Raw genomic sequence first — 62,339 nt, 5'->3', positions numbered from 1 at the left:
ACCACCTCTCTGAGCAACCTGTGCCAGTGTTTCATCACCCTCACTGTAAAAAATTTCTTCTTCTATCTAGTCTGAATCTACATTCTTTCAGTTTAAAAACCATTACCCTTTGTCCTATCACAACAGGCCCTGCTAAAAAGTTTGTCCCCGTCTTCCTTAGAGGCCCCTTTCAATATTGGAAGGCTGCAAGAAGGTCTCCCCGGAGCCTCCTCTTCTCCAGGCTGAACAACCCCAACTGTCTCAGCCTGTCCTCACAGGAGAGGTGTTCCAGCCTTCTGGTCATTTTCGTGGCCCTCCTCTGGACCTGCTCCAACAGGTCGATGTCTTTCCTGTGCTGAGGACTCCAGAGCTGGATGCAGGACTCCCAGTGCAGTCTCACCAGAGCGGAGTAGAGGGGCAGAATTACCTCCCTCGACCTGCTGGCCACGCTGCTTTGGATGCAGCCCAGGATACGGTTGGCCTTCTGGGCTGTGAGCGCACGTTGACAGCTCACGTCTAGTTTTTCATCCACCAGTACCCTCAAGTCCTTCTCAGCAGGGCTGCTCTTGATCTCTTCATCCCCCAGCCTGTATTGATACTGGGGGTTGCCCCAACCCAGGTGCAGGACCCTGCACTTGGCCTTGTTGAATGAGGTGTACATGGGCCCATTCCTTGATCTTGTCCAGGTCCTTCTGGGTGGCATCCTGTCCCTCAGGCGTGTCAACCACTCATCTTGGTGTCATCTGCAAACTTGCAGAGGGTGCGCTTGATCCCACTGTCTGTCATTGATGAAGATATTAAAGTGTTCTGGTTCCAATACGGACCCCCGAGAGACACCACTCATCACTGATATCCATCTGGACATTGAGCCATTGACCACTACCCTCTGGATGTGACCATCCAACCAATTCCTCATCCACCCAACAGTCCACCCATCAAATCCATGTCTCTCCAATTTAGAGAGAAGGATGTTGGGGGGGACTGTGTCAAAGGCCTTACAGAAGTCCAGACAAAAGACATCCATAGCTCTTCCCTTGTGCACTGATGTGGTCACTCCATCCTAGAAGGCCACTAGGTTGGTCAGGAAGGACTTGCCCTTGGTGAAGCCATGCAGGCTGTCTCAAATCGCCTCCCTATCCTCCATGTGCCTTAGCGTAGCTTCCAGGAGGGTCTGTTCCATGATCTTCCCAGGCACAGAGGTGAGGCTGACAGGTCGGTAGTTCCCAGGGCCCTCCTGGCTGCCCTTTGTAAAAATGGGCGCAATGTTTCCCTTTTTCCAGTCTCCAGGGACTTTACCTGACTGCCAGGACTTTTCAGATGTCATGGAGAGTGGCTTGGCAACTGCATCAACCAATTTGCCCTGGAATTACGAGTAGTTATAAGACAGGAAAGATTGTTAAACCTTGTCTAGAGCAGATGCAATTGCATCATCGTAAATGTATTCATAACATACTCATATACAGAAAGACAAATGAGCTATACTAGTACTTTGTACCTAAATACTGTACGTTGATAGCTGCGTAGCAGGCCATTGTTTTGGTCTTTAGCTTGCATGCCACAACCGACGAGTGCATGTCTTGGGTACTATACTGTATAGTATTGTACTATGCTATATTGTATATATAACAGGTTGGCTGTAATGTGGCTGGGTGTGTTTCCATCAGCTTCAGCCTAGATGGAACAACAGCTGTGAACACGCAGAGACATGGACCACAGCGCAAGCTAGACAAGCCCCCTGAGGACTGAAGGTGCTGCTGAACCCGTATTGTTCTTTTTCCTTATTGCTCTTGTTATCCGGGGGTGAACACATCCCCTGCCTGAAGAGTCTCGCTATATAATGTGAAAGCTCTTTAGCCCTTTTGCAAAGGGGAAAAGGATAAAGCTCCGTCGTTCCCCGTCTCACCGCTCCTTTCCCCAGGAGATCCTCTCTTGGTTACCATGGATATGCAGACTGGTGGTGCAGTCTTCCTGTCCTTTATTAGTACACCTACTAACATCTGCACCAGTGCAAGCTTTCAAATATAGACCTGGCTTGTGCTGTATCTCACTAGATCTGGTGCCGTTTTACACATTTCCGTGACACATTGTTTTTGGCTGGTTGTTCTACCTTCTCGAGCAGATGTAACATTTCATAACTTGTCACTGAATTTTTATCCTTCCATTCATGATGGTGACAACCAGAAATTCGATTGTCGTTTCTTCATGAGCCACTTAACGTGAAGTACCTAAAGCAGCTTGGGAATCTCAAGAAATCCGTTTCTCAGCACCACTCCCCAGAACGCTGGGTGGTGTATGAAGTATCAGATTGCACGAAGACCAGGAGCAGGCGGGTCAGTGCAATACAGTTCAGTAGCGAAGGAATTTGTGTTGCAAAAGAATTTATACATCTCGTTCCTCAGGTGCACTTGAGTCTAACTGCGTTTGATTCGGCACGCACTGGGTAGTTAGGGGATCTTTCTTTTGGCCTCCGTGGGTGTTGGATCAGAGCTGCTGAGACCAAGGACACTGAACAGCTGGGAAAGGTTCATTAGTTTCATAACTGAGGTGGGAAGCTCTGGAAAAGTAGGACCAGGTCTGTAGTGTCAGCATTTATCTAAACGTTAAGAGCTCTAGATGCTGCAGACCTCACACTGGTTCCACTTACTTCACCATCTGATGCAAACCTGAGAGCAGGCAGGCTATTTGGAAAGTCAGCTGAGCCACCAAAACCACAAGAGAAACAGAAAAAGACAAGTGTATGTGCAAGTTTAAGCATTGAACTAGTTCTCAAGCTTTTCTTCACTTAGACTATTTGGATAAATTGTTGGTCTTTTGTGGCATTCAGGTATGAAATGTAACTAATATTTTTTCATTAAAGGAAGGTTTTCTTCTGTCTTTAAAGTACCTTTAAGAGAGAGCAACAATAATAATGAGAGGATTAGAAAATGTGTTTGTTGAGAGTGTTGCTGTGGCTATGATTTGTCCAGAGCCATGCAAGATCTTCTCAAGTATGAATAGCACCAAGCTTTTTACTGCTCTTATTATTTAATTGTATTCTTGTAGCACTGAAAGGACTCAGCCGGCACAAGGAGCTATTGTGCTTGGAACCGTGCAAACACTCAAGAGTCGGAATTGTCTCTAAAAAATTCAGTTTAAAGGAACAAGCTGGGTAAAAGATGCACATTCAGCGCAGTAATACCTTGCTGTTGGGCATTTAGGTGGGGTCATAGCAAGACCTTTTGGCATCTTTCCCTTCCTCCTCCCTCTGTGCTGCCTCTGTCCCCCTCCTCACACCCTTCCCAGCCAGCTGCTGCCGCAATTTCACAGGCCCCCATCCTGGCTGCCCGAGCCCGGGGCGACCAGCGGTCGCTTGCCTTTCCCTCTCCCCCGGAGTGCTGCCCAGGCTGCCTACCACGCAGGGCACGGGCATGGTGCCCGCGTTCACATCGGGCGTTTCACCGGGCGTCCCTGTACCTTGTCACTGAAAAGAGCAAGATGGTACCCAAAGCCCCCGGAAAACGATTCGGAGGATCTAAGTCAAGTTTTTTTCCACGCAGCATTTGTTTCTTTTGGAAGTGCACGTGCCGTTCTCTGCCATTAGCCGTGGCGCAACATGATGTCTTCTCTTCGTCCTAAGCCATGCAGAGCCAACTGCTGAGGCTGCAAGTCCTTCTTCCAGACAATACCTGCAATACAGACCGCTTTCCCTCATGGAGACAACATGGATCAGTTCCTCTTGGTAGTTGTCTTTCGCTCTGGCTTTGTGCTTTGTTCCCTCGTACACCTTTGCTCCTGTGTAATGGCTCTCAAAGGCACAAGAAGGAGAACGTTCCTGTTGGTGGAGCGAGGCCTTACCCAGACCTGCAGGTCTGTCTGTCATACTATTTTTGATGCCAAGTTCACAGCAAGAATGAATTGATGCTGTGAGATTGAAAAGCAAGTGTATCATTTAGCTGTTTGGACCAGCAGATGGCAAATGTAGAGGAAAAAAAACCTCAATCTAAGAGCCAATCCAGGGAACAGACATTAAATAAAGCCATCTGGCAAACGTATGAGGGGAAGGAAAAAGATGAGACCAAGTTCTGCTTTAAATATCTGCTCACAATGGAGAGGAAGCTGCTGGGAACTCATGCCATGGGAGAGCAGACTTTGATCCTGTAAGAAGTTCGGTGGAGTGTCAAAACCTTTGGCAGTGCTGAGGACTTACGAGACAGACCCTAACTTGCCAAGCAGAGAGAACCTAAGTAGCAGCAATGTTTCTGCCTGTGTGAGATCCTGGTGTTGCTCCACACAGGAGAGTGAATACAGGACTGCTTGGTCCCCTACGATGGGATTGAGAAGACCACATCTAGGAACCTGGTTTGTAGAAAAGGGCTAAAAAGAAGAGCAGGGAGTAAGCAAAGAGGATAATCTAATATACCCCAAGTTCTGAAAGGCATCGATAGATCTGCTTTTATGCCAATGCCATGGCAGTTAGTTTGTTACTTTGTCCTACTACTTTTATTCCCAGAGAAGAGAGATGTATGTGGTTTTGCACTTGGGCTTTTAAGTAAAGTTTCAAAAGAGAAGAACAATTCATTGAGAAGGGAAATGGCATCTTACATAAGTGCACAGCCCTTCTCTTGGAAACTCGTTTTCGCGGAATGTGACTTCAGAGCCCAGAAGTCTAGCAGATGTTATTACTATTTCTGTTTTACAGGTCAGTGCTGCTTTTTTTTTAATGCTCTGAGAAATGCATACAGCTGCTAGCCTGTCTTTTACATTATGAGAACAAGTTGTTTCTGTATTGTATTCTTAACTTATACATGTGCTTAATTTTTTTTTTTTTTCCTCTGGTAAAATGGGGGGACTGTGACACATCTTGAAAATTCAGGTTCTCTAGTAACTGACAGTTTTGTTGGCAGACTGTGTCTTCTTCTTATTCCCATAAAGAGCAACAGTGGATCATTGTACAATGAATTTTGGTTTTGGTGTCCAGGCCTGTGGCATTAAACAGAACAAGTAATCCCACTACTCAGACTTAACTGCAGTAAAAGGAAAAAAATTCATCATTGCAACGTCATTTTTTAATGCCTCTGTTGATAATGAGGCTCACGTCAATGATGATGTAGTAGCTGTATTTTGTGCGTTAACTGTCAGTTTCAGCCACTTACATGAAAATGGTTGCCAACTCTCACTGAACAGATTTTTCAAGCATCTACTTCCTTTCCATCTCATCTGTGTTGTTTCTGATTAGTTATTGTATCTGCAAAAGTTGTCTTTAGTTTCCCTCGGCATCTAATAGCCAGACTAACAAAAAGGCAGTATTTCTGTCCCTCTGCTGAGATGAATAATTCATTGCCCTACGCTTTTTGTATAAAGTGAATTTGAACTGTTTATTTTGTAAAGATTCTTTACAAGAGAGTCGTGGACACGCAGAAATTCGTTCGCTGCCGTCAGGCATGTCACTATCTTTTTGCTGAGAGGGTAGTAACAGTTTATTTCTGTTAAATTTTGGTTAGAGGATTTGCTGTATCTCGTGTTAGAGGGGTGGTATCCTTTAACTGGGGAAGCTGGAGTCTGGCAGGTTTTCAGTGCTGCTCTGCTGCTATTCTCCCCAGCTCAGGCGAACAACGGGCTGGAGGGATGCTGGCGGTGTTGCTTGGTTACAATTCATCAACGTGAATCAGTGCTTCGCCAGGCTCCTTCCGCGCCTGAGCGACCGGAGACGTCTCAGTACCGTATTACTGGTGTATGCGGAGATGTGACCGGGTTACGTACTATCTCAATCACTGTAAAACTCCACCAGCTTCATTTTACGCGAGCTTAAGGCCTGGCCGAATGCACTGAGCATCTCTCCTTTGCAGGGAGATTTGGGCAGCAGCATTTGACTTTCAGTGGTTTGAAGTCAGGCAGTTTTGAACTGTCTGTTTTACACGGCCTTCCAGATACGTAGCTGAGTAAAGCCCATTTTTAGCCATGTGTTTTGTTGCAAGGTATGTTTGACAGGTTTGGTACTTTAGCATCCTTCTGCGTGCTACAGGAAGATTAAATCCTTCATTAGGGATCTTCCCCTGTAACAGGCACGTGCCTTGCTGAAACCTGCCCGCAGGCAACGCGAAGCGTGTAAAAGGAACTGCCACCTTCCTCATGCTCAGTGCATTCGGCCAGGCCTTAAGCTCACGTAAAATGAAGCTGGTGGAGTTATGCCGGTTCAGACAATAGGAAGATGTGACAGGTTGTTTTTGACACTGTGGAATGGCTTTTCTGTACCACACCCGGATCCATTTTACCACTCCCCCATTCTCGCTGCTCAAGACATGACCGGAGGAAATGTTAGGAGGGAGGGAAGGCGCCCGGTTTGGGCTCTGCCTTGAACCAGCATTTCCAGCAGCATTGTTCCTATCTACATCCTTTTGCTCACTCTTATATAAAACTGCTTTATTGTTTTGTGGTTCTTACTGTTTTATTGCCTGTTATCGCTCTGCCCCATGTACCACTCACACACCCTCTTCTGCACAGGAGGAATTTAAAACTTCCCATGAGTCTTTGCAGCATTTTGGTTATGCTTGAAAACACTTACAAAAATCAATGGCCGCGCAATAATTGGCAACTTTGCCAACAGTGTCAGTGACAAATCACTGACTGAGCTACTTGCTCATCTGTGGCCAGGAGATCACTGGATTCTGGCACCTACCTGAAGCACTGTTGTCTTCACTAAGTATCTGTCTCCCTTGGCTTTCTACCCACATGACAGTCCTGGTAAATGACCTTCAGTCTGTCTACAGAAAAATCCAGAAATATTTTTCTCATCTTCCTCATCTGAAAATCTTTCACATCTGAAATTCTTGTCCTTGAATGGCTTTCCCTCTCTCTTTCAGACTCAGCAATTCTCCATTTCTCCTAAAATCTTCCATAGTTGTGTCTTTAAACTTCTCTTTGCCTCTGTTAAGGGCCTCATTATTAAAAGTGTGTATTTCCCGCACCTTTCATTTTGCCAAGCTTTCTCTGTTTTCTCTGATTTCTGTTACTTAGTGTCAGCTTGTTGCGTTGATGAACATTAAGGCCATTTGGAAGAATTTGTAGGAAAAGGTACTGAAGTGACATCCACTCCGCTTGGTTTGCAAAAAAAGCATCGACAGTAAAAAATTAATCTTTCAATCACTATCTAAAATACAAATATTTCTATGAGTAGGTTCTCTGCATCATTCTGCCTTCTGATGGTGGCATCTTTGGAATGGCCTGTCATGAAGAAAATTATTTCAGAATACCTGCACTACTTAAAATACAGTTGCACCGCACAGAGCTATGATTTGTGACTTAGATTATGCTTTGTAGCATATGTGTCTGGGATAACCTTAATTTCTTGATTTTCATATGTTTAACGTTCTGTCATTGCATTTGTTAATGTTGAGGCTGTGCGTGTGGTGGATGATTTCTTCCGCTTTGTCTAGTGACCAAATTTGAAATGTAAAGATCTTATTTCAAGGTTAAAACCTTTCTAGTTTCATTGGCATGCAGAACATAATATTCACCCCCCATTTCTTCATGTGTGCTTCCCGTTTTCACGACAGGTGCCTTTTTGTCACAAAAATAGCTCAGCTGCTGTCCCTTTGTCCCGGGTCGTGCTACGCGGTGGCCTTTGCAAAGCCAGGAGTAACTTTTCGGCAAGCCCCCGCCTTTCCAGGAAGGACCCAGCTAAGCTTCCTGAGCAACATCGTCCTCCGCTAAGAATTCAGGTCAGGATCTCCCTGCTCGTTTCCTAGCAACGGGGGGATACTGGTGCTTTCTCCTCTGACGGACGCCTTCAGCGTTAGATACCGGGATCGCTTGGTGAAGGGACCGGGGCACCGCTCATAACTCACGTTTCGGGAAGGCAGAGCGTAGCCCGGCGCTGGGTAACTGATGGGACGTAGGGTGCACTCCCCAGGGCGAACCGAACTGAGCTTTTCAGAACCCTCCCTGCAAACTTGAAAGTGCCTCTGCTGGCTTTGCTGCCGCTTAAATGTCTGGCGAGGTGACAGATCCCTTCTGAAACACCAGTAGCCTTTTGTGTTACCTTGAACCTGGCAAAGAGGAACGTACGCAGGTAAGCAGCTGCAGAAGGTTTGTGTCTGGGTTGCTTTAAAGGTGGTTTTCCTGCAGGTGTAATGCGTTTCTTGGTTACGCAGATGCACAACATTCAGTTGTGCGAGTGTTGACCTGCCTTTGTACTTATTAAAGTTTCATCGGATGGTAAGTAAAAAAGTTAAGTGGAAATATGAACTGTCTTCCTGGTTGCTTCTGGTGTCTGTCTATAAAGTGCTGAAAACAACCTTTAAACTTCTCTAGTTAATTTACTGTGGAGTTGGCTAATGAAAAATCTTTAAGTGATCAAGAGTTATCGGTTGCCACACTCTAACTGCAACTGGCTCCTCGTAGCACATTTACAAAATGGAAAGCAGCAAGTCCCTCTAACTATTGTTTTGCGTGCGGTCATTGCCTCTGGTGGGTAACACAGTGGGATTTGTCGCTGCTTTTTGTTTTCCTTTGATAGATTACAAGTAAAAACCCTTTGGCTAATGTAAAAATTTAAGCGATGTGCTCTTCTAAAAACAACTATTGAACAAAAGATTTTGTCTTCCTGGTGCTGTAGCCTCTGGTCGCTACACACGGATAGCAGAGATGGTGGGAGGTACGCCGGGGTATACCCATATCTAGTGCTGGTACAGGGCTGGCGTGATAGTTTTCTAAAGGACCGCTCCTCACAGAAAGTACAGGTTTCGTATCACGAAAAACGTGGACATGAATGTCTGCAAGTGCATACAAGCTATTTAAATCGCCTTTTTCGGTAGCGTGTAAAGAGTGCGTTCCGGCTCTTCAGCGCTCTGATTTGGCACAGCTCCAGTTACCTTCAGCAGAGGCCTGCCAAGGGACAGCAGCCGAAGTTCGGGCTGCGCATCCCCAGGACAGGTACACTGCAAGCACGCTCCGAGGTTTTTTTGCACAGGAGGCTGTAGTGGTGCATTCTGTAAAAGACCAGAATTCTTTAAAGCCATGTATTTTAATTATCTCTAATATGAAGCTGTTAAATTTGAGTCTGACTCTGAGGCATTCAGGAGCGGATTTCTTCAGAGAGACTGAATAAGTGCAGTTTCAGTTGATATTTTCCACACTTAGTATTCAGAAAAACAGTTCCCAGAGTCTCATGTTGCATACCTGATACAGCAGGCACTTTTCAAAGTGTGCATGTCTAATTTGGTATCCCGAGCTTTTTGTCTCTATCCTACATGTGAGAGAGCTCATACATCCATTCCTAGGACCCACAATGTATGTGTCCGCTTGAGAGGAGAGAAAAAAATCTATACCAGGGCAGGATCTTTGTGCAGTTCAGGATATTCTTTACTACAAAAGGCTCTCCCAAGTGTGTAACTTCACACTACTGTGTGTTTAGGTGATGTAGGACAGAGGAAGAGAAATATCTATTTGAGGAGGTGCTTCACATTTCATTTAATTGTTCTGGTCTCAAGGTCAACAGCTTTCAGGAGATAGTTAACAGCAGAAACCTCTTTAGTCACTTTGATCTAGCTGTCTTATTAAAGCAGCAGCCTCAGAGGACAGCATGGAACCTGAGGGATGAAGTCGTGCAGCACTCCCTGATCTTTCTTCTGTTCACAAAGCCTTATAGTGTCCTCTTAGTAATGCTCTTCTGCCAGAGCTGGGAGCTCTGCTAGGTATCTCATTCCCTGCCCATTGCCATGACTCGCAAATGTTTTCAAAATGTCTGAAAAAAAAGTTGAAAGGAAGGAGGCCCCTAAGCAAAGAAGGTCAGATTTTCCTCAAGCTTGAGCTAGTACATTTGCCAACTGCATGTAAAAATATTTTCCCGTTACACCTACACCAGAGACACTCTGCAGATATACAGACGGCTGGCTCTTGCGAGTCCAGCCAAGGGAGCGTTCGGTGGTGCTTTGGGGCTTGAAAAGAAGCTGGAATGGATCCTGTAGTCTGGTATTGGCAGCCAGCAGCAGCGATCTGGGTGCCTGGACGTAGGAAACAGCCAAGTCTGGGGAGGTTATTGGAACATACGGCTTGCACAGAACGGCATTTCTTGATAGCAAACAGCCCAGACATGTCCTTGGACTCTGCAGTTGAGAGCAGCTAGAGCTGGAAGGTGATGCCTGTCTGCCAACCTGTGCAAGTCTAGCTGGGAGCTGGGAAGCTTATATCCAAGAGTGACCTCTGTGTCATCTGGCTATAGAGGGAGGGATATACATATATATACACGTGTGTGTGTATATATATATATACACACACACACACACACACACACTTCCTGGGATCCAGTGTCCGGTTCTGGGCCTCTGGCTGCCAGAAGAGGTGAGCTCGGAGTGGGACGGGTGCTGAGAGGGGTTAGTAAGATGGGCAGGAGAATGGGGGGCTTTTCTCTGGGAGGAAATTAAGGTGCCGTGACTTGTTTGGCTTTGCAGGTGAAGGATGAAAGGGGAGAGGCCAGTCTTCTCTAAATACCCCTGGCAGGAAAGAAAAGCTGCCTCAAGAAAAGGATTGCACTGGCACAAAAATAAATAGGTATAGACTGGCCATTTAGTCTGGGAATTTTTAACCATCAGAGTTACAAAATTCTGGAATAACATTTCAGTCGAAGGGATGGGGAAAATTGAATAATTTTCAAAATAAGACTTTAATCAACCTGTGAAAGGATTATATGGAGTGTTCGCCAGCAACAACAGGGGACTGAATGTTGAGGAAGTCCCCTCTGGTAGTACGGTCCCGAGTTTTATCCTGACACACCTATGTGAAGCTCAAAGATTTAAGTGTACCAAAACATGCTGTTCCTCAGGAGAATTTAGCGTATGAGAGAACTTAAAAAGTCCAGGCAATGCATGGAGCCCCTGTGCTGGGAAGGAGCTGATAGATGGGATGCATCTGATAGTGATAGGTCTTCCAAAAACACAGAGCTAAAGAGCCTTTTGTGGGCAGAACAATTGATGACTAAAATATGTAAGAGGCTGGATGGGTGCCAGCCATCTCTTCTGTGACTTTGGACCTGCACAGTGGATCAGGAAAAGCCTAGAAGTGCTGGGACCCTTCTAAGGTGCCATGAGACTGGTCATTTTGGACATGAGTTTTGATTTGTTGCTGTAACTAGCTCTGTACACACAGGTTTTTCGCCTACCTCCCTGGGAAAGCAAGCAGAACAGTGCAGTTTTAGGCATGGAGTTCCCTCACCAAGAGTGGTGGGATGGCCCTGGAGAGCTGTGCCATGCCTGAGAAACAGGTTGCCACTGAATGAAACCACTTCAGTGGTTTTACTCTGCACTGCCTGACTTGGTTGGGAGTCAGGAGGTGGGAGGAAAGCCCACCACAAGCAGCTTTTTCTCACACAGCTTTGCTTTCTAAGCTTCGATTAGGCATGCTGCTCTGCCACCCTCTCTCCCAGCGGTGTCCTCTGGGGAGGTTGTGTGCCTCTGCTCCTCTTCCTACGTCTGAAAGAGCACACTCAAGATAGATTTTACTAGCGTCTGAATGCCAATGCCATTTAATTTATGAATGCTGCAGCACATTTTGTTGTGCTTATTTAAATCAGGCAGAGCTCAAGTATTGTACAGTCACGTGTAAAGGTGATGGCAGATGAAAGCTCTTTATGTCATGCTGGATTTCTGCAGCTTGCTTGTGCTATATTTGCCAAATTGCAGGCAAGAAATTTTTGAATTAATGACAAATATTTCCCAACAGTAGTTAGTTAAGTGCCTGCACATGTTAAATTAACCATAATAATCTTGTCATAGTCATGAATTAATAACCTGCATCTCATTGGGCTTTTGAGTGTTGAAGTAAAAGACTCGTGGTGTATTCAAAGAATGGAGCCTGGGGACAAATGGGGTAAGTCTCCAAATGGGTCGTTTCCTTTCTGCCTCTTTTAAGCATTTTCAGGTTCCTGAATAGCCTTTGGGGCTTACTTGGCACGGCGAGTAGGACAGTGGGGATGGGAACGCAGAGCACCTAACCATGAGCTGCCAGATAACCCTGGCTTTCCTCTATCCTCCGCAGAGAGGTGTCTCCTCGAAATAAGGTGATTTAGACCTATTAATGTCTGAAGGGTTGTCTTTTCTCCATTGCCTGGAGGGAGATGCAGCCAGGGACAAATGTGCATGCGAGGGCTTTCTGCCAAAGAGATCTTAAACCAGTGAGGGGTTTCACAAGGAAAGTGCTCCTCAGGTCAGAGGAGGATAGGGAGAATTTCTGCCACTGGGGCAGAAATGAGAAGAGACTGAAGGCAAGTGGTGATGTGGGAAACGGGGCACGTTTCTGCCAGTGTATTCCCCACCAGTGGTCCATGGAACCCCATCCCAGGTGAAGATCCGGGGAGCAGGTTCCAGTTCCCTTTGCTTCCTGCTTTCCACTATGCCATGGGGTGCCATGGGAAGCTGGGCCCCGGACCAGAGAGGACACCTCAGTCTGCACCATTGGCTCCAGCAGAGCTGGACCAAGGGACAAGCCTGGAGCTGAGCACCACTTCTGCGTGACAGATTCACTCTAGTCCCAACTCTGAGAGGTGCTTCTTGAAAGGCATTGGGAAGAGCATTTAATCTGCCCATACTTTTGTAGCCATCTGTAAAATGTGGGTGCCAACAATTCTTTTCCCCTTTTGGACACCCTTTTCAAGTCATAGGCTGGTTGTCATCCCAACGCTGTATACGTATGGACTGGTTCAGCAAAAGTTCATCCTGGTAGGCTTTGTAGTGGTATGAATGGAAACACTTGTACCTTTGTAGTGCAGTTTCTTGAAGTGCCGTGATGTTCTCCAGAAGGTCGCACATGACTTGAGGTCAAGGACAGGTTTGAATCTCAGGCCTTTCAGACAGCCACGGGAGCAGGCAGCTGCCTCTTCTGCCCTCTTTTCTTCCCTCTACCGCCAAATAAAGTGGTAGCATCATGGTAACAACAGTGTCGTTCTCTAAAAAGATTCCGCCAGGCTAGTAATGCTCCCCCGCTGCAGTATGCATCCCCACCATGTGCTCTCTGCAGGACTTCACTTCTCAGTCCCTCCCTTCTCCTCCTGACTCTCCATCGTAGCCTGGACTGTCCACATCCTCTGACGGCCAGCCTGGAGGCTCGTCAGAGCTGCACCAGGGCTGTGGCTGTACTGGCTACTCAGCTGGCTAGCAAGAAGAACAAGCAACTACTTTCCTCCTGCTGTCGGCTTTCCCACAGTGGGGACTCTGCAGAGTCACCAGTGTTCACAAAACTGGTAGAAGCTTCGTAGCTTTGAGATGGCGTCTCTCCATTGAACTCAGCTGAAAAGGACCAATGGCTTCAAAAGCGTTGGGGAAACGGGCAAGTGGAGCGGGATAGGCAGTGCAGTCATGTAAGTTTTGTTTCCTTAGGAGATGAAACCTAAGGAGTAGCAGCATCGTGTAGTGATGTTTATCACCTGTCCTCCTGCACTGGTTTAAGATGAAAGCGCTGTCAGGGCTGGATCCGTCTGTTTTGCAGATGAGAGAGGATGCACAAATCGGTATGACACTGTGACTGGCAGCGTGTTCTGCTGCTGCTCTGGATAGATAAGGAGCAGGAGCCCTCCCAGTGCCTGTGTTCTTTACTGTTGTTGTAAACGCTGTCAGGGAAGGTTTGAGCTCTTCAGTGCTGTCCTTCCTTGTACTTTCTCCAGTCCCCTCTCCTCATTTTGTTCTGCATGTATCATTTTTGCACATAATCTGAATATATGAGCACACATGCTCACTGTTACTTGTCCTGGACAAACTGGCGCATGCAAATTTCTACTTCCCGGTCCAAGGGACTGAGTGGGCTTGTGTGGGTGGTGTAGGGCACGACAGAGGCTTGGCTCTGGGCTTCTGACAAGGCAGCAGTGAAAACTATTAAGCCACATTCAGGGTATTGACTTCCCAAAGTCTGCAAGTCTGAAGTGGCAGCTGGAGGTGAAACGTGCAGAGTGACTTGCCAGAGGTTATTTTCACTGAGATTATTGCTGCAGGGAAGGAGCGAAGGGGAAAATGAGAATCTGAGCGAGTGGCAGTTATTTCCATTTGTTCGTATCCTTGTTTTGGACCACGGAGTGTGGGCTGGAGCACAGAGCTGCAAGTATAAGGGGAGAGAAGAGCCACAGGAAAATATCTCCTGTCTTTCAAACACAAAATAACAAATATGTCCTGAATGTATAGTAAGAATGAAAAGTTTGCAAGTACATGTCAGGAGGGAGTAAATGACAAAAAATTAGGGCTCTTACATTTGTGAAATCCCGATTGCGGTTTTCTTATAGATTACGGAGGAAGGTTCGGAGCGAAGATGAAAGAACTCAGCAGTGTTGTTTATTGTGGTGCGGTCAGAAAGCAACCGTCCAGCCTGTTTACGTAAGAAATTATTTGGATTAGGAAGACTGTCCAACTTAACTGGACTCCTACCCCTGCGGTAGTCATGTATTGCTGTGACGTTGCATTAAAAACGCCATGCTCTTTTTTCTGGAAGTGGTCGGAGCGTTACTCGGGTGGAGGAAAGAGAAAGGAAGCCATGGCTCATCTCTCTCCCATCTGGGCTCAAGAAAATTATGATCAATTGAAATCCAAGAGGGACTAAAGTAGAAAGGGTCAAAAGAGGCTAAATAAGGTCCTTCCCAATTAAAAGCCTGCCACACATCCCGCTTCAGAGTGAGCCTTGTACAACAGTTAGAAGACAAGAGGCTGTTCAGCTTTGCATTTGGCCTGTGGGGTTTAATGCAACAGGAATGTGGAATGTGTTTACGAGGTAGCAGTTATTGCTGAAATATGTGAGCGCTGTTGCCCGGGGAAATTTCAGAGGATTGAGATTGCGCTGACAGTGGCTGTACCTCTCGGACGGTCCGTGTGGATGTTGGGGAAGAAACTGGTCTCCGCGTCTGCAGTCAGAGCCCCGCAGAGGGAATGCGGGGGAAGATGCCCCCCTTCCCCACCACCTCCCGCTGCCCTCCTGCGGCTCCAGCCGGATCTCACTCCGTCCTCGCCGCTCCTTCATGCTAGGATGACCCAGGAGGGTGAACCGGTCCTTGGGCTGGAGACATGGCTTCTTGTTATCCCTGCATCCGAGGTGACTCCAGGTTAGCGCATGACGGCAGCCAGTTCGGCAGAGCGGTGTGGGCTGAAACGAGGCAAAGCCAAGGGAGTGCTGAGGACTGAGGACCCTTGATGGTACCTTTCGATGAGCAGCTCCTGGAAATCAACCTGCTTATATTCTGGCTAGCCTCAGCTGGTAGGCTGGTATATCTCCGCCTGGAAGGGCTCAGGCTTCTCTTAGAATATTTAATTAATTCTCTTTGCATTCCCTGCTTCCTTTCTTTTTTCTCTACTTTAAATATTCAGTATTAAAACTCTTCTGCACATGGTTCATAGATGATCCCAATGATTATTTCATCCTTCCAGCACAGGAATTCCTGAGGAACTTGGTAAAGCCCAGCCTAGTCTCTTTATTTCATGCACTTTCCTCATTACTTGCGTTCGGCCAGCCCGGACTGTATTTTTCATCACACTAATGGCAAAATACTTGGAAGTAGGCCTGGGTTATAGCTATATTCTGTGTTCAGGTGAACCTGACATTTGAAAAGATTTGTCATTCACTTTTAAAGAAACACAACAAAACTGTTGAAATTACACTGTTGACTACACCACACATTATGCAGCTGAGAGTAAATACTCCATGCGGTACAGATGGGCTCAGAATGCTTGAAAATTGGGCCACATTCAGCTCTGATGTTAGCAATTGCCTTCATTGTCTGGTTAACTTGGCCCACTGAGTTTTCTTCTGAATAGCAGATAAAGCTGAATAAGGATCTCATTCTGGGTAGTGCTAAACACTTTCTGCAACTTGAACTCCCATTAACCTCTGCACTGTACAAGAGCATCCTTGTATTAGCCTGACTGACGGGGCAGAAGGTGTAAGTGCGCAGTTCCTCAGGGCTTGCTGTGGCTCCAGGTGAGTCTTGCTCTTTCTTTGCCACAAAGTAAGTGTGTGTGTGTATGTATATAGAAAATTTATTGTATTCATGGTTCCAAAAAGCAAGAGAGGTTCAATGAAAACCCTGTTATGCTTCTTTGAATTTAGAGGCATTGAGACCTTATAACAACGTTGATTTTTCTACTCATTCTGAATACCAAAAGACCTTCTATAATTATTTTTGTGAAATAGCTTCAGGAATGTTCCCAGTGCTGAATTCGAGAATAATTGCAATTGCGACCTGTAGAATCAAATGTAATTTTGTTCTAACTAAAGCAAGACGTTTTACTTTCTTTTCTATTGCTTTGCAAGGAGAGGCACAGTGAATTTTTAATACTTTACTGACCCTTGACTCTGAGTGACGTTAGCCTGCTATTGTACAAAAAAGATGAGCTTCTTCAGAACATTATTAGCCAAAGTACTCTATGTGAACACTCGATATTATTTAAGTTCAAAATACAGATTGTGCTTCTGTCAGTAAAGACGACTGATGCAAGCCTAAAACTCCGGTACTGTGTCAAGCTGTTTGTGCCCCTAAATGCAGGAGAGGATCTCTGGTAGAGAGCTGGCTGGGGCAGGTCTTGTGTCTTTGTGTAAAACAGCTATGCCTTTATTATCCCTGCATGCAGAAAAAGAAGAAGGAGAGCCCATGTGGCTTTATTAGTCTAACAGGTCTTTTAATAATAATAAAGCTTTCCATGTTGGTAGAATAGATCTCCTGGACCCCCTATTAAATAAGAAAAAATAGAGAACTGAAAGCAAGAAGGAAAGGGTTACTCCATAGGAATAAGTCGTTTCACGTGGGTTTGCTTTATTCTTTTGCCAACGCAAACTCCTCCTCCCCCGCCATTTAATTCTTTTGTATAGTTCTTTGGTTTGCTTTGTTGGTGTTTTTTTTTTGTTTAAAGAAAGCATGCAAGCTAAGGCTTTTTACATGAACAAAATATGACCTCTGACAAGGTGTGTGCCCTCGAGTTACTGAGCTCTATCAGGGAAGCAGAGTTCCCTTCACCCTTCTGGGGAACAGCCTATTCCCTGCACTCTCCAGGACATCAGGCTGGGCAATGCCGGTGGTGCCTTCTGACCTCTTCATGTTTGTGTGTTCTGTTGCAACGCACTTTTTTAAAAACAAAAAGCTCGCTCTTCAAAAGCTGCTTGGGAGGAAAGTTTATTTTATGGAATGTTTCTCACTTCTCTCCGAAATGCTGGGGGAAGGAAGGTCTACCAGTTCTTGGAAAAAAAACAGGTAGGGAGAGCAGGGGTTTCCCCCCCCCCATCCCTTGAAAATGTGTTGTACTTGTAATAGAGAAAGGAATGTGCTCTTGGCAGGGGCAGGTCCGAAGGGCTGATGAGGATCTGACGGGAGAACCTGCACAGCCTTTGGAATAACACGCCAGATGCACCAGAGAGGAGTTTGGGCTGGTTAGGCAAAGGAAAACACACACTGCCCAACAGCAGTGAGAGAAGCAAGTGAAAACAACTGAACACCCAGAAAAGCCATTGAGAGGCTCGGGAAGATGCACCTTCTGTTTTTCCTGTCCTAGCCTGTGGAGTCCAACACGCTGGTCATGGCCGGTCTCGCCCTGTTTGCACAAAGGTTCGGAAGGGGAACCCATGCAGCAAGCTATATCCTATCGTCTCCCTGCTCCGTCTTCCTTTTAGTGGGTATTTCATTACTTGACATCCCTTGATGCCTCTTCTGTCAGTGACCACAGGGACATCAGGCACCACCTTGCGTTTACACAGTGTGCAACCGGGGATTTGAGTGATAGACGTGAGTACTGCAAAGGAAAGGGCTGGTGCAGAGCGATAGTAGCGTGTCAGTCGTTATATCTAGCTGATCCCTGTGCCACAGCTTGCTATTCCTCCTCCTCCACCGATGCTGGAGATGGAGGAATAGCAAACTCTGGCACAAGGAGCAGCTTTGGAAGAGATTATGCGTTGGCGCAGCTAACTCTTGTTAGTCATTTCTGAGAGAAAGGGCAAATCGCTCACAGCTACCTCCATTCATTTTGACAGCACCTGGGAAGAGGATGGGAGGACGCCTAAAAGGCAGAGCTTTAAAGAGGAGGGCATTGCCTTTGTGTTCAGGCTGGGTGCTCTCACCTGGGTGCTGGTATCAGACCCGCGCAGCCGGGGAGAGGCAGCGGGTAGCAAAGCTCTCAACGGCCAGCCTTGCTCTGAGCGCGAGGAGCGGCACGCAGGCTCCCACCACGCCGCCGGCGGCGTGCGATGCACGGATTTTCTAAGAACGTGAGAGCATGCTACAAGGGTAGCAGTAGCTGGAGAAAATGTCAGCCACACGCAAAGAAACCAAACCTTCTATTAACCGATAATGCAGATAAGAAAAGATGGGGAAGGTGTACTTGGTTCGGTGTGAGACTGATGAAGATGGATAAGGAACTATCAGGTTTTAGACAGCAAGCCAATTGTGGAAGTACCACATTTTGAAGATTATGTCCCTGTGGGCATCAGTCAGCATAAACAAGTAGGTGCTAACAGCATCCTCACTAAATTATTAAAATCAGCAGAGAACTCATGAAGTCAGAGACTTTGCAAAGCGGTACTTTTCATTTACTGATTCAAAACATTTGCGCAAAATGGAAGGAGATGATCGTCTGCCCAACTTTGAAAACAAAAGGCAAAGTTCTGTATAAAAAGTGGCAGGGTGTTTTTCTTCTTGGTTTGGCATGAAGTTTATCTTTGATACTTTATATAGGTGTAATAGAGGGAAACAGTGCAGTTTTCTCAGAAAATATGTCTTCCCTGGGTAAATTATTTTTAATAATTCAAAAAGGATGGGGACGCAGCTAGAATATGTACAGATTCTGTATAGGTGCTGACATATGGCAGAAAGGCAAGGTGGCCCTTCAGTCACCGCGCTGGGACTCCGGATGAAGCTCCTAGGATGGCTGTGTGTATGTAAGCCTGCACTCGGGTGCACTTGTTTGTTTGATTTAAAAATTGGAGACTGAATAAAAAGTGAAATCTGTACTCTGACATAAAGAGACCTCTGGAGCCGGAAGATGTATGGCTTTGGAAATGGTGCCGCAGTTGTTATCAAATTCTCCTGCCCCTTTTCGTGAGCTTTGTGAATGTGTTTGTACAAACTAATTGGATTCCCAGAGACCTGCATCTCGCTCCTGTGGACGCTCCTCGTCCCTGGGCTCATGCACACCGTGCTAGCTCAGGGGGAGCACCTCGCTGTGCTTCCTAGACCTCCTCTTGCAGAAGGCGGGGTGGAGAGGAGAGGTGTAGCTTAGTAACATAAGCTCAAGGTGATGGATGACTTCTGGAAAGGATTTTATAATTGGCCACGCAGTGAGAGATTTTAGTTTTGGCTCAGCTCAAGCGTTATCACTTGGGAGCACTGAAAGCGGTTTGAGGGCTTGAAGCGGGGGCTGGTGTTGGGACTTCTGTTAGCAGAAGACTTCTGCGCCCCTGGTATTTAGGATGGTTTTGGTTCGGTTATAGAATCACAGAATCACTAGGGTTGGAAAGGACCTTCAAGATCAAGTCCAACCTTTAACCCAGCGCCACCATGTCCCCTAAACCATGTCCTGAAGCGCCACATCCACACGTTTTTTGAACACTTCCAGAGATGGCGACTCCACCACCTCCCTGGGCAGCCTGTTCCAATGCCTGACCACCCTCTCGGTGAAGAAATTTTTCCTAATATCCAATCTAAACCTCCCCTGGTGCAACTTGAGGCCATTTCCTCTTGTCCTATCACTAGTTACTTGGGAGAAGAGACCAACACCCTCATCGCCACAACCCCCTTTCAGGTAGTTGTAGAGAGCGATAAGGTCTCCCCTCAGCCTCCTCTTCTCCAGACTGAACAACCCCAGTTGCCTCAGCTGCTCCTCATAAGACTTGTGCTCCAGACCCCTCACCAGCTTCGTTGCCCTTCTCTGGACACGCTCCAGCACCTCAACGTCCTTCTTGTAGTGAGGGGTCCAAAACTGAACACAGGATTCAAGCTGTGGCCTCACCAGTGCCGAGTACAGGGGCACGATCACTGCCCTACTCCTGCTGCCCACACTATTCCTGATACAGGCCAGGCCAGTTACTACCTGAGCTAGAGGAATCTGCCTGAGTATTTGGGTTTTCCTTATATCCCCAGAATCCCTGCGTTTTCTTTCCCAAATCCGCAAGGCTGTGTAATACCAGTAGGAATTTTAGTGCGTATCATTATATTGGGGCAAGAAAAGGGCAGGTCTTCCTTTCATGTGAAATAATTTCCCTAAATCCAGATTTTTAAAATCACTTTAATTCCTGATGTTTCTCTGCCTACTAGAAATAGAATATTCTTATGCAACACAGGAATAAGTAGTGTAAATTGCTGTCATTCAGTTCAGCTATGATTTTTTTGGCACACACTTTTGAATGTACTGACATTTGGGAGGGATAGAAAGGGGAATAAACGCTCATTGTGTTGCCATATTCCCTCTCTATTCTCTGCACTCACGTAGTTTCAGCTGTATTTCTTGTATCTTAGCTCATCTAGAAAGGGCATGGGAAGGAAGAAGGAAAGTGGAAAAAGTCTCTGCTGGGAAAAGTCCAATATAGAAAAAAATACTGTTATAAGCTCGGGTAGTATTTAGCAATTTATCATGAGACATTTTGGGCTTATAAAATCTCATAAAAAATTGATAAACCAGGTATCTCTAGTATTCCACTGTGAAAAGAACCACACATAAAATGCAAAGGGAAAAAAAAAAAAGGAGAGTAAAAGATTCCGATGGCCAGCAGCGTGGTAAATCTTGCCCTTGCTAACAAAGGAGGAGAAGTGATGCAGACTGCTCCTCCAGGATGTGAATCCTGCCGAGTCTTCAGATCACAAAGTGATTTAACTTAGCAATGAACTTCAGGAAAGCCCTGGGGAAACTGGAAATGAGAAAGCCCATCAGCCCCGCTCCGCAGCCGAGCCTCCGGAGCCAAGCGTAAGCGCGCACCGAAAACCGCCCGTGCCGGTGGGCGCCGATTCGAAGCTGCTGGATTTTGTCAGCATTTCTTCGCACAACTATTAAACTTGCAGGCCGTCATGGATTTCAAGCAGAGCTTTGAGGAAGATAAAGTTTAGCTCCAGAGCAAACAGTCGAATCTCTGTTTACATCAGGGAAGTGACAAGCAGTTACAGTCATACCAAGGGTAAATTTTGGCCTCTTGTTTGTTTTTTTTCCCTCCTCTTAAGTATCATGTTTTAATCGAGTCTTTTGTATGATAAATGCATTAATACCAGAGGCTTTGTTACAGATGCTGAGGAAAAAGCTTGAAAGATTGAAAACCTGCCGAAAGATATTGTTAAAATAGGTTATACTGAAGGAAAAAAAGGGAGATACGGATAGAACAGTTCTCTGAGTTCATATATTTGGGAAAAAAAATTGGGTTATCTCATGGTGGGTGGTGAGCAAGTGAAAACCAGCGTTTCTCTAACAGCGATTAGCAAAGGAAGCATTTAGAAGGAAAAACAACTTCCCCCCAGGTCAATAAAAATGTTGTCATAAATTTTAAGGAAGAAATGAACGTGGTTGATTGCCTAGAGCCAGGTTGGGTGAGGTGCTAAGCCAGGCAGTGCCCAGCTTGCAGAGAGGCACAGAGGATCTCTGGCAGCCGTCAGATGCTCGTCAGGGGCCAGCATCTCTTTGCGCTCGGCTGGGACATCGCGCCAGTGGAAACCGTCACTGGGCAAAACACTCGAGCAAGGGGCTAAGTCTCGGCTTCACTATTTGCTTAAAATCAAGGTGTGCTAAAAAGCGATCTGTTGACTTTTTGGGCATACATCTGAAAGCCCGGCCAGCGGCATGCCGCCGGCCAAGCATTTCCCAGCTCCTTCCAGTCCCCCCCGACCCCCCGCCATCCTCAGGTTAAGGGAGCGGGTGCCCGTTCACCCCTTGACGCAAACAAATCTTCCCTTGGTAACAGCAGCCTCAAAACTCCTCCCGCAGCCTTGGCGCCGGGCGGGCGGCCGTGCCTCGTGGTCCTCCTCACAGCGCGCGTTTGGGCGGCATCGTGACTGCGCCGAGGGTGCTTCCGCCGCCGCCTCCTGCGTGCCAGCCAGCGCGGGCCCGGCGGAGGCACATCAAAGCCCGGGTTCGGGCTGGAAACGTGCCTTTGGGACTGAATGACCTGAGGTACGTCCGCTCGCAAGCCCTCGGCAGTGAAAGTTCCCCACACAGTTCCCCAGTCTTTGCAATTGCACGCCGAGTTGAGATGCAGCAATATTTATTTTTTATATATTGTAATATATATTGTATATGTAATATTTATTTACATATAAAAAATATATACAATGCTTGTATATATATTTATTGTATATATAATATATACTTACATATAATATATATATAGAAAATATATACAGAATGCTTGTATATATATTATACAGCCTTACAGTCCCCCCACTGCGATAACAATATCGCTCATCCAAACTCTTCAGATTTCTTTACTATATTTTCCGTTTCAAATACCGGCATTCCTGCTGGGGCCAGCAGAGTCTCCAGGCTCCCGCGCAGGAGGCAGAGGCTGCTGGTGCCTCCTCCGCCCCGGGCGTCTCTGACCCGCAGCTCCGGTCGCTTTCTGCTTCGCTCCGAAGTCGTCTTACCCAGGCGACCTTCCTCCCCGCAGACCGCCTGGATGGCCCCGGCAGCTCTCCCCCAGCGAAGCAGCCAGCCCTTCCCCCGGGCAACACCGGGGAGCCATCCGGGGCCGTCTCCGGCAGCGGTGGTGGGACCTGGCCAAGGACCTGGCTCCTTCTCACAAGCCGGTGCTCCGACCCTGCACCCCGCGCTGCGTGCCTTGCAAGAGAGGTCCCCAAAAGCACAGCGGTGGCAAGCTGCCTTCCCTAGATCTTGTGCGCTTTTCAGGAAGGCGCTAATTTTTAATTGTTAAAATAACCTTAAAAACCAGCAAAAACGTGGCAGACCTGAAGAATGGCCGCGTGAGGTCAGAAAGGGAGCGAGGACCTTGCTTCAAGACGCGCGGCTGGCAAGGGGAGAGCTCATCGGGGTTCGGGGTCTTTCTGTTTCTCCTAAGTGAGGAGGTGTATGCCGCACCTCCGGTCACGTATTATTGTCCCCAAATGTTTGGCACACCCAGTGGAAACACTCTTCATGACCTCAGGTGTCACACATCAGTCACACAAATCTTCTCTGACATTATGGTGGAGCTGACCTTTTTGAACATCTTTTTTATTCTCCAGAAAATTGCCTGCTAAGGTTTGAGGTGGGACAACAACACATTTCTGGATTGTCAGAAATGTAATATATTATCTGCTTGCATTTTACCAGAGGGAACGTGTTTATACTCGCCTGCGTGTTTCAAACTAACATTTCCATTATGTGGGTATTTATCCCCCAGTGGCTTTGCTGTTCAGAACTGGTGAAGTAAGGTATATAAACATTGAGATTAAAAAAATACATCCTCACCTGAGTGCAGCTGGATGCAGCGGAGCTGTGCCAGTGGGCCACAGCTGGAGATCTGAGTTATGGCATCCATAATTATATAGAGGCTGTAGAATCCCACCTCTGGATGCATAGAGCTTATAGGTGCTACGGGGCATGCATGTAGAAGCTGAGGCTTTAAAGGTATTGATTTGCACTCCTGCCATTGCTACTGCAACATGACAGCATGAATCTGAGTTTGTTTAATAATTGACTAGATGTGCCACAGCCCACAATACGTATTTATCTGTTACCTCCCATCGGGGGGTTACTTTAAAACTATAGGTATCATCCAAATCTGCTCTTTTCTAGGGCTGGTTCCTTCCTAATTCTACCTACATAAGGCCTGATGGTTCAGGCCACGCGTCGTGTTTGAGACTTGAGTAATAAATGTTTCATTTCCATTTCACTATCTCTTTGAATTTACAAGCCTCGTTGCTTAGGTCTGCTGGTACTTCGGGGGGTCAAAACAGCCGCGTGTACTCACCTTCCCACCCAGGTCAGGACGTGCGCGTCTGTCCCCATTACAGCGCAGAGAGTTACTCTGCAGCATTTAACTCACCATCCAGGTACTGGCACCGTGACTTTATTCTGCCTTGGCCATGACGTTACGGTTTTCCAGATTAAGAAAGGAGAGCACAGACAGGCTACTGCTCTGAAAATGCATTTAAAATTGCACATATTCTGTCCTCTTGGGACATGTATGATTTTGGAAATATTTTTTAATTTAGGAACCTTAATGAGCAAAATGATATTTTGCTTTCAGAAAGCAAATAAGAGAGAAGAAAAAAAGAAAATCGTTTTATTTTTGCTTGCATTTTTCTGTTGTCTGTACGAACAAAGGAATAAGAAGAGTTGTTGCCTTTTTGCAAGTTGCTTAAAAAAGAAGAAAAACTAGAATCCGTAGAATACTTCAAATCGGATATAAATAAAGAAAAAAATACATGTAGTGCTTTACTAACATTACTTGTACATGTTACCCAAATGCTCTAATTATCTCAAAGACATCTTGTCTGTGGTCCTGAATAGGCGCAGAGAGGGGGAGTCGAAGCAGCCCACCTCCTCTGATGCATGCTTTTAGAAGCATTTGAGAATCTCGTGAAACTCAATTTTTGGTCAGGACAGGCTAGTTGGTTAGTTACAACCAAAATGTGCTATTGTCTTATGAAAGTGGAAATATTCTATGGGATTTATTATACCTTAGACTAATAAGCTTCATCCTGTGAGATATTTTTATATTTCATGTATATTTATATAGAGATATAATACATATATTTAGAGGTTTATTGTCTATGTATTTGTATATAAAAGCATACACATAATATCTTATTTTATATTTTTATATTTTAGTAACCTGCCTGTATGTATGTATACTTATCTATAGTGAAGTACTGTTATTTTGTTGATATGACTGACACCTTTTTCTACCTGCTTTAGTGACTGTCACATGAGTTCGTCAAGGGTAATGGACCCTAAGGTGCGAGAGGCTGAAGGAGATGGAGAGGACAATTCAGGTAGAGCTGCTCCCTTCCCCAGTGAATGAAAAGTGCTGTGACTTCTTGAGCTTCAGCACCTTAGCTCTATCACAGAAGTGAATCTGTTTGCTTAGAGAATGCATTCTCCCTTTCTCTCCTCCCGTCTCCAAAACCCGTTATACTTTTGACGTTTTCAGAGGCTTGAAATAAGATTTTTCTACCATCTTGTGACAAAGTTAACTTCTTTACGCAAGAAGCTCCAACAGTAAGTGAAATGTTGGCAGGGACGCCTCGCAGTGCTGTCGTGCCAACTTATATGGGACAGGCACAAGTTGTTGGGATGTCTCGTGCAAAACTCTGATTTCATTTCAAGTAGTTTCCTTCACGGAGCTTGCAACCGATCCTAATTCAGGTCTTTCGTTACTGAGCAGACTAGCAGTGCTTTTCAAGATTATTGCTTGATTTCTAGTTTAATACTTTGTGATCCATTGAGTCTCGTAATTAGCATTCAAAATACTCTGGGATGTGTTATGAAACTGACATTATAAAAGCATTAGCCTCCCCACACTGCACATTCCACCTAAGTAACCTTTTTCTACATTTAAATTGGTTTTGGTACCAACGTTGTCCTTATCATCTCTATTCAGCTCGCTGAACAAAGGCAGTGGGTTTCCAAGTTGTAATTTCTTCTCTATATCCCAGGCTGCTAATACCGAAGTTTTTCTTCACAGTCTAATTATCTCAAGAAGCAAGTAGAAAATCTATTAGGAAAGATCCTACACTGTAGGTTATTGCTTATGTGTCATAAACATTGCAATCCATTCTCCAAGATGATAGTAATTTCATGCTATCAGTACAGTCTTGAAAGACATTAATGCAAGAGCGGACTGTGTTGCCTCTTCCAGGAAAAAAATCCACTTACGAGGAAATTATAAGGGAATAATTATTGTTCCAAAAACTTGCAAATGCTGCTGGTTGCATCTTCTTTATGTTTCTTCACTTAGGAAAGAAAAAATCAAAGTTCAAATCTTTCAAGAAGTTTTTTGGTAAAAAGAAAAGGAAAGAAACGTCTTCTGGGAGCAGCAGTCTGAAGCTATTCCAGTCAACAAGCGATGTCGCAGCCTCACACGACATGCACGTTAATTATGATTCTGAAGACAAACTCGAGTAAGTCTTTGGACTGTGTCTGGTAAACAAATACAGAACTGCTACCATATTTATAGATTAAAGACACCCCAAAATTGCCTCCTCCTCTCGTTCAGAATGTTGCATTCTCAAACAGTTGGCTTTTTCAGGAGAGTACAAATTAAAATGGTGATGCAAGGCAAATCGCAAGGGAATTGGATGGGGCGCAGCAAGAAACAATAACTAAAAATGCTTTAATTTAATCATAAGTAAGCCTTGGGTTATTGCTGCAAAAGAATGTAATGAAAATTCAAAAATGAATTAGGTACTCAGCTTATATGTTACCAGAATCATCTTATGCCTCTAAGATGTATCTCCTAAGGTTTGTTAAAGAAATTTAAATGCCTAACCATTTCCGCCAGGTTTTGAAAGCAAGGAAGGGGCAAGGGGGTGGCTGCAACTGAAATGACCAGGAAACAGAGGCTTCCAAAGCCTTTATTTCCTCTGGATACGTGGGATTCATCTGATCAAGCGACAAATGTCTGCATCTGAGTTAGTCGCCAGCTGCCTTTTATAATCAGCAGAGATTCCTAAGCAAATATTCCTAAGAAAGCTCATATCATTCTTGTGTTGACATCTGAAGTTGCCCAGGCGAACCGGGCTCTAGAAGTGCCAATTTCTAGGGAGCCGGGGTGACCAGCTCCCATGCAGGTGCCTGAGGTTTAGCGTCTGAAGTTAGACCGGATGAATCCCCGCCTGTGCATCTGTCTGCCCCTGAAAATCCGGTCTTCGTGCAGGCGTTGCCAAAGACGTAACCCACTACTGAAAGGTACCCATGAGAAACCCCCTCTAAAGTTCAGATGTGTTCCTGGATGGAGAGATGGACTGAAGAGCCCCTCGGCTGCCTGAAAAGAAATCCCTTGCATTGGTGGGCCTCGTGCCCCTCAGAAGAAGCCTCCTGGTCCTCAGGCGAGAGATGCTGCTGTGCCCAGGGACGGGAAAGGCAGACCACCCCGGCCATTTCAAACGACGTTATACAACGCGGCCACCAGGCAGCGCCAAACAACCAAAAGAAATTATTAACAGTGTTGGGTTGGGGTTTTTTTAAATTTATTTTTGGTCTTTTGTGGCATTGGCAACAGTAATATTAGCCCAGCTTGAAGCCCCAGGAGTTCCGGGCTGGCAGCACCAGGTCTAACAGTGGGCTATAGCGATGTTCAACAATGTATTTTTAAGACATGGATGGTCAAATTTTCTCTCCCTCGTGCACGGCTCAACAAGGTCATGTCCGAGTAGGTACGATCTTTGGCTGTTTTGGCCATGTTCCTGTGCTGTTACTCGCAGGGTTGTTACGTTATTGTTTCTTAATATTTGTTTAGACAGACAAAGACCACGAAATTCCTTGAAAGGAAGGAAAATTAATTGGAGCACTCATAATCTGAGGAGACGTCTAGGGTAGCTCCAACTACGCATCCGGGAGGTACGCCTCTGCTAGAAGGAGAAAGCAAAGGTAGCATGCTGGGGTAGATGCGCACGTGCAACAACACTGCTTATCTGGCTGCCCTTGGCAGTCTTTGCAAAATGTCGGTGCGTCGAGCAGCCGTCGCAGCCCTGACTGGTGCTTACTTTGCAAATTGCTATAGATCTGTCTGACCCTGGATGCATTGCAAAGATCACATTTTCACTTAGAAAAATTGTTCTTCTAATGTCTCTAACGCATTAAGCAGAAGCAGCAGGCTTTCCTTCCTTCTGCAGCAGGAATACAGATCAACTTTTTCCTGCTATTGTTTTATCAAACATATTTATAGCAGCCATTACAAGGAAAATGTTACTTTCTGCCTGTTTGTTTATGTTTCTGAATGTCCCTATGACAGTATCTAAGACCCAAAAATACACAGTTCTCCTCCTTTTTGTTTCCCTTTTTTTTTTTCTCTCTCTAGAGTATTTGCTCAATTAACTTGATAGTGCATGAACCCAAACAGTTCTGTATTCTGCACTCTGGTTTGCCATTTCATACCTGTCTTATTTAAAAAAATTAAAAGAAGGGCGTCCTAGAGGAAATGCCACGTGCATGCATATCTGGTCCCTGCTCAGTTGGGCTATGAGCTAAGCGGAGGAAAACGAGCACCAGAGACCTCCTAGCACCTAGCTGTTTGGCCGTGGGTCTCCTGTACTGTTCCCATGAGGAAACAAGCTGTTCATGCCCCGCATGTAACGTTTGCAAAAGAACTTACACACCGCATGCGTCAAAAGTAGGAAACAGAGTATGAGAAAAGCTACCCACAAAGCATCTCCTGCTTCCTCTCAAGCCCACAAAGAGTGTCCATGAAAAAACATGTCCCCCAGGCTCGTGAGGGAAAACCCCAGGGATCTTGGTAGAAAGCACAGGACCTTGTAAGCATCTTGTGAGGATTTGTGCAAATGATTCTGTGACAGAACTATATGGCTTGGGATATTTTTGCCGATGACCCGTATGGCAGAGATAGATACATTAAATGCTGTACCACGCTCGATAGTAAAAGGTACATATTCTTCCTATGGCAGTGGCAAGTCATTCGCAAGACGTTTTTACACGAGCCAGAAGTTAGTCCGTCTCGGGTGCGGGCTCCTTTACGTGAACTCCCTTCATTTTGCACCCCGGCTTGCCTGCACCACCGTCACGCCACCCCGCCGCGGGCTTCCAGCCAAGGGGCAGCGGCTTGTCCGTGAGGTACACCTCAGTCGCTGGCGTGAAGCTGTCTGTAGCCTCGATGCAGTTAGTTAACGTGGCTCGGAGAACGGCACTTGCAAATCCTTGTTCGGTTTTTAAAGGCGTTACCTGGATCAGCCTGAACGACTGTGCTGTGCCCACGGCGGAGTCCGGCAGCTCCTGCGTGACGCGTGCGGTGCGCGCCTACCTCCCACCCCGCGTTCCACGGACCACCTGAGTTAAGAGTAATAGTGCTGGCAAAAAAGGCTGTATGTTTTCACCCGTTTGTTACATTATTCTAGGACACGTAAAGGCGTGATGGGAAGCAGAGCTTTGTCGCACGATAGCATTTTCATCCCTGAGACTGGGCAAGAGCCCGCAAGGCCAGTGAGAGTATTTTCTCAAGAAAACATTTCTGATCGGATTAGAGCTTTACAGGTAATACATACAACATATTTTTTTCAAATGCAAGAGGTGGAATGTCTTTCCAGGCTTGATTTTTGGGGATAATACCTGTGGTTGAACATTTGATTAGTAAGTAATATCTGTCTGCAGCTTACATTAAATGTCGCATTTGTTAATTAGACAGCAGTGTCATACCTTGGTTCTACTTAAATGGTAGTTGAAAAACGGGGAAGTTGGTTGGCTCCCTGAGAGAATGTCTAAAGTGAGACGTTGTGTGCTCTGGATCATTCAATTGTGAAGTTAAAATAAAAGGTTTGACCTGAGCTAAAAAATGTACTGGGGAAACCTCCATCACTATCACGTGCTAATGTATTTTATGCCCCGCTGAAGCTGAAACTCCAGCCTACCATGAAATTGGGACCTCCACCTCCATTTGGACTTCATGCAAAGCGAACAGATGATGCTGGGACCAGTTCTGAAGATGATGGATTACCCAGGAGCCCTCCAGAAATGTCTTTGCTCCATGAAAACCTAAATTCAGGCACAACAACGAGAGTGAGTAGTTCTGGTGTTGAGAAAAATCGGTGTTTAATGACTTGTTTTACTTACGTGTGGAAGGCAGAATAAATTATTTGGTTTGGTATATGTATCACTACTTTATGCCTGAAATACCTTACTCAAAATAGGAAAATGCTATCTCTCTGTGTAAACAGCTGCTTAGCATCTCTGTTCCTGTTAAAATATAAATATCATGCCAGAAAATGCAGAACTAGGAAGGAGAGGATGTGTCTGTGTACATGCATGGGGATTCTGGGTTTTTTTAGGGACTACAGAGAGCTGCCAGGCATAAAAAAAAAAAAAGACTGAAAAATCTGTATTCTCCCTTGAATGTGCTGATAAGGGAGCTCTCTTTCATATTTTTCTAGGCTGTCAGTAGAAAAAGAAACATAACAGAATTTGAAACTGTTTTTTCTTTTTAAATAATAGTTTTGTTACACATTATTTCATTCTTTATCTGCATGTCTTACACTTTATGTTTGCAGTGTCCTTGCTAATCCTTGAGACTATAGAGAAAAACAACTTACATTGTCGGTATCTGTGTGCACTTCATGTAGATGGTTTCTGCGAGTATATCCATCTCGTTTGTCATCTTGTACTGAATCTCTGCCTCATTCCATCCCACAGTTCTCTGACTCTCACAAGCACCTTAGCTCTTTGAGTTTAGCTGGAACAGGCAGTGAAGAAGAAGAACAGGTAACTTCTGCCAAATGTATTAAGGGCCGAGCAATTATGCATAGTAGTCTTTTAAAGAAACCTAAGGCATAAATATTACTTTGTTGCCCGTCTGCTGCAGAAAACAACCTTGTATGTATGTAATTGCATGCCTGCCTGTTTGCTTTGCTTTTTTAATGCCTGTCCTTCTAACATAAAGTTATGATTATTGATCTATGTAATGCAGACGCTAGGGACTCTCCCGTTGATAATAATTAAGCTTTCTAGAATAGCTCATACCCTTTAGCAAACTTTACAGACATGATTTAATCTCCAAACACGACTAACGAGATACAGGCATCGAAACAGTACCCGCTTTTTTTAAAGACGGGAGATGGCACTGAAGGCTGCTTGGGTTACACGCAGAGGACAAGGGAGGAAGCTTGTTGAGGAGCCGCGAACAAAATCTGGATCCTCTGAAATCTGCCCATCCCCTTGCTTTCAGTACCAGGTTGCCTCACGCTGATACAGAAAGCGTTTGCCTGGTGATAGTGGCTGACGTTGCTGCTTAGGAGCCTGAGGTTGAGCCGTCGGTCGGATTCTGGCCACGTGAGCGAGCGCGAGCTGTGAATTTTGCTGAAGCGATGTTTTCGGGGCTTGAGTACAGGCAAATAGCTGGCTTGCTTCAATCAGCAGCCAGCCGTTCGGGCTGATTAAAGCGCGGTTTTGAAAGGCTCTGAAGAGTCCCTTTTAGTTGTCCGCAGCTGGGGTCGTGGTGGAAACAACACAGGGGGTAAAGGGAAAAGCGTTTTCTAGGAATAGGAGGAGGGGTAGAGGGGAATTGCAGAAAGGCAATAGAGAAGCTAGCCCTGAGCTGACTATTCCTTGGTGATCATGCAAAATGTATCTCAAGGCCAGCTGCAGCAAGGCAGATTTCTGGCCCCACTTGTTAGTTTCCACATGAAGCGGTTTGTAAAGCTGCTTATATGCAGTGAAATTTTAATATTTTTGAAGAAAAACAACAGCACATGTGAAGAAGGTATTTCTTGAAAACCGGTATAGGCTCGCTGTAAATTTGTCCAGTCCAGATGCATGTTTGCTAAAAGAGGATTTATGTCTCCCTGTTGTTCCATTAACATCGCTCTCTGACTCACTCGCTGACTCCTGAGACGCGGTGGTGACTACGTGGTCCCTCAGCTTTTTCCACGTGCCCCGTCATTTAGCTCAGAGCACGCTTCATCCCAGCCCAGTTTCGGAGCGCAGCCAGAAAGTAGCCCCATCTGAAGGCTTCCCTCCCAAACCGCAGCGTCTACTACCTGGCGTTTCGGGGAGATTAGCCCTGCTTCTAATAGTCGGAGGAGAGGAGTTTTGCACAACGCGGCCCTGAGGTTTTGGGCAGCAGTGACACCTCGCTGTGTCTTGGAACCTCTCCTGGATCAAAAAAGGGAGAAAAGGACTGCAGCCATCCCGTCCTGGCTTTGGGGATGGGGCTCCCTCATGGCCCCCCACCTTGTGCCACCCAGCGTGACCTGCTGAAGGACAGCTGAGCCATGTGCACATGGGGTTTGGGGAAAGGGGTCTGCCAAGCCGTCCCCTCCTCTAGCAGGCTTCACCAGAGCCAAGTTTCGTGGGACAGGCAACTTCTGCAGCTGGCTCAGAGCTGGCATTCACTTGGGCTGCTGAAATTTAAGTAACAAACCAGATTCTTGATTTTCCAGCGTAATGGCCAGCACTGAGCACTGCCAACGAGAAGACAGGCAAAGTTCTTGAGGAAAGCCAGAAGCCAGAAGAAAGGCAGGCAAATAATGACGTGCCTTGAAAGAGAACATGTGCTGCATCTTTATCATGGACCTGAAATGTCAATGTATTCACTGCTAGGTACTAATGTATAATGCAGCCCCGTATCGTTTGTTGTACATTAGTCATATTTGAGCACTAGACTGCAGATATTGTTAGAGTGAAAACTAATGAGAGCATCCATTATTCAGCATGGACGAGCTACTATTTTTTTCTTAAATAGAAAGCACGGTCGGAAGCTGTGGATCCAGCCTCCGCTAAAAACAATGGGAACTTTCCCCTGGCCATCGAGGAAGCCCTGGCAGGCCCTCGCTACGCCACGGAGTCTCTTCTGGCTGCAGTGCGTAATGCAGAACTCTACTTGCAGAAAACGCTGATGCTTTTTCCTCCGTAACTGAAACGAGCACTATCCTGGTCTCCCCTTCTCCCATCCAACCCCCTCAGTAAAATGCCACTTCCAGAGAAAGGAGAAAGTGAAGAAAAGAAGAAAGAAGAAGAAAGCCTGCAGAAGAAAGCATGACAAAGGAGGAAAGCTCCTCTAATGAAATGAACCGGAATTTCAAGCCTACAAAGGGAGTGCTGTCATGAGTTGTCAGAGGTCATGTTAATCCCATGACAGGTAGTTTGGAAATACCCTTTTGCCTGCTTGCAAAAACAGAATCTGAGAGAAAGGAAGAACCCTTTTTAGAGTCATTTTTCATAAATTTTTCAGTCTTCTTTTTGCATCAGCCCTGGGACTAGGATAGTTTTTGGTGAAGTGCACAGGCAAGCTCTATTCCAGCTTGGTGAAAGCACTGCACCCCTTGGAGCATTCAGGAGTTGTTTCTGGATGGGTTTTTGGCCTCTAGTAGGAATTGCCCATCATTTCCTTCCCCAGAATAGTCTACAAATGAAATTTTACATTTCAGGTGAACTCCCTAGTTATTTTGCAGATATAAATACATGAGGAGAAAATGCAAGCTCCCTTAAGTGTCAATGCCACTGATGTTTGATTCTTTTGTCTTTGGGAGGGTGTTGTAGAGTTGGAAGGGGCCTGATGACATATAGGAAGCTAGAGATGCTCCGGCCCAGGGTAACTGTGGGTAGGAACCTAGACACAGGTGCTGGAGGACAGACCCAGAAAGGAAACTGGCCCTGTGGGTTCTGTAACTGAGTGCTCTTCATAAATCTGTCTTCCAAAACATGCTGGCCATGTATTTGTATGCTTTAGATCTTCTAGTTAAATGTGACTTGGTCTTTCCCTCTGGACCATATAGCATGATATTCAAGCAGCTAAAAATGCAGAATTGCTAACACCAGTACTGCACATGCAACATTAGGAAATGGAATGTGTTTTAAAGAGATGTCAAAAAGAAAAAGAGGCAACCTTAAAATGCCAATAAACACGCCCCCTTATTTGTAGAGTTGTTATTTACATGACCTTGTTTCTTTCCTTGATTGTCTATTTGGAGATTTATTTTTTTTTTCAGGTTATATTGGGTCCTCCTTCTAGATCTTGCTCTACAGATGGTCAACCGTTCCCTAGGCATGGAAGTGCTACAACTGGAGCTCCCCAGATATCTGACAGTACCGTCTCGCTGGCAGCCAATTTTGACACTCCACCTGAGCTTGCCTCTTGCTTGGATAATTCTGCTGCTAAACACAAGCTTTTAATAAAACCCCGGAACCAGAGATCCAGTAAAATGAGAAGATTTTCTCAGGTACTTGTGAAAATAAACAGTGTCACCTTTGACGCAAACCCAGGAAGTTCTTACTGGACTTTGTATTTCAAACTCAGATATGATAAGAAAAGTCAGATTGCGGCATGGATATCTCACTGGGTTTTAGCAGCTGTTACTTGATGAGGCTACGTATCTGGAGTAGACACTAGGAACAGATTAAATATTACGAGATTACATGTTAACTCTTGACGCAGCAGTTTATGTCACAATTTCTTCTTAAATTTACCGAGCGGTACAATTTAGTGTCTTGTTTGTGATGCAGAAATTTGGGCTGACTGCTTCGTTTCTTACTTTACAAAATTTCATTTGAAAGTGTTCTGATCAACTTGTGTACTTTTCTGAGTCTGAAAGATCCTGTAAAATCTCAAGTCTTTGAGAGAGTATTGATGGAGGAGCTGTTTTAACTTTCCAAATATAATTGATCTTATATTTTCGAAAGGTACAGAAAGAATAAGTTGTGACCTACTAACTGCAGCCAAATTCTGCACATTAGGACTGTTCTGAATTCAGCCCTCTCCCTGCCCCAAAACTTGTAAACCCTTTATGTGCACTACAGAGACTTAAAATAAGACTCCACAGAAAAAAATGGTGTATATTACTAAAAAAAGAAACTATTATAAAGTGTGTACTGTTAAAAAACATTTTTTAAACCATCCTTTTAAAACACCATTTATCTGGTTCTTTGTCATATCTTATGAAGGGCACAGCTTAATTTTTCTTATTTCTCTTCTCTTTTTAGAACTAAAGTTTGCAGCTCGTACCACAGTATTTACACTTTATTGTTTGTGGTTTCTTTCAATGTTTTAAATACATTAAAGCCATTCTATTGGCTTGCTTAACACCAGGAATATTATTCCCCCCGTCTCCAAATATTACTTAGCTGATACTCTGTATTTTCCAAAATCTGTGAGTGATCTTCGGGCTCGGCAGAGCGCCGCTGCGAGCAGCATAATGATGAGGCCAGTTGTTTAGAAAAGCATGTAAAGCAATCACTCACTGATCAAACCTCTTTTTGCATTGTAACGTTGTTACTGACATACAATTGCTTTGTCCAGCCTGCCTATAGACTGCCAGATGACTGAGCCCTCCTGGTTTCCCATGGAGGATGTTCACATCTTTCAATAATACCATTTTTATTATTTTCCTGCCTGACTCTGGCTGTGAACCTTATTTCTGGCTAACCAATGTCTTCTGCTTCTATGTTCCTCTGCATGTGGAGTGTGAACGCAGGTGGTATTGCAGCTCTGTCTTCGCAAATGCGCTTGCAAAACGAGAAGCTGGAAGAACCCTGAAAGTACCCTCAGAGTCAAGTTTTGTGTTCTTAGAATTAGGGGCTACGTCCAAAATATATATTTACCCAACAAACCACAGTGAATCAGTGAGCTAACACCGCCACCGTATGAAAAGGCATATTCAGCAGCTTAATAATGTGCATTCAAATAATTCTGTATATTTAGCCAGTCCTTACCTGCAGCTTAATCACAAGACCTCACAGCTAACTACATATGCATTTATAAACTTTTATCAGATAGTCTAACTCCTGAAAGAGGACGACTTTTACAGAAAGGAGGCAAGGCCGTAAGGCTGTATGGCAGCGGGATGGGAGAGAAGACTGCCATATGGGTGTAGATGCTCAGCTGGCATAGAGTGTCATAACCGGATGGACTTGCTAGGTTTTTGCTCTTCCTTCTGTGCACCCTTCCCTCTTCAGAGTCATGCAAGAATGGGTTGTTTTATGTTTAATGCTAGTATCCAGTAGCAAAATACAAAGGGACAGATTTTTCTCTTTCAAGTGCTGCTTTTTGCCCAACAGCAACAACAACGTATCCAGTATGCTCTGGGGAATCAAGTGCCAAGGGTGGTCCAATGGCCATTGTTTTGATGAACTTCCCATCTACAAAGGCATGAAAGCACTAGCTGTGCAGAAGGAAGTGTCACTCTTTGCTTTTATATTGGTTAAATGCATTATTCCAGGATCTGCTTAGATAAAAAAGCATCCAGTATGTAGGTTAAAAAAAAAAACGAGCTCAGCACTGGAGGCAAGTATCTCCTTCCTCTCTAAGATCTTGGTTGTAAATGCAATGATGAATCAGAAAAAAAGTAAATCTGTACATGGTGATGGAGCTTTCTGAATTTCTTTCTTGCAGAGGACCCAGTCTGAATCTCTGACTGATTTGAGCTGCACCCCAGAAGAAGAAGAAGAGGATGATGAAAAGGAGATGCAGACAGACTTGCCAGATGCTGTATTCAAACCCAGCAATCAAGAACTGCCATGCGGCACAGCTGCAGCGCAGGATGTGGCTTCCTGGCCGAAGCCCAGAATGCCTGAGGACCTTCCCCCTGCCTTGAGCCCGGCGATGACTCAGCCTGCTTCGGAGTCTGCTCCCGTACAGGAAGCCCTGCTGCCGGAGAGTAAAGCAGAGGGCTGCCAACCCGCACGGGAAATAACGTCTGCGAAGTCTGAGTCCTCATTGCTGTTAGAAGGCAAAGACTCCACGACTTCTTCTCACTCCAGTCCAGAGAGAGAAGTACAAAAGCATGAAGATCCCTCAGAAACACCGGTTCTGTTGTCTGGGGATGTGAGCGATGTGTCAATCAGTATTTTAAACCAAGAAAATAAGGAGCTTCCTACTGTATTTTCAGTTAAAAAAATACCATCCAAAGAAGATATTTCAATTAGTAAGAACAGTATTGTTTGCTTGGAAAGGTCAGAAGAAAATACACAGAAGGATGATCAGATACCTGTGGAAATGCCCTGTAATAAAGAGGCAAAGAAAGAGGTTGCTCTATTGTCAGAGTCTAGCAAGCAGTTTTCCATCGGTTCTTTCCAGCCCACGGACTCGTTCCATGTTTCACAGCCTGCTTCCTCAACACGGATGGGATCATCTGCTTCCTGCTCTCCAGAGAAAACAAAGACTGCACAAGAGGCAGCTGCTTCTGGTAAGGAGAACAGTCAGTCACTGGTCCACAAGGAGGAACTTCTGGCGAGGAAAACTGAAAAAGCAGCCAATGAACTCAATGCCTTGAGAAAGTTTTCTGTCTCCTCTGCACGGGAGAGACCGAGGACCAGAAGCCTACACTTCCCAGAAAGATCAGAGTTGGAAAGCCCATTAAATACCAGATCCTTCCTGTCCAAAGCAAAGGTCTCCTCAAGAAATGAGAAGTGGAAAGAAGACTTGCAGAAGGGATTAGGTCTGGCAGAGGGAAAAAGTAGCAACAAAAAGCAGACTTTGCTGCCAGAGTCCAACTCTGAGAACACAGGCCAGCTGACAGAAATTTTGCCTGGCTGCATTTCTCCGGCTGTCGATGCGGTGATGGTGCCAAGCGATTCTTCAGTGGTATCTCAGAACCAGCCAAGCTGTGAAGATAAAAGTCCTTTTCAAGTGAAACTTAGATCCACCTCACTGTCCTTGAAATATAGAGACAACTCGTCACCAGAATCAAAAGGGGTTAAAAGATACAGTGCAGAGTTTAATTTAGAAAACGAGGGATTGACTTCCTTTCTAAAAGTTGATAAGGCAGAGATCAAAAAAACAGCGGATACAAATATTGGTGATTCTTTAAATGAAAAGATCAAACCCAAACCGAAGTCCTCTGAACAGCTTAGTAGCAAACCTCCGTTGCCAAAAAAGCCAGCCTTGCAAAACATAACCATTCTAAGTACTACTGCAAACAAGGAGAAGCAAGACAAAGCTATTCAGTCTCCTGAATCCAGAAATGAAGATAGAGACTTGGAGAAAAAGTCAAATCCTTGTAAACTGCCTGGTAAGACTCCTGATACTTTATAAACTTGTCTTAACTCGTGAGGAATGACCTGACCTGTGAGAGGGCGTGAGGCAGCCCTGTCGTGTCAGTCACAACACTGGTGAGCGTGAGCCGACGGCTCTGCCTTCGGTGATGCTGTTCCCTGATTCTCCCTTGCTGAAAAGATTATCAGAAGGACAGCAGGGAAGAAGCAGCAGACAGAATAAGATATTTTTGCCTGTGGTTTTTGCATTTCAGGGTATTGTTTAAAGGATGTTCAAAGTGACACTCAAAAAATAAAGTGTGTTAGCAAGTATTGTGAAACAGAAATACCAAGCTACTAACTGTCCCCATTTAGAGCTGCTGTATGGCAATTCAGAAGCCGGGAGCACATATTAAGTGGAGTGCCCTGCGTGGGGTGGGTGACTCAGACCGCTAGACCTTCTTTTTCACCATGTCGTTGAGGCAGAAATACTAGTAACTGCCTGGCATGCTCAACACGCCATTTATTTATTGTCTCCTGTGAGCTTTGCTTATTCATTTATCCATCTTTATCATTACTCATGCCTTGTTTAAAAACAAAAAATTAACTACCCTGCAGCTTCTGGGAGTTCAAAGCCAGGAGAGACCGTAAGATCGCGTCTACTGCAGATGATTGTTAAATTTCACCCTGCTCTCTGTATCATATAATTGGGTTAGAGTTAACAAAAAAAAACCAGTCCTCTGGAGACTATTATATTGTGGGCTACAGGCAGAGAACAGCGGAGACTGGAAGTGGCAGCACTGTCTGAGGTCTTTGCAACGACAGTAAACAAGTCAGGTGAAGTACGCCCAAGCGATTCTAGCAGGAGACCTCTGCTCTCCGCTTCAGAGAACAGCTGAAAGAGGAAAAAAAATTTTTAGGTCTTCTGATATGCGGGAGAAACTTCTTCCCTGCCCTGAATCTGCCTGGTCCCAGGTTTGATGTTAAGAACATGAGGAGCAGATGCTGGCCAAGCAAATGAAAAGGTTTCTTTGTGCCGTTGCAGAGCTCCCCGCTCTGATTGCTCCTCTTCGGTTGGGGTCAGCCTCCAAGTTTCAGAGTGGGGAAACGCAAAGCCAGAAGAAGACCTCAGGACACAACTGGCCACTTGTCCTGTAGGGTGACAAAAGCCTCCTCCTGGCTCCAGAGGCGACCTGCTGATGCCCTGAGTGACAGCTGATTCCAGTTGGCATCTGCTGCAGCATTGCAGATGTTTTTTGCAGGGCTCTAGCCACGTTTACAGCTCCCTGCTCTCCCAGCAGCCATGAAGGAAGGGATTCATCGGCTCTGGCCTCTGTGGCTGGACGAGGCTCCCACAGCCGTCCAGCCAGACCCTCCCCGCACCCCGCGGGGAAGACACCCTCCCTTTGTATAACCCCAACGCTCCCTTTAAAGGCGTGTTCCCCTCTGCCCTGCCCTGAGGAACAGTTGATTATTTGTAATGATGCACAAATCTCTGACTGATTGAGATTTTGGGGAGGACCGTATTGGGAACAAGCGAGGAGGAGACCTAGCACAGTAGGGTTGGTCTGGCAGGGGACAGAGGAAAGCAGCGGCAGTACCAATGCTCCTGCACGCAGCCTTCTTTCACATCCCTCTTGCTGAGTCTCAGGGTTCCAGCAGTGGAAGTGGGGTGGGAGACAGTGAGTGCTGGAGGAGGGTGAAGGGGAAGAAATGGAGCTGGGGGGCACATTTCTCCTTCAGGCTTCTCCTCTGGCTTCTCAGCCCTGGGGTGAAGGAGAAGCCTGCACCCAGGCTCAGGACTGTCCCCTGCAAAATATGGTCTGCGGGTGAGAGCCGTGCCCCGGTCTCCCTGGCAGGGATGCACACACCTGGAATTTGAACCTCGGGCTGCAGGCCGAGGAGCCCTGTTTTGGACATGTTCCTCTCCACCTGGCAGTATTAAACCAAATCTTTATGGCTTGAGGTTGTTTAACATGGTGGTTCAGATTGGTCTGCGATGGTAACTAGTCTTCTTCCTTATCTACTGCCCCACTGATCTTACTGTATCATCTTAAGCAAAGCTGCTACGGTTTTCCACATATTTCCAGCTTTGAGTTGCTTGGTAATGAGTTCTGATACCTGGGCATGCCAGGGCTCGGAAAGAGTTTAATTCTAAATACAAAGCAGTCTGCTCCAAACTGACCTGAGGTCCTTCCTACCCCACTGCAGGCCTTTTTCCTGAGACATCTGACCAAGCACCTCCTTGTGCTAAGTTGCCACGTCAGCCTGAGCTGGCCGCCTGAAGTCGCGGGTGAATGAGGCATGTCCCCCTCCTCTGATCGCCCTGGCACCACACCCGCCTTGATGGGGAGATTTGCACGGTCACCCCAGAAGCGATGCCCCTCCGCGAGGCACAGGAGAGGCCACAGGGCGCAATGAGGGCTTAGCAGGGCAATGCCCCTGCCCAAACATCATTTTAAGCCCTTTGCAATGCTTGCCTCGGCCCAGTGAGTCGGGAGCGTTTCTTTGCAGCCGCAAGCAGGAGGAATCTGACAAGCGAGATCAGCACGGCCCTTCGTGGGTCGCGCGGCTTACCGGCCGTCGCTGGCCTCCTGCTCTCCCGGGACACCCACTTCTTTTTTTCTTGTCCAGCCGCCCTAGGGTGCCTCATGCGGGCACCCAGCCCTCCCCTCATCCTTCAGCTTACCAGCCCTTTCGAAGAGCTGTGCTCGCTGTCGGGAGGCACGTCACGCTGTCAGGGAGTTTCTTCCTACGGCGTGTTAGGAAATCCCTGCGCCGCACAAGAAGACGAGCTGTGAAGTGGTGATGTGAGGGGGTGCAGTTCCCTTCTCGTGTACACTCGTCTCAAAAACGTCAGTCTTCTGTGTTGTGGGGTGAGCAGGAGAAATTTGGTTCATTCAGTTCAATTTTTAGCTTTGCAGCACTCCTGGCACCAAAGGCAACGGGAGGGCTGGTGGGATGCTGGCTTACCACCCCGGGCGAAAGCAGCACTCCTGCTCTCCAGAGTTTTCTGGGGAACTAGCGAGGGATTGCTTGGCCTCTGTCGGGGTACAAGGTGGCTTTTTAATGTCTGTGTGAAATTAGCCACCCCAGGAGGAGTAATTTTTAAGTTTCTGGAGCTAAAGGCACAAGTCTTTGCAAGAATTAAAGGGTTAAGCTGTGTTGTTTGGGGTTGATACACTTTGCTATGAATCCCATGAAGGGCAGAAACAAATAGCACATGTTAACAGGTTATTACAAGAGCAAAACCATAAGCAAATACCTGTGTGAATGTGCTTATTAGGATACATAAAAATCAGCGACTGAGGAGCTGTAGTGGGGAGACGTGCTCTAACAGAGAAAAGGAACCCGGGGAGGGATGCTGAACGTAACAGTGAATGAAGTTGGTGTGTATTGTCTGGCAAATGCAAGCTCTGGAATGACAAGGAAAATTTTCACTCTACATAAAAGACAATTGCTTTAATGCTGTCCCTGCTACAGCTGAAAATAAAGCTGTCACCTTTTTTTTTTTGTTTCCCACAAGAAGTTGCTTTTTCAGTTGTGTCAGGCTATTTTGCAATGTGGCTGTTTTCCAGCAGTGAAATAGAGTTTGATGCAAACATAGCAGTTTCTTGTGTCAGAAAGAATCTCCTGGCATTGGTGGTATAGATCCAACCAAAAGTCAAATTGCTTGCAGTGCAGCTTAGAGAAGAAAGAAATGTCAAGAATCCTTAGCCAAATCTTTTAGAATAGCTGTGATTGAAATTAAGGAATTGTGTGTGTACACTGACATAAATGCACGTAGTGCTCTAATAAACAAAGGGAAATATGTAGGCCAGGATACACTAAATGCCATATGCGTTTGTAAAGCCCGTCTTCAAATAGCTGGTGTTTTATAAATGAGCGAAGATACAACAGTGTGGAATTAAATATGCATGCATAAGCAGTGTTATAAAACAATGACACTGTTGTATATGGGGGGTGTATCTCCCTGTGTAAAGATGTTTGGATTAGTTTTGAGTATGTTTGCTTTTAAAATACACAGGGAATCCACAAGTTAGCTTTGCTTGCTGTTAGAGGTATGACTTTCAAAAGGCTCTAATATTCTGCCTAATATTCTTTTGCCTGCACAAATGTATGGCAAGAGCAACCACTCTTTGCAGCCCTTGCAGGCATAAGATGTTCGTTTTCGGGTATGAGATTTAAATGTTATAAAGAGCTTCTGCTCTATTTTGTACACACAAAGGCCTTTAGATTTAAAGAAAAAGGACACAATATCTGAGGCCGTCTCTAAAAAAAAAAATCAATCCCTAAATCTCAGGATAATGTTTAAATATGTCTTTGCTGTGGTTATCCATATAAGCAGCACACACACCCCCAGACACAGTTGAATACACTGAGTATACCTGTCTGTCAATAGACAGAAATAGGTATGTATTTCTCTTTCACTTTCTATGTGTGTGTATAAATCAATACACAATAACAAGTCAATCATAGATCTCCTTCTGTACATAAAGATTAATGTTTTATCTTCATCTTATTGTTCACACAACCAGTCTGACACACACTAAAGAATAATATCCAGGTATCAATGACAAGTGTACCCATTCAATTCCACAATATATTTAGGCAGCTTTAGTCTGAGGAAAAAAAAGAAAAAAAAAAAAAAGCTGCTTTAGTAAGGTACTGAAGGAAATGGATACCTGCATTTCATGGGGCTGCAGCAAGGGGGTTTCCCCCCTTAGGGACCACTGAGGCAGCCAGCCCTGCCGCTGCCAGACCCGGCGGAGAAGAACTTGGGATTCTGATCCGCGGGAGGGAACTGAGGCTGTGGTTCACTTGGCTCCAGGGCTTATCTTCGGCGCTCGGTCTGGAAGCTGCGGAAATGCTGAAGAACGCAGACAGAGTGGCTGGTCTTGCGACTGTCCACGTGTTTGGTGGCTGTGGGAAAGAGGTGAAGGGAGGGCTTCAGCAGCCTCCTGGGTGTGGTTTCAAGTGGCAGCAGAAGACCTCAGAAGCCTACATTAAATGCCAGTTTTAATACGTGGTGACATTACGCACAGAGCGGCTTAACAAGTTCTGACCCGGTGTCTTCCCGTTGTCAGTGACTTATCCTGAGGGGGATGAAGGGGCTCACTCATCTTTCAAAAAACCTCGGGCCAAGCCAGCTCCAAGGAAACCAGGGAAAGATGCAATCACAAGGTTAGAACTGTGAGTGAATGAGAGACAAATCGCTGCCAGCAATATCCTTTATTAGCTCATGAAGTTATTAAGTAACGAGTTGAATAGCATACTATTTAAAATAACATGTTGTAATAAGAACTGAAGAATATGATTCAGAATTTAGTTTTACTCAGAAAATCTCCCAAGTGTAACACGGAAGCAAGAGCCTCAGCCCTGCTTTCTTGGAGGAGAAGTGAAACACGGGGCGTTTGTGGCGGCTGTGGCCTGTCAAACTCGCACGGCTTCCGACGGAGGATGCCGCTGCTTGCGTTTCGTACTACATTATCGCCCTAAAAGTGGTGTCTACCAGCTGGGAACTGTTGTGCTAGATGCTGGACACATGATGTGCAGCAGAAGCAGGAATTAGATTGTGCTTTTGAGTACTTTTGGTTCCGCTCTGGCTAGCCGGTTCCTTAAACGCTGTGCTTTGCCACATGGTGAACTGTAAAAGCGCGCGGGCTACCTCATGACCGGATGAGGTAAGGTAGGGAGGGTTTGTTCAAGGTGATTAGACAGTCACTGAACTGAGGAAGAAGATGTGCAAGCAGCACTTTTCTTGCGAATAGTCACTTCCCAAGAAAGCTTTTGGCCTCTTGGTGCCCTTCAGGGCTCCAGAGTTTCATAGGAGACTCTCAGGTCACCTTAAACTGACGACTCACTTCACCTACTATCTCCTGGATTACTTCACCACCTTTCATCCTTCTGGCTGGAACAACAGTGCATCTATACTGCCAAGAAATCTTCTCTAGTTGGAGGTGGGAGGATGTAAAGGACCTCTGGGCAATGGCAGAGAAACAGTGACTACACCTCTTCTACTCCTTACAGTAATTCTGGCCAACAGATGAGCTAGCGAATCCTGCACGGGTCGCATCTGATGTTTTTCTGCTGAAGACAAGGCATTTCCTCTGCCTTGCCTGACTGGCTTTCTGCAGCAGACTCTCACAGGAGCAAGGACAGAACGTAATTGCTTAAAGAAACAAGAAAGATCCCCCCAGAAGCAGATCGGCTCTTCATCCTCTGTAGGTGATACTACTCTGCTGTCCTAAGTCAGGCCCATACAGATACATATAAAATCTTTACAGGTGATGATAAAGAGCTTTTGTTCCCTGCTATTGCAGGGGCATTATGATGCCATCTCTTATGGGATGATACTTGCCTCTAATTTGGTTGCCTTCTAATTGGCATGACTAGGACGTCTGGCGTCTCATCGGGGAAAATTGTCTGAAGAGCCAAAGTGCTTGATGCCTTCGTTCGTTAGAGTGTCTGCCTTATGAAAAACATTGTTATAATAGCGGCCTCCAGACATACCGCTGCAGGACTGGAAACCCTGTTGTGCTAGGCAGTGCACATCGAAATAACAGAAAGATGAATCCCAAATCTATGAGGATGACAGAGAAACCAGAGCACAGGTAGCAATAAGGCCGTTACATGCAGCGCAGTAAAGAGAGCCCGGGCGTAGCAGTCATTTTGTCGGTATTGGTTGTGTGGTGGGAGCAGAGGAGGAACAATGTGCAGTTCAGTTGGTGTTTACAGAAAGCTCCTGTGGTGTGACAGGGAAAATGGGACAAAACACAAAGGATGATATTGAATCGCAGAGGCTAAGATGTACATCACTAGCAGCATCAAGGCAGAAGCCAAGTTCCCAGTAGCATCAGAAAGTTGGTGAGTGGATTGAAAAGGGCCTTCAGGGTAAAGATTTTTGTGGTTTTGAGCACCAAGGCATTACAGAAAGTGAAGGAGGGTAAAAAGGTGGTGGAAAAGGATGCCTGTGGTGGTGTGTCTGTAGCTGTAGAGTCAGAGAAGCAGCCCAGTCTTCTCTGGGCTGAGAAGAGGCCTGTACATGGTGGGGAGGGTGTATGTTTGATGGGATGGAGATACAGGATGAGTCCGGCAGGGCACAAGGAGACTTCAATGAGGAAATATCTTCATAATATTAAGAATAACTGTTGGATGGGTATTCATTACAGGATGCTAGGAAAAGAAGTCCACTAATTTGGATAGAAGGTAACTAAAATGAAAAGCTACTTTATATACTTAGTGAGGGGTCCTCAGCTCTGAGGAACATGAGACATCACCATCACTTTCAGTAGTGCAGCTGGGTATGTGTACCACAGTAGTGCTTTGGGAACTGATGAAGCATGGCACCTGGTTTTATTGGGCAATGCACTCACAGGTCCTGCCCAAATTGCTCACCACCTAAAATGGTGCAGATGGGTGCAGATGGGTTCAAGGGCATGGCCTACAAACAAAGAAGGGAATGTGATGGTAGATGCATTAGCAGACATTACATCAATTCAGCTATGTGTGTTTACTTATGAAGATCGTAATTAAGTTTGTCCTAAGATACTCAGAGAAGATGGGCTAGCAGTCCTTGAGCTCCTAGTGGTTATCTTGGCAAACTGTGGAAGATAAGGGAGGGCTGCAGAAGGTGGCACATCTTGCAAACGGAGGTGAGATGGAGAAGAGAGCGGGGGAGAAAGGGTGTTACATACCACTTAATATGAAATACTGAAAGGAATAATTGAGCTATTTCTAAATGTCTACAAGATAACCCAGAAATAAGTTCCAGCCAACATGGCTTGGCCAAGAGCAGCCAAATTGAATGATAACTGGTATCATAGGGCATTCCTATAAGTATCATGATATTCCTATAAATGCAGTCTTGGTGAAGCTATTCATTGGACTGATCTAGTTGAAAATGTCCCTGCTCATTGCAGGGGGGTTGGACTAGATGACCTTTAAAGGTCCCTTCCAACCCAAACTATGAATTCTATGATGCAAAGCTACTGACTGTGCCAACTAATGACTTACTGTCATATTAGAAGGTGGCCATCTTAGGTCTGACACTGTTCAGTATATTTAAGGACATGGGTGACAGAACTAAGTGCACGCTTATTACATTTGCAAGTATTACCAAGCTGGAAAGCCTGTGGGCTCACTGGAGGACAGTAATAGAAATCAGGGTTGTCTTGAGAAAGTGCAAACATAGTTGGAAAAGAATGTTTTCATTACAGACAAGTAGAAAGTTCTGTTATGTGTGCAAAAATAATCCAACGTACATATACAAATGAGGGATGGAAGAGGGGAAGTAACACAATCCGGAGCTCATAAATTAAATAGAAAATAGGAATAACATAATTCTGCAAGAAACTCATCATACTGACTGATGTGTACAGGAGACTGTCTCAGGTGAAGTAGGGTAGTCCTTCCACTTCAGCTGATGCTAGCACCATTTCACCTCAAGTGCTACAGGCCAGTTTTGAGCACTGTATTTTGAAGAAGATTTGGACCAAATTAGGACAATCCCTACAAAAGCAAAAGTGATCTAGAGAATACGACTAATCAGAAAAGTTTAAAAAATAGGACAAAACATGGTCTGTGTCTTCAAATGCATAAAAAGCTGCCGCAAGGAGGCTATGAGTAATCTGCTTGTGTCCATAGTGTATAGGAGAAGAAGTTAAGGATTCAAATTAGAGCAAGGAAGATTTAACAGACCAAATAGGGAAAAAATTGAGTAGAAAAAGAACAACCAAGCTGTAGGATAGGTTGTCTAGGGTGACTCTGAGATCTGTCCTGTCTTTGGAGGGTTTTAAGAACAGTTTAGATACATATTTGTCAGGAAACAGTTTATGTGAATTTGATCTTGGAACTGATCTTGCCTTGCAGCTGAAGGATAGAGTACATGCGATCTTGAGATCTCTCCCAGCCTTACTCTCTGTCATCCTGTAAAATTAGACAAAATGAAGTGAGGGTAGCCAGTGAAAAGGAGGGAAGAAGATTATGAGAGAACAGCTGTTGGCATGGAAAGACATGCCAAGAGTGTAGGTGGGATGCAGAGGATCGAAGTAGCTTGCCATGCAAGAGGGAGGGAAGCTCGTTCAGCATCCAGGGGCCCTGCTTTATCTGTGCTGCATTGGCACAGCTGGACCTTCCGGCTTGTTTCCTTCAGAGGTTCCCCTGCAGGATCACATGAGGTGAATGTGAAGGGAAACACAGGCATCAGCTGGCAAAATGTCTTGCTTTCACCTTACAGCAAAACTTGTGTTTTCTCTTTTTGTGGTTTTTAGCTGACATAGGCTTTACAATGTTTTCTTGCTCAAATAACTAGCCTGTCTCCGGTGACGTACAACAGTGACTTGAGAAAATCCCTGAGCAAAGAAAATTTGTGGGCTTTCGTAATGTGCCTGAGTTTGCAGACTCTAGCTCTTGGGAGAGCACCATCCCTTTCATCTCCTATGCCTTTATGAGGCATCTCAAATGTGCCTTCAGAGACATTTGCCTGCTTTCCTGACTGGGGCCATGTTCCTCTAAATTAGACTGTAGCCCTCCAGAAATGCACCTGACAGCTCCACAGAGCCCTGTGGCTGGGTGGCCCAGCTCTACGCCAGCACAGCAGCTGAGCCCCGAGGGACTCCGGGGCAGTAATTCTTCCTGGCTGGGTCTGCCTCCTGCTGGGTCCCTGAACAGGCTGCTGACGAGGTAACAAACTTTTCCTGGGGGCAGGACCGTGGGTGATGTGAGGATGAGGAGCTTAACTTCTGCTCTGAAATAGTCTTCCATAAATTTAGGAACATAAGGAGCCAGGAACGGCTGGGAAAGGTTAAATTGCCTCTCTCTATGGCCCTGTCATGGCTCCAACATGGCTCTAAGGGTGTTAGTACTGTTCTTGTTCCTCTTTTAAACCATGCAGAGGCTCCACATTAATTGGAAAACTGAATTTTGGGTGCAGTGTGAGCTAGTGAAGAAGTGGAGAACCTGGGGCTGAGGCCAGCAGCGGAGCTGAGGCTCTTCTCCTGATCCAGTTCTGCTCGGTGTATAGACAGGATTTCCCTTCCCAGAGTATCTGAATAGAGGGTACTTCACTTCCCCATACCACTGGATGCTGCTCATCCCTGGATAGCAGTTGTGAGGACAGCAGGGTAGCACTTTTCACCCTTTATCCTAGAAAGTGCTTTTTTTTTTTTTCCTCTTGTTTCGCTGAAATCGCAGTTCTGGTAGAGCCTGATGAGAGTGACTGGCCCGAATGGAGAGCACAGTCAGCATCAGCAGGGATAAGTCAAAGTAAACCTCACGTCAAAAGACCGTGAATTAACCCTGTGGTTTCAGCAGCATTTCTGTGTGTTCAGATGCCACGAACCGCTGTGCTCAGTCACCCTCAGCACCTGCAGGCACCAAGGCTGGAGCTCCAGAGGCTCCCGGACTCAGGCGTCGGCTGCTGCTGTGTGGGCATGGGAAGAGCGGGAGCCCAGGGCAGCCGCAGCGGGGAGGGGGTTGCCTTTCCAACACTGCGGTCCAGCTGTGTCCGGCTTTGAATTGGCTGCTGCTTGTCTCTGCGAGCCCACGAAGCCAGATGGGAGGAGGGAGCAGAAGGGAAGATCTTGGAAAATGGGTAGATGAGTGAAGCTTGATTCGCGTTTCTGCATCTCCCTCACGTGAGGGCAGCGAGACCGCGACTCCAGCCGAACAAAGATGCAAAGTGTTTTTCACCGGCAGAACGGTAACTTAAAACAGCGAGCACAGGACGATTGCTCTCTGGAGACCAAACTAAACAGAATTATTTACCCAGGCTGGTCACAGGTCCTGGGACTAATCAGCGTATCGAGCAGGTGCGAGCTGAAGCTAATTACAACCCTCTTTCATATAACCGTGTACATAAATAATCTGTCAACAGAGAGAAGCGTGCCTTCCCCCGTGGCTGCTGGAGACTCCGGAAGAGATCCTGATGCTCCTGCAGAGCCAGCCTGGATTTCCATAGCGAGGCAAAAGCAGAGGGGCGTGCAGCAGGAGCAGGAACTCGACAGAGAAAAACTTGTGGTTCCCGATGTTAAGTCAGACACAGAGAAACAGAATAAAGAGAAGGAACGAACAGAGGTACTTACAGTACAAATTTGTGATGCTTTCATATCACCTTCCTGCTCTATTCTTTGGATCTACTGCTATATTACCAGTCATGCCGTAACGATGACAGATTCTTAGTGAGAATAATCATAAGTAACAAAGAGACTGCTCTGGGAAATGTGTTACAGATTCAGAGTTCTCTGATTGTTCAGACACGTAATATTGTATCTCCAAGAAATCCTGGAACTATGCCTGGAAACATTCAAGGTCAGGTTGGACGGGGCTCTGAGCAACCTGATCTAGTTGAAGATGTCCCTGGTCACTGCAGGGGGGTTGGACTAGATGACCTTAAAAGGTCCCTTCCAACCCAAACTATTCTGTGATTCTATGATTCAGTGCAAGGGGTGTAAAATTTCTGGGGTGCCCAGTACATACTTACCAGATGTAATGTGTGTATTGCATGCTAAAATACCCCAAATGAGGTGCTAAACTGTACAGTCTTAGCTCTCTCAATACAGAGGGAATACATTCTCTTTAACCATGCTTCAAAGCACAGCATTTCATTGAACCTCCTATGCCTCCTGACTGATTTAACACTGAATGAACAGTTCAGTCCCAGCAGCTCCTAGGTAACAATTTTTAGAGCCTTGAGAAGTTGAATAGGATAAAAATAACTTTTGCACTTGCAGACAGTGCCAAGATAATAAATTCTGGTTCTCTGTATATGGATAACTCAGACATCCGTGTGGTGCCATGGAATATGGGCTGATGCTGCCTCTTCAAAGAGATCCCATGCAAAAGAGGGTGATACCTGTAGCAAGTGACCCTCCCAGATGACAAAGCTGTGCCAGCAGAAGCGCTTGGCATTAATCCAGAATACTAACAAGGCTTCCCTGGTTCCTGGCGTGCCCATGGAGGCAGCAGCATGCGAGGGCTGCTGGTATCGCCTCCCGCACAGTAAGAACCCTGCAGTGATGCAGGAGCGTGTGTGTCCTAGACCAGTATAGCATTCCCAGTGCAAACGGCCTACTTTCTTGCTTCAGATGGTACTGTTAGAAACCCAGATAGCTGTATTATATTCTGGAATAAGAGAAGATCTCTAGATGATGAAAAGCAGCAGTGGTTAGATTAACAAGAAATAATACCTAGCAAAAGGTCTAGGCGAGATTATGAACTGCAGTAATGCTCGGCATTGTCATAGCACTTTAAAACACCAAGGATTTAAATGATCCCAAAATACAGTCTCTGCGTCAGAATAGGAAACTCCAGATTTTAGCTGGCAATGTTCCCTAAAATTCATGCCATGCATTTTATTTCCTTGTATCCACTAGCAAAAAACATGCCAAGATGCTCCCGACTGCAGTGCGTGAGGCTTGGTGCCACCGTACTACTCCCACTTCCTCTTTCTCCCACATGGCACCAGGCACTATCACTTCAAGGTAGTTTTTGATACTGGTGAGAAAATCCATGGGAGAATGTGTTTAATTTCTTTCTTATGGAAAATCCATTTACCGTCAGCCCTCCAAATATACAGTGCCCTAACCCACAAAATTTGGGAGGTGGAAAGAAAAACATGAGAGAATAAGGCTGTTTCCAAATTCTGTATATGTTAGGAGAGGTGTGCAAAGGGCTTGGAATGCATTTTGCATTGAAGACGGTAATAACCTACTCATAGATACCATTTTGAATAAGAGATACAGAGGGATAGTTTTAATCTGTAAAGTTGAGTACCATGGATGCTCACGTGAAACCACTGGAGCCTTCTGAATGGGTATCAGCTCAAGTGAGAGGCTCGGGACCAATGTGTGATGAGCGCGCGTGGTCTTTGGAGTGTGCCAGGCAGCACATCCACTCCCTTTGCTCGTATTCTTCCAAACTGGTCTCATTCTCTCTGCATTACTTGGATGTGATCCCTCTCTGTGCCTAGGGGTCAGTGAAGCAGCAATGGAGCAAACCTTCACACTTGGCACCTAAAACCACTTCTGAAGAACAGAGGAAAGAGGCAAAGTCTGAAGTGAAGGAGCCGCTGCTGAGAACCAGTTCACTGTCACATTATGTCCCTGGTAGGAAACAAAATGCTTAAAACGTAGGCTGTTATCTCACAACCTTGTCAGAGGAAATCCTGCTTGAGCGTGCTGGAAAAGGAGCAGGAGCTAGATCCTAATCTCTTCCCCAGCCCCACATCAGCAAGGGCAAACACCTCCACTCACATCTGGGGTTTTATTTGGTGGCATATTCCTTTGACCGCTTTGACTACAGACTAGTCAAAATTCATGTTGAAAGAAATGTGAAATGAGAGCATGAGGCCATTTCACAGGACAGGGTCCCAAATGCACTGTCCCAGTGTAAAATGTAAAATGCATGCAAAATTATTTTCAACAGCATTCAATTTTAATGTGGTTTCCTCAGCAAGCTGGAGTGGTGTGATCACAAACCGTTTGCCCATCAGTCCTCTCACAATAACTTTGAATCTCTTTGGTAAATTCAAATTTGTAATTTTGTAACCTCAAAGATGTTTTGAAGGTAATAAAATTCCTGTGAGTTGGGGGCTGGCTAAAGGAGGAATTCACAAATGAATGCTTTTGCTAGTGAAAAGATTCTCTCTTCTTTGGCCTGCGTGTTAACACAGGGCTCGGCAAGGAATCCAAGTCATCAGGTTGGTTTGATAAATTTAGGGACCAAAAGATATTAGTGATGAGAAAAATACTGCATTCTTTTGAGCACAGACTGGTTATTTTCTCAATAACATATTGGAGAAGAAGATTCCATGTGAAATGTAAAGATTTTCTACCATAGGGCAAGAGATGGGAAGTTTTTAATGGAAGAGCCAGGGTGTATAGCTGCACAGCAAGCAAACATAAAATGTCTGTGTGTTTTATTCACAGTAGCTCCATCACCAGCACTTGTGGATAAGGAGGAAATAAGCCACTTGAAGAAAGCCAGCAATGCTGCTCCGGATCAGCCATTGTGGATGGAACTGGCCAAAAAGAAATCACAAGCTTGGAGTGATATGCCACAGATTATAAAATAGAATGATGCAAACAAATAGCATCCTTCATAATTAAGTCCACTACTTAACTGAACTTCTACAGACCAGCTAATCACCGTGAAGAATCTCTTGGTACAGGAGAAGGGTTTTATTATACAGCTGTGGAGAAAGTGTGCAATAGGTGCAGTCAGAAAGTTTACCTTCAACTTTGTAGCAATCAGGATTGCAATGGCAATGGATTACTTAAATTATGCTAAGGACATACTTACACTCTGGAAAATAAAACTTTTGCTTTACATATTTCCTGTGTTTTCTGCTTTTAATGACATTTGCATTGAAACTTTGCTAAACTTTGCTGCACTTCTGTTGTTGCTGGAAACTTCTATTTGTTGTGGTTTTCTCTGTTTACATTTATAAATTGTGCACTAACATCCTGATTCTGTTGATGTGTTTCACGCCTGACACTCTTTCTATCAAAGCTGTTTGGACCATGGAGGTATTAATGAATAGCTGCTACTGAGTACTCCATTAAAATATGTTGCTTGAGCTCCGTGTTTGCCTAGCTGAGCCAAGTGGTCCAGTTTCGGGGCTTAGGTTACATTTCATGAGGCACAAATACGCACTTTTATGCGTGGCCATGAACAAAAATTCCTCAGCTCTTTCTGTGAGCTACCTTGGCTGCAGAATGTTTGCAAGCAGGCGAGCAGTAAGGAACTGAACTGCAGTTGGGAGCTCTTCAATGCATTCACAGCCCACCTGAATTTATCCAGTTGCAGCTGGTTTTCCTTTATGTGGAATCATCATTCTCAATTTGGAGGATAGTATTAGTAGCAATGGACAATATGAATTAACTTAAAAAATAGGAACTGAAAAGCCTCCAGCTAGAGTCTAAACTGAAATGCTGGGAAAAAACTGTGAACTTCATTGCAGTGTCAGCTTCACAACAATTTTAATTTTCTCATTAAAAAAACAGTAACGTATAGCATCTCTGTACTTTACTACCTTTATATAAAATTCTCCTGCTCATCAGCCTGAGTCTCCCGCACCAGTTTGGGACTCCCACTCATTAAGTCGCCTAGGCTCTTCATCTTCACCTTTTTAATGAGGTTTAATGAGACTGGCATGAGAAATCATTGCTGCTGATTGACCAAAATCACTCTGAATATCTTTCAAGGCCTCCCTGTGAGTTAAAGCAGCAAACGACAAATCTGTTAGGGAATTCCTTTGAAAATAAATGCCCCACTGCTAAGGCAAGCATTTCACTTTGTGTACGTATGTGTGAAGTATTACCTTAGCGCTGCACGCCCTAGGCTTATTTATCTTTATATTTGTGATGTTGTTTTTCTTGTCACGTCAACATTCTTTTTGGAAAAATGCAGGGAGACTTTAGGAAACCTAGGTTTTCCTAACACCTGCATTTGCAGTTTTGAAATCTTGTCTTCTCTAAGGAGGTGGGGAGGAAAACCTGAGCTCCCTCGATAACGACAACTGCAGTTTGTAATGACTAAAGGAACAGGGCATTGGAACATCTGAGTATAAGACACTGATAACGGTTTTCAGACAGGTTGTCTTTCCTTGTCAAAAATAGGAGGAGGAAAAACGAGTTTTATATTATTTGTCAAAGCCTTTGGGTAAAGCCAGTCAGCCTGCGTGGCTGCTGCAGACCTGACGCAGCCGCTGCACAGACCCGCTCCAGCGCACCCCAGTAGCTGCCAGTGGTCCCGACGCAAAGGGGTCTCTGCCAGCTGCCCCAGGGTTTTCCCCTGCATGCAGATCCCAAAAGGCAGCGTGAGCGGACCCGCTGAAATTGGAAGTGGCAAGGCAGCACTCTGTTAAACAGAGCCACAACAGAAATAGGAACTGAATTACGGGACATGCAACCTCGGGCTCAATGTACCGAAAGGTTGGTTGTGCAAACAACTTTCACGTTGCTTCCCCGTGAGCAAGCATGCACAGTCCTTAATCCCAAGTGATTTTTTTTTTTTTGTTGGTATTCAAATCATACTTGAGGACCTACAGTAGAAATGGGTACATTTTTCAGATACAATAAAAAACATTTTAACTCCCTCTCTCCCCAAAACACCCTTTCTGTAATAAATAATTAGCATAAAGTGTAATTTTAAGAGATGCTATTACCTTTTGTAGCGGTCTTGAAAAAAAACCCAGTTTCTGTATTAAAGGAATATAATACATTAAAAAAGACCAAATTTGTATTCTCTAATTATTGTCACTCCCTGCAAAGAGCACAGTGTTTTCAGGAAATGTAGTTAAAGGTACGGTCTGTCTCCTTACAATTATCTCCCTGTTTAATATGATGAAAAGTGTGATGAATCACGACTGAGTTCCTGGACCATGACCTGTGCAGCTGTAAGGGGAAGAGTACAAATCTCTTGGTCTATCTCCTGTTTTCATAGATGGATGCTTGGGAATAACAGAGACAAAAGCCAGAGGTATCGTGGCAAGACCTGCACAATCTCAAGGAGAATAAGCCCCGTGTGCCCCCCTACCCCTTGCAGACATGTCAGGGACAGGACGTGAGGGGGGCACCAGCTCTTAATGGAGCACAGTCCTACTCCTCACGCAGATCCGAATTTGGGATCTGAATTTGGGAGCACGCTGAGGTGGGAAGCACGGGGCAGGTATCAGACCATGCTTCGCCATTGACTGTGACATGGTCCAGGTATTGGTGTGGTAGGGTTTCCGCTGGCTCGACTCACTTTCAGTTTTTAGTGCGGACTGGGTGCGAATGACTGCTGTGAGCGGTGGCAGCCAGCTTCGTGGGTCCCCACGAGCCCATGAGCAACCTCCACCTGACCTTCAAGGGAACGGGGCTGCGGCCCCGCAGGCTGCTCAGGCCTATGTGAAACAAACTCAGAATCTTGACCAACGCTGCCATATGGAGGATCTTAAGTATCCCAAAATATGCTTCAGAGAAGCAGTAACACTGTGTTCTTTTCACACAATGCATAATTACACTGGAACTGATTGCCACAGGAAGCTGTAGACACCAAAGATTTAGGTGACTTCAGAAAGCAAGACAAATCAGTGGAAGACAAAATCCATCAAGTGCCACTCAAGATGAAAGACAGAGCCTTGGCCTGAGAGATTGTGAAAGGCTTTGGGAGGTGGCATGACCAGTAGACTTATCATCTTCATATTCTCCTACCACTGCCAATGGCCCTGGCCTTTGTGCAAGAGAAGACACTTGGCTACCTGGACCTCTGATCTGATGGCTTGAGGAATTCTTATTTTCTCATGGTGTCAGTCTGTACCTAGATTTCTTCATTCTAAGTCAAAGGGTCATGCAAGCAGATCTTGCTGTAGCTGCCTTGTCAACAGGCAGGCAGAAAACAATTTTAGGGCCTGTGTATTCTTCTTTAGTCAAAAGGCTCATTCATGGCAATGGGAAGATGCAAATACAAATATATTTTTCTTTGCTGTATGAACAATGATTTATGTTTCACAGTTGATACCAACTAGAAAAGCCTTTCAGATGCTATCAGCTTTCCTAAGGATGTCGTCGAGATGACATCCTAAGGATGTCAGCTTTTCGAGCTGAGAAGCAATACGACTGACTCAGGCTGATCTGTGTTGCTCAGGCAGCTGCAATATATCTTGTTGGCGTATAATGTCTAACAGGGAAAGAAAACATAAAAATTCACCCTTTGTTCGTGACTCATGCACATAAACTAATATAGTTTGAATTACAGTCAAAGAACAACAACCAAATGGACTTGAAAAATGGAAGAGTTTCCTCTCCCAGAAGTGCTGCATGAGACATCTTTGGCTTTCTGTTTAACAAGCAAGGGGATGGTCTGCAAGCAGTTGTCCTTCCCAGCAGTGAAGGACCACGCGGGATGCAAATGAAGTCATGTATCCAACATCTTTCAGCACAAAAACTCTAGATTTGGTGACTTATGCAATTTACTAGTTGGATTATCCTAATTAGCTACCTTCTAATGTTTAGTAACTTTAAGTAAAAAATTACAACTAAATGATTTTTAATGTATAGCAAAGTGTAATAAAATTTTAAGGCCAAAATATCCCTCTGGCCTTTACTCTGATATGGTGTTTTGCGCTGTTACCTTTGACAGTAAAAACAATTACTAAATCTGTTGCATTTTTTTCAAGATGAAGAGGAATATAAAAACTTGTTGCCAGTGAAAATATCCAGCAGCAGCGTAGCAAGCAGCTTGCTATAATTTTGCAGTGCCATTAATTCTCTCTTAGTCTCGAGGAGCATAATAAACTTGCCAAAATGTTTGCTTTGTATACATGATGAGCACTCTGCTGTGGGTAACAAAGGTTTAATTACAGGATTGTGTGTTTGCGGTTAGAAGATAACTTTTGTACTGTTTCAGAGTCAAAAGAAAAAAAAAAAGCCATTTGTGAACACTGGGCAGTGCTGCATGTCTCATAAAACCCCAGGGGGGAAATGTAACCCTGTGTGATCGAGCACAAGAGTGGCTGCATGGGATTAACTCTTGTAGGAGAAGGCATTTCAGTTCCAAGTGGGCACAGTTCTCAGGCTCACATACTCCTGATGTTCTCCAAGATGCTCACCAAGGGACAAGAACCATTGTGTTTTTATAGTGTGGGATCTCTTATTGTCTGACTTCGCAGAATAAACACTGTGTGAAGATTTTTATGGACTGTTACTCCCAGATAATTCTCTGCATCATGTTACACTTCGAAGCTGCAGACTGATGGGACACAGATTCATAGTCCGCTCAGATCTTCTTCCTTTGCAGTATCTTGCAGCATCTTTGCTGCAGCTTCTAATTCTCTATGAACACTGGCTGCGGTCCCAGAAGAAAACCTCTCTAGCTCACCTAAGGCAGCTTAAATGGTCATTTAAGAAGTCGTTCAGGAAAATGTTGCACTATCTCCCTCTCTCTGGGATCCCAAATTGCTCTCTTAAGAACTGTTAGGAATGCAGCTAAGAGCGTGCAAGATGTTACTGAAGCAAAGTGATAGAGGACAATTTTCCCTCCTTCCATCTCACACACCTTCACATTGAATACTTTCATTGTGGATTTCTTTTTGCTTTGTTTATTTACTTATTTGCACATGAAATGGTCTATGTTGCAGGTTCATAATTCCACTGAAGCCGATTCAAGGATGCTGAGCCAGGTACTGTGGTATCTGAGGGCCTCTTAACTATTGTTTGATTTCTAAAATTTAGAATTGACATGTAATTCATTACCCGGCCTTTGAAAGTCAACTCTGCCTGAGAAACATTTTAATAAAAAAAGAAAAAAGAAAGAAATCTCTCTTCACTGTCTACTGGAAAACGGCACTTTGCACCTATGGGTCCTGTGGCGATTACCAGCGCGTGGCTCCCACGCTGTCACTTGTCACCCATGCCAGCAGCTGCAGGAAGACAAGGTAACCGGGCCTCCCGCGCTACTCTTGGGCCAGATGGTGGGAAAGCATGGTCCCATCCGAGATGGCGAAGAGGCAGAGGAATCTGGCAAGACCCCCTACTGCGGACCACCACCCGTGCTGCCCTCCCCAACCAGCAGTAGGTATCAGACAGCGCTGAGGCGAGGCAATGGTATTTACAGGTCTCTGGGCTCCAACTGCAGTCATGGGACTGTTTGTGCGGGAGACGGCCCAAGGTGCTGTAAAGATTCCAATGCCGTTGCAGAAACTGGAAGTCGCTGAACTTCAGGGTCAATTTTGGCCCAAAGTCATGCTCTGGTGATTGTGTCTCCCAAAGAAATCCTATTCCCATGTTATTTTTATTCCTCCTGCCCCCGAATTTAACGAGACTATTGGTAAACCCCTCCAAATCATAGCCTACACAGAAGAACCAAGGAGAACTGTCTAGAAAGAGCAGAGGAAAACACCCAGAGTTATGACAAGAGGAGAACTCAGTTAATAACCCTTCAGGAAAATAAAAGCCACCTTTCTCAGCAGAAATAACAGAGACTCCTTAATAAGCTGTTGGCTTGTCCTCTCTGCACTCAGCACCAGAGATAATTTTGACGGGCAGGCTGCCTGCAGACAAGGCAGAAGAATAAGGCCATGAGCCTGTCCAGGCAAAACAGGCATCATCTTCCCCATCTGGCCACTCCTTTAAAGAAGGGTTGGCTTCTTTTAACTCCTTTGCCTCTTCCAGCAGCACTTGCCTCAAGTATGCAAAAGGGATTGCTTTTTTGCTTAACGAAGCCTTTTGTTTGGTTCATGCCTTTGTTTCGAGCCACAGAAAAGACGACTGCGGAGTGAGAGGAGCCGTGGCGCGAGTCGCTCCCCGCACCCCGGCCTGGTGGCATTGCAAAAGCTGGCCCCCACGCTCTTTCAAACCCCCGGCCTACGTGGCGGTCATCCACAAGCGAACCCAGCTCCAGCGCTCACAGGACCCGCTGGGGAACTCAAGGGCCGAGCGAGGCAAGGCCCTGCCGGCACGCTGCAGACCGTACCCCGCGTGATGAAGCCCGGCTGGCAGGCGTCGCGCTGGACCACCTGTTATCAGGCCTCCCGTGGCCAGCTGGCATCGAACTACAAGGCAGCTATAGATTCTCATGTGGTAACAGGCGGGCAACACGCACGCGAGTGCGCGTTCACCACGGGCCAGGGGAGCTGCACGTGCTTTTGTGCAGCACGGTAATTTGGTGGGCACAGGCTGCGTACCGCGGCGTTACGGCCTCGGAAGGAAGAAAAGCAACGCAAAGAAAAAAAAGTTGGAGGTAGAGGGAACAGAGGGAACCCCTCCTGCTCAGCAGGGAACTCTCACTGCCCGGTTTCTTTGCTGCTTCCTCCTCCTCCTCTGTGATTTTCTGATAGTTTTCCTGGTGTGCCGAGGCAGCCCGCTGAAGGGTGGCTGCGTGCCTTCAACGTCCGATCCAGCTGCTGAGCTCGGTCCATCAGCAGCGAGCAGGGCAGGAGCAGCCCGGGGCAGCGGGTTGCAAGGCACTTGTGATGGTGGAGCGTGCTGCCAGCTGCTCTCCAGAGAGACACGGGGTTTTTGAATTGCCTTTTCATGCCACAACTTCCCCCATTAATGTGAGGATATAATTTATCTTACCTCGTGATCATAGATGGGGGATCAGGGAGGCAGATTTTACTGTGACCTACCTCCCTAAAGCAGGATGGGAAGGAGGGTTTTGCTTTGGCTTAGGAAAACAGCAGCATTACCTGTCAGAGCCCGTTTACGTGGGCTTACGTTTCACGTGGGGAAAGCAGAGGGTGGTTATGTGAACAAGCAGAATTGTGCTGGTTTTCCCATTTGTTTTACCCTGTTGAACAAATGGCTCCTCAAATCTACCTACCAAAGTAAGCCGTACCCTCACCAGCTCCGGTTAGACACGACCCCAGGCATGGTGCTGCAAAACAGTAATGCTCAGATTGACTCTTAGAAGTTATGCCAAGGATATGGGAGGAGAAGAGGTGGTTTCCTCGGCTGCTTTTATGTAACTGATGGACAAAAAGGGAGCCTTTTAACTATACGTGTCTCTCAGAAATTGGCTTGAGTAATTTGGAATCCTTGTTAGCAAGTAACAGAGGAGTTTCATAGAGGGCAGAAGAACACAAGCTTAATTTCTTGCATAACGTTATTGAAATACAACTGAAGTATAAAGTCAAATTTAAAAGAGACGATAAAAATCTCCATCTTGCCTAAATAAAATAACCTTTTAATTTTATGCTTCTCTTATATGTAGGCTAATAAGTTCAAATTATTAAAATATTTTATTTTAGAGGTGAATGCTTGTTCCCAGGACATAAGACATTCTTCTGCCTAATTTAGTGAGTGATTACTCATTTAACAAGAAACAATTTCTGGTCCTGAATTCTGCCTTCCCTTCAAACAACTTAGTACAATTTGGAGCTTTTACACTTGGGCACGGAAACTGTTTTGATCAAACTGGAGTCCAGTGTGTGACAGCCAGCGTCCACCTCTTCCTCTGCAACCTGTGAGTTTTACTTGCTTAAAAGAACCTCTTTGCCTTTCCTGGTGCTGAGACATCCCCAACACATTCAGCAACTTCAGCCCAGACTCTGACCATTCATTTTAGAGGAATTTTTCTATTTACATACCAAAATAACTGAGGTTGAAGCTTCCGTATCAGCAAGTAATGGTGCAGAAATGCTGCAGAAGGGACCCCTTTCCAATATCACCAGGGCAGATGTTTTTATTATGTGTCTCTGGCTACTTTCCTAGATCCTGTTTTACTTTTTTTTCAGCCCGTTAGGCAATGCCTAGAGGAACCCCATGAAGAATCCCCCTGCTGCTCCCAGGTCCCACACAAGGGGTGCAAACATGGGCCTGTCACCTGGTGCCCAGGTCCCGCCACCTCCCATCGGGCAGCGTGGTGGAGCAGGAGCCTGCAGGCGCCTTCCCCAGGCTGCGGCACCACGCGTGAGCCTCCAGCTGACCCCGAATTTTACCTTTCACAGACACAGGGCTGAGTTCAGCTGACTCAATGTAGCTGAACGGGTCTTCTCGAAATGATATATATTGATTAATGAGTGAATTAAGCCATCGAATTCTGGCTTCCTGACCTCTCCAAGGTACAGCCACTGAATGGTTATGCTTTTAATCATACTCTGCTCAGTTGCACACAGGAGGTCATGCTGGTGTTTGCCATGCTTGGGGACCTACTTCAGAGTGGCATATTTTGATTACTGTAGCAAGATGCAGTTACTTGCTTGTTTCTGACTAAATCATTTTATGAATCTTCCCTGCTGTTAATAAACATAGCGGTGTTTAATTATTGAGACATTTCATAAAAATGTTTTTGAGAGGAAGACAAATTTTATGTTCTGACTAAATAATTAAACATTATGAAAATGTTCACAATCCCAGCATTCTGGTTATGCAAAACAATACATGGATGATGGCCTCGTTTGCACACTGAGTTAGTATTGTTGGGCTGTAATTAGCAACAGACATGGTATTACTGTGATTTAAAAATATAAACAGGTTCTGATGCAACAGGACAAGGACGAGGGCAAGGCTGAGGGCGAGGCTGCAGCCACGCTCTGCGAGGAGAAGGTGGGATGTTTTCACCCCAAGAACCACCTACCATCCCAGTTGCACTCCCTGGGGAGCAAGGCTAGCCCTAGGCTCACCCTCTTGCAGCTGGCAACCTCACCTAAAGGTGGAGGGAAGAGGTAGGGCTGTGGGCTGCAACACAGCTCGCAGCATGGAAGAGACAGGGAGGAAAGCCATTGCCTTCCACACAAGCCCTCTTCACCTGTGCCCAACGTGACGCTCTTCACCTTGTCCTTGCATTTTTCCCCCTTCAATTCTGGCCATCGGGGACAAAACACAGCCCTTGATGATTTTAGGGTTTAATTATCCATAAACAGGAGTCATCCTGCGGCCTGACTTTGAACACATCAGTACACATGTGCAGTAACTCTGTAACCTAGGGTTAAGGTGTAATCACCTCAAAAACCAAAGGACTCTGCATGTTTTAGCCTTGTAATTTGTTACAGCTCTGTTTCTCTCAGGGTAGGAGTAACAGTAATAGTATGCATGACATGCAATATGCTAGTGATACAGCCATTGCAGTTATCAATCAAACTTGTTGCCACTGACATGTTACAAACATCAGAAAGGGTTTATTAATTGCTCAATGTGCTCTGGCTGCCAGCAGTACTTAATGGCTTTGATTGGTGTCTGCTCCTGACCCCTGTCCCATTCACTCTCATTACCTGTGCGTTTGGTGGGTGGAATTAGCATTTGCCCACGCGGTTGCACAGCACGTGGGATCACACTAGGAGCTGTCATTCTGAAAAGTACTTTTTGGGAATAAAATACAATATCAACATATTGCTCTTAAACTGCTGGTTTTCCCTTTGTGTGCCAGGAGAGTAATCTGCATGCAATTGAGAGGAGGCTGAACACCTAGTTTGTGTGTGGAGACGGAAATCTAAAGCTTTTTTTGAATCTGTGAAGAAAGGAATACACCGCTTCATTTAAAATGTATGTCCTCCGTGTCCTTCCTGGGGGATGGAGCCACCTGATAGTCCCAAAGCTCTTACATTATTACTGTCATTTTTGTTGCCTGTTAGAGCTGCAGCAGTGCTGCTTGTTGCTACTTACACGTTATTACAGATATACAGGTAGGGCTCCTGTCTGACTAAGGTTCATTTCTCTTTTTCCTAAAACCTTGGTCTAAAAAGTCCGAAGAGGCGGGAAATTGCACTCATTATTTCTAAATTCCATGAAGAACGCTCCTGTCCTATCTATGTTTTGCTTGCCATCTACCATCCTCCCACTGCTGCTTGGATAACTACAGGCTTGCTTTGTGGGCAGGAGATGAGATTCTAAATTGGCAGAAAGATAATACTCAAATGAAAGAAACATCGCTGAAGCCTTTAAGGCTGGTCAGAATGACTTAATACAGTGTGGGTCCCTGCTGCGATAGGGCAAAGCATGAGATCTTTTCATTACAGCAGAGCAACAGCTCTGCTGGTTTAAATGGAGAGTGGCTTTGACAATTATTTTCAGTGCTGCAGAGTTCACATGCTCACAGTGATTGTCTTGATGGTTGCTGTGTCTTGGAAGGATATAAGTTAAGGTTAATGATACGTACTATAGGTAAGTCAAGCAAGGGGGTCTAAAGATATTCTCTTATTCCTTCTCTCTCCCCACTGCCTCAAATCTGCTGCTGACAGAATCACTTTGGCACGTACCTTGGGTTCAAACAACAGCTCTCACCTTCCCTGGGCTGGATTTGAGCCCACTCGTCCATGGCCCTGCTGCAGTGTGGAATAACATGCACAGTGAATACACTGTTCAAGGTGACGTTTAGACCAGGGAGGTTGATGGGGAAACCAAA

At 45.5% G+C, this 62,339-nt stretch overlaps 1 protein-coding gene across 1 annotated transcript; it reads left to right on the top strand.

Moving 5' to 3' along the window:
• Positions 1 to 24,810: 24,810 nt before the first annotated feature.
• Positions 24,811 to 51,588, top strand: CRACDL (CRACD like; the record flags this gene model as incomplete). Its single annotated transcript, XM_082006454.1, has 10 exons — positions 24,811 to 24,877; positions 25,843 to 26,005; positions 28,955 to 29,090; positions 29,448 to 29,612; positions 30,243 to 30,311; positions 33,536 to 33,766; positions 35,935 to 37,552; positions 48,391 to 48,590; positions 50,485 to 50,620; positions 51,443 to 51,588. The coding sequence occupies 10 exons, from the start codon at positions 24,811 to 24,813 to the stop codon at positions 51,586 to 51,588; spliced, it is 2,931 nt and encodes a 976-aa protein (XP_081862580.1).
• Positions 51,589 to 62,339: the final 10,751 nt, after the last annotated feature.

The sequence above is a fragment of the Phaethon aethereus genome (assembly GCF_964289735.1).
Source record: "Phaethon aethereus genome assembly, chromosome: 1".
Classification (NCBI taxonomy): Eukaryota; Metazoa; Chordata; class Aves; order Phaethontiformes; family Phaethontidae; genus Phaethon; species Phaethon aethereus.
The sequence above is the reverse complement of the archived record's forward strand: the minus strand, read 5'-3'. Positions and strand labels throughout refer to the sequence as shown.